This window comes from Manihot esculenta, chromosome 1 (genome assembly GCF_001659605.2).
Source record: "Manihot esculenta cultivar AM560-2 chromosome 1, M.esculenta_v8, whole genome shotgun sequence".
In the NCBI taxonomy this organism is placed as follows: Eukaryota; Viridiplantae; Streptophyta; class Magnoliopsida; order Malpighiales; family Euphorbiaceae; genus Manihot; species Manihot esculenta.
Window position 1 is genome coordinate 9,041,942 of NC_035161.2, and position 72,089 is coordinate 9,114,030.

The 72,089-nt window shown below is 42.3% G+C and overlaps 1 protein-coding gene and 1 pseudogene across 1 annotated transcript; one reads left to right on the forward strand and one right to left on the reverse strand.

The window, feature by feature from the left end:
• Positions 1-1,325: 1,325 nt before the first annotated feature.
• LOC110605989 lies at positions 1,326-35,269 on the forward strand (annotated as a pseudogene).
• A 2,313-nt stretch (positions 35,270-37,582) lies between these two features.
• On the reverse strand, positions 37,583-39,435 carry LOC110618589 (UNC93-like protein 1). The gene is made up of 2 exons (XM_021761759.2): positions 38,092-39,435; positions 37,583-37,983 (listed from the first exon to the last, which is right to left on the reverse strand). Exons 1-2 carry the CDS (start codon positions 39,249-39,251, stop codon positions 37,743-37,745), a joined length of 1,401 nt encoding a protein of 466 aa, XP_021617451.1. The 5' UTR covers positions 39,252-39,435; the 3' UTR covers positions 37,583-37,742.
• Positions 39,436-72,089: the final 32,654 nt, after the last annotated feature.

Here is a 72,089-nt window from a genome sequence, read left to right on the forward strand (position 1 = left end):
ATAATTTATTTTTTATTATTTGATTTTAATTTTAAAAATAAATATATTAATAAATTTATATATAAAAATTTTAATAAAATTTTTAAAATACAAAATGTCATTTTCTTTATTTTAATATTTTTTCTAAAGATTTATTTTAATATTTAAAGGATTTGTTTGTTAATTAAAATAATTTAAGGATTTATATGACTGTATTAGTCCTTATTTTCAAGAGCCTTTTACTTAAATAAAAATATTTTTAGTGTAAGATTCTAAAAAAATAAAATTAATATATTTACAATTAGATAAAAATATATAATTGTTTATTCATTATGAGATTGAAAGAAAATTTTTTTAATAACAAGATATGGGATGGGAGAATTGATCCCAATTATACTATATTGAACAACCCAGTCACAAAACAACGCACCTGCAGACAGTAGACCAACCCCACAACTTGAACAACCCAGCCCCAAACAAGCACCAGGCCTACCAGCAACAACTCCAAACCATCGACTCATTCCCGCTCAAACCACAATGCAAGTAACCAAAAGCCTAGAAGGCATTGGTCACATCCAAAGACCCAACATATACCGCATCCGCAATATTTGCAATAGTGGTACAATCCTTTAACAGAAAACAATAGTTGTAGAAGTACCAATCAAGCTGCAGATCAACTAGTGTGCAGTCATTAACAACGAAACCAAGAACCAACAATCCCAAGAAATAAAGCAAATGAGTCCCAAGTCCTACAAACACCCATCTATAACAAACCCATTTCGTGATACCAACTCCAGTACAACCTAAAACTTGCAGCATCCATATAACTTTGGCAACAGATGCCTAAACTCATACCACAACAACTACTCCCAGCAATCAGAGTGCAGCAACTGATACTTTTTACAGCCGAATAAAAGACGGCAGCTATCTTCCCCCAATCACAATGACTACTCCCGGTAAGCACAAAGCTTTCACCATCATCTAGCATCCAACCATCCAGAGGTAAAATAATTGCAGCACAATCATATTAATAAAAACAACACAACAGCCTCCACCCACAACAACTATCACGACCATTCAGAGAAACCTCTTGCATTATCACAAAATTGCATTGTTGAATGACCTTATATTCGTTGTATGTCCAAACCTTATCCACACTAACTTGCGAGAAAAACACTAGGCATCTGTTGGTTATGTGCTTCAACTCTATTGTTCTTCTTTGGGCAGTTTTAATGGCATTTACTATTTTTGCTTCTCATTTTTTTAGTCATTCGCTTACCTTATAGCGATTTTAGAATTTTGCCTATCTTTAGTTGAAGCATCATTCGCTGGTGGGAGGAGGCAGAATGGCCAAACATCTATCCTTCCCAGATTTCAGGTTATATAGGCCTAGAATTATAAATGAGGTCAAGTTTCTAGGTAGTGCCAAGTTATTGGATGAAAACAGAGCCATCCAATTTCCAAATGAATCTTAAGCTACTGATTTAAGACATCAAGCTGGCCAAGCCATCTACTATGTAATGACCCAGAAACTAAACCGCTACCGGCGCTAGGATTCAGGTCAAATTAAGGTCACTGAAACCCATAGTAAGTATATCCTGTTACATCTGATATAATTCCAAACAATGATTATAAAAATATATAAAAACATTTTCATTTCATGAACCAAAACTCGACATGTGCATGCAACATAACTAAAAACATCAAACCCATACTAGACCCTCATCAAATCTCCAGTATGCTCATCAATACATGCCTTAGTTTGGTCCAAACAAAACCTAAACTTTAAAATTTTTACATAATAAGATCATGAACAAAGGAATTATAAAAGAAAACTCGGACAAAACACAATTCTAATCCATAATATGTATTACATCAGAATTATACCATCAAATACTACTGATCTCTCGAACTAACTCTAGTCCTGCAAACCTAAGGTTAGGGGAAAGAGATAAGCTACAAGAGCCTAGTGAGCAGAAATAATAAAACATATGATCGTATGAATGCATCATAATACAAATAACTCACATCAAGATGGACTTGTCACTAGTAATCCTCCATAATTTTAATAGTGCTCGGCCCACAACGAGTGCTCCTCAGGACTTCCTCTTAAACATAACATAACATATCCATAGTACTAAGGGCATAGAATGGGCGACCTTGGTCTTTCCATATCCATCATAACATATCATAGCATGGTCAAGGACTAGTGAGTCATCCAACATCTATCCACAATAACAATTAATTGTGCAATGCATCATATTTATGAATTCTAATGAAAAAAAAACTAATAATATACACATGGCATTTGTGATGCATGAGCATGGTTAAAACGTTTGATTTCTTTAAAATAATAGTTTAGTTTAGTTCTACTCATCTCTGGCTAACGCAAGCTAGCTCTTAAGCAATTATCTCACTACTGGCCTCTAGGGTCTCCGAAGTCCGATTTTATATAAATAGACTTAAATGAGGGACCAAACATAACTTTTACAACTCTTAAAACTATCTCAAGGAATCCATATAAACATATAAGAAAACATGCAGGAAACAAGCTGAAAATAGTTTGACAAGGGACTTTTGGCCGCGGATTTGCTAGCTTAAAGTCCCCTTATAGATCTAGAAGTCAAACTTTTAGAGGCACTTTTAGCTGCCAAAGGTGGCTACCTTGAGTGAAAATTCGGCGGTCAAACTTGAGTTTTGGCTTCATGCCAAATCCAATTTTGCTTCTGCAATCCAGCCCCAAATGCAACCAAACCAATACGTAAGCCTATAAAACTACTCAAAAACATAACTAGAGTCATAAAAAGACATAGAAATAAGGAAAGGAACCACATGTATTCATTAAACATGGATTAAAGTACATATTCAAACTTTAAACCTAAAATACTTGATAGATCTTGCATGCAAAACCATTAAAACAAAACAACTTGCATTTTCTTTACAAAAATTACAGGACCGAAGAGAGGCAAGGATTTGTTTACCTCTTTAAGACCAAACTACAACTGCAACAAGGATTTTGAGAGAGGAGAAAGAGGTTTGAACACCTTTGACTTTAAGCTTTTAACCCAAAACTTTGATCTTTAAAACCGAGAGAAAGACTTGTGAATTGTCTGAAGAGAAAAATGAAAAGACCATACTACAACTGCAACAAGGATTTTGAGAAAGGAGAAAGAGGTTTGAACACCTTTGACTTTAAGCTTTTAACCCAATACTTTGATCTTTAAAACTGAGAGAAAGACTTGTGAATTGTTTGAAGAGAAAAATGAAGGAATAATTCAAAAACATTAAAGAATGTGCTTGGACTTATCTTTGCCCAAAAATGGAGAAAGATTTCTCTCCTTTTCGAGCTGGAGCCCTTTTATAGGTGGCTGATGAAGTCACCTTTAGCGGCTAAATCTTAAAACTTTTCTAAAATATTTTTTAAAGTACATTTTAAAATACTTAAAATTCATTTTATCCTTCTAAAATTTTCAGTTCTGAGATTCTGGATTCTAACGAAGATTCTGTCAGAAATTTAAAATTCTGACATTGAAATTTAGCTGGGTATTACATATTCTTTCTCAATCCGTCTTCTTGATCCATTCACTAGCACTCCTGCTTCCTTTGAGACTTCATTTTCTTTTCAGTTTAGCAACTTCACCACTTCTCATGTGAACTCCACCAACGATTCTTCCACTAGCAAAGGTAATTGCCTCGTCTTTATTATTGTCCCTAGTGAATTCACTGTGAGTAGGCCTAGTCCATGACTAGCCACACTCAATGATGCTTGCAAGGACAACTACAAAGTAGTTGCCATTGAATTTAACACCCTTAATAATCTAGAATTTGGAGATCCGAATGACAACCATGTTGGAATCAATCTTAGGACTATTATTTCTAGATTGACTTTTAATACCTTTGATGTTGGTATCTCCCTTAAGGATGGCTCTGTTCACCAAGCTTGTATTGCATATGATGGTCCTCGCCGTTGGATGGATATACACCTAGGATCCAAGCCAATCTTCTCTGGTCCTCTTGTGTTGGGGAAAGGGGATTAACGATTGCAGAAAACAGAGGATAAAATTAGTTATCTAAATTTGGGCGATACTAAAATTAGATAACATACCAGATAGCTAAAAAAAATATAGCTAACTGAACTAGCAAACTAGATTTTGGAACTGACAACTTTATTCAGATATTGCAATATATTTGATAGTTTGATATGCTATTCACTTCAGTATACTGCAATAATGAATAAGTGCATTTTAAATAGGCATTACAAAGAAACTAATAAAATATAAATGAGAAGATACTGCCACTACAGTGAACGTAGTTTGACTTAATAATAGACAAGGAAATGGAACCTAAAAAATTTGAACAGAAAATAACTAACAAAGACTAAATCAAAGTAATCTTAACCATATGCTAATTTTAAATCAATCTTCAATGCACCCCTTGATTCAAAATTGCACACTCCAAGTTAATTTCTGAAATAGACAGCTTGTCTCGAGAAAGTGACTTTGTGAAAATATCTGCCACTTGATAATTTGTACTACAATATTGTAATAAAATCACTCCTTGTGCCATAAGATCAAGAATAAAGTGAACTCGAATGTCTATATGCTTTGTTCTTTCATGAAAAGCTGGATTTTTAGATATTGCAATTGCTGCTTTATTGTCACAATAAATCTCAGTTGCTCCATCTTGTTCTTGCCATAAATCTGCAAGAATTATTCTTAGCCAAATTCCTTGGCATGTTAATGTAGTTATAGCTACATATTCTGCTTCTGATGAAGACAAGGCTGTTGTACTTTAATTTTTAGAACTCCAGGAAATAGCTACTGACCCAATCTTAAACATATAACCTGAGGTACTTCTTCTGCCTTCTAAACATCCAGCCCAATCACTATCACTGAAAACTAGACAGTCTAAAATATACAACTTTTGTATACCTCAATCCAAAATCAACAATACCAGCTACATAATGCATGACTCTTTTTGTAGCTCCAAAATGATGCTTTGAAGGATAGTGCATGAACCTGGAAATTACTCCAACTGAAAAGGCAATATCAGGTTTTATATGGGTTAAGTAAATTAGGCCACCAACCATACTTCTAAAATAGCTTGCATTAGCTAGTTCAGTTCCATCATTAACCTGGAACTTCTCATTTAAATTCATGGGGTAGTTGTAGTCTTACAATTCAGCATATTAAATCTTTTAAGCAAATCAATTGCATATTTCCTTTGAGATACAAAGATTCCATCTTCAACTTGCTTGACTTCTAATCCAAGGAAATAATGCAACAACCCCAAATCTGATATTTCAAATTTTTTCTTGATGCACAGCTTCAACTCATTAATTAGAGAAGAAAAAGAACCCATATATATCATATCATAAAAAAAAAGGCAAACAATAAGATCATTTGTACCTTGCCTCTTTAAGTAGAGAGTAGGTTCATTCTTACTTTGTTCAAAACCATTCTCCAGAAAATAGCTATCTATTTTTCTGTACGATGCCCGAGGAGCTTGCTTAAGCCCATACAATGCCTTTCTTCTCTTGTATACTTGCTCTTCTTTCCCACAAACAACAAAACCTTCAGGTTGGGACACATACACTTCCTCTTCCAGCTCTCCATTTAGGAATGCAGATTTAATATTAAATTGGTAGATTGGCCAATTTAATTGAGTAGCTAAGGCTAAAAGAGTTCTCATCATTTCAAATCGTGCAACATGAGAGAAGGTATCATAGTAATCCACACCTTGTTCTTGTGAATAGTCTTTTACTACAAGTCTTGCTTTCATTTTTGAATGCTACTATCTGCTTGAAACTTTATTTTAAAGACCCATTTGACTCCAATGGCTTTCTTATCTTTAGAAAGATCTACCAATTCCCAAGTTTCATTCTTTTGTATTGATGCAATTTCATCTTTCATAGCATTGCGCCACTCTTCTTTCTCCACGGCTTCTTCAAAAGTTGTTAGATTAGCTATAAATAATACTTGTAAAGTCTCATAAATTTCAGCCTATGATATGAATCTTCTTGGAGGAATTCATCTTCAGATGAGGATAAGCTTGCTATACAGGAAAAGTAGCTTGTTGTATCTGAATAGGTGGAGACTTGCTGTATTTCAACTGAACTTTTAATCTATATGCTGTCTGAATTTTCTTGCCAATGCCAACTTGCATTTTGATCAAAGACAACATTCCTGCTCACAATGACTTTGCCATTAATAGGATTATATAAACTATATGCTTTAGATTGAACACAATAACCAACAAAAATATATTTTGCTTATTAATCATCAATTTTTCTATAATTATGAGAATCAATCAAAGCATAGGCAATACAACAAAATATTTTCAAATGGCTTACTGATAGTCTTCTACCACTCCAAGTTTCAACTGGTGTTTTGTTCAAAATAGTCTTTGTTGGTGATAAATTAACCAAGTAAATGGTAGTTGCAACACTTTCTGTCCAAAAAACATATGGTAATCTCTTGGCCTTTAACAAACTTCTTGCCATTTCCACCACCGTGTGATTCTTTTGCTCTGCTACTCCATTTTGCTCTGATGTATATGGAGCTGTTAATTCTTTGTGAATGCCTTCATCTTCACAAAATTCTATTGGTTTGAAGTGTTTTTATACTTTTCCCACTTTATTTCTCAACAAATTCCTTGAATTTCTTGAAAACCACAAAAGTTTCTTACTCGAATTGTAGAAAATATACCCAGCTCATCCGGCTAAAATACTTCACACAAATCTAGAGACTCTATTTTAGATAACCCAAAAACTATCTGTTTTTGACTCAACAACTAGAGATCCTTTATATACAGATACCTATACCGTAAATGCCACAATATGTATTCACTTCTCTCTTTGACAATAAGAGCATTATTCTCAACACTAGAGACTTCAAAAGGAAACAACTTATTTTTAGACATGGAAACATTGACTATAATCTGATTTGATTTTTTTATTTCTAACTTCACATGACTCATCATCGAATAAAATAGAATATCCACAACCTATTAGTTGCCCAATCTCAACAAATTCTGTGTTAAACTTGGAATGAAATAGACATTGTGCAGGAGCTTTATATTACCATTTTTAATTGCTATTGTGCCTTTGCCTTCAATTTGCATTTGCTTGTCATCACCAACCCTTACTGTCAACTTGTATGACTCATCAAGCTCTTTGAACAATGACTTTATGCCGATCATGTGATTAGAGCATCCATTGTCTAAAAACCAAATATCACTTGAAGTTATTATGCTGTCTTCATAAGTCATGAACAACTTGGTCTCCTCTTTCTCTTCTACATAATTAGCTTGCTGAATTCATTTCCAGCAATATGCTTTTACATGTCCATATTTTTTGCAGTAGTAGCATTGAATACTGTTTCTGCTAGTTCCCTGATTCTCTATTCTTTGTTCATGCCGCTCATTTCTTTACCCATGACCTCCTTTGTCTCTGTATCCTCCTTTTCCACATCCTCTGTCAGCTGCTTCACTTTTTATATGAAAGGCTTTCTCTTTGTAACGACCCGAAAATCGGACCACTACCGGCGCTAGGATCCAGATCGGCTTAAGGCCGCCAGGACCCGTAGCAAGCCTGACATACAACCTGTAAACCTGTTTAATCCCATACATGATCAACATATATATAAAAATTTGAACTTTTCTCATTCAATTACCAAACTCAACCTGTGCATGCATAAATCATCTCTATAATCATCAACCCCACATTGGAAACCTCATCAATGCTCTAATGGGGTAACATTCATACCTTAAGTTTGGTTTACATAAAACATTCATAAATCATTACTTTGGAGAGATCATGTATTAAAAGGGATAACCATACAAACTAGGGTCAAGCACATTCTAATCCTCAATAACATCATTTCATTACATAACCATTCAATACAATACATTTCAATATCCGTCATGTCTACCACTAGCTATTACATAAACAAGACTTTACTCTAGCTGACCTCCTGGTCTATTCCGTACCTGCATACCAGGGGAATTAGGGAAAGGGGTGAGCTACTAGAGCCCAGTGAGCAGAATAGTAATACATTAAAATCAAACATTAAAATTTCATGCTTTCATGGAATGCAACACATCACAAACAAATCACATCAAGGATGGTGTTGTCACCTATAGTCCTCTACATTCCAAAGTGTCGGGACGTAGAATGGGTCAACCGGTCATTCTCTTAAACATAACATAACATAACATTCCAAGATGCCGGGATGTAGAATGGGTCAACCGGTCTTTCCCTTACATAGTGCCGGGACGTAGAATGGGTCAACCGGACTGCCATACCATACCATACCGTATCATGTCACATCGCATCATGTCGAGGACTAAGGATCATCCAACATCCATCCACATCCATCATAGAATTATGCAATGCAGCATATTCGTGAATTCTAATGCAAACAACCTAGGATATCACATGGCATTCATGATGCGTGAACATGCTCAAACTTTATAATATATTTGTTTTAAAACATAAAGGTTTATTCTACTCACCTCTGGCTAGCTCTGAAAATATCCTGGAGCAGCTGACTCACTACTGGGGTCCTCAGTTCCTCGGGTCCGAACCTACACAGGTGGACTCAAATGAGGGACCAAACATACTAGAACATGACTCTAAAAACATCCTCCAAAAAACCCCCTAAAACACCTCAAAACATCCATAGAAAACATGCAAAGGAAGGCTGAACAGGGCATTTTCGGCGGCAGGTTCGGCGGCCAAAAGTCCCTCCAGAGCCGAAAGTCAGGCAGGTTCGGCGGCACCTTCGGCGGCCGAAAGTGCCCTCCAGAGACGAAAGTCCTTTTTCGGGGGCAGGCTTCGGCAGCCGAAAGGCTTGCCTCACAGGCAGGTTCGGCGGCCGAAAGTCCTTCGGCTGCCGAACCTGGTTTCTGCCAAAAGGGCAGAAACTCGGCTCAAACATGCTCCCATGCCTCCCAAACTTCCAAACATGCATTTTTCCTATTCTACAACATGCATACTCAAGCATACAAGCTCCTAGGGGCTTTAAACCATCAAGAACCCCAACTACAACACATCAAACAACCCACATTGCTCATAAACATACATAAACCCATAAACATAACAAAAACCTAACATGCATTCCTACCCCATAGATCTTCATAAAACTTGTTTAAAACATACTATAAGCTCAAGATCGGCTCTTACCTCTTGAAGATCGAGAGAGAGACGACCTAAACTTGGAGAACCAAGGAAAAGAGCTCCTGAGTCTTCCAAGCCTCAAAACTTGCTTTAATGCTAAAAAATCTTCAAAACAAAGTGAAAACTCATGAAAATCATGAAAGATTTGTAGGAAGAAACTCAATATCGGCGAGGGACGGCGGAGAACTCACCTTGGCCGAAAATGGGGAGAAAAGCTCGCCCATTCGGACAAGGAGACCCTTTTATAGGTGGCTGGCCAGGCCACTTTCGGAGGCCTAACGTGCCTCCGCATGCATGCCATGTTCGGCGGCCGAACCTGGACTTCCCTCACTTATGCTTTCGGGGGCCTAAAGCACACCCGAAGCACATGCACGTTCGGCGGCCGAACCTGGGTCTTCCTCCAAGATTAATTTTCATGCAAAAACTCATTTCTTACTTGATTAAAACTATAAAATACATTAAAACGTTTTATAAAAATATGGTTTCACCCTTCTAGAGGTTTCCGACATCCGAGATTCCACCGGACGGTAGGAATTCCGATATCGGAGTCTAGCAGGGTATTACATTCTCCCCCCCTTAAGAACATTCGTCCCCGAATGTTCCTCAACTAGCACAAGCAAAGCATAATACACATAATACACATCATACACATATAACACATGAAACACACACAAAACTAACCTCAGAAGAGATAAGGGAACTGCTGGAGCATGGACTCCCGTGTCTCCCAAGTGCATTCTTCCATATTGTGGTGGTTCCAAAGGACTTTCACCATCGGGATTTCCTTGTTTATCAGCTTCCTGATCTGGGTGTCAAGAATCCGCACTGGATGTTCAATATAGGTGAGATCTTCTTGGATCTCCACATCAGGCTCACTAAGAACCTTGCCCGGATCTGACACGAACTTCCTCAACATGGAAACATGGAAAACCGGATGGATTCTTTCCATTGAAGCAGGTAAATCCAGCTTGTACGACACATTCCCAATCTTCTGCAAGATTTCAAAGGGTCCGATGTATCGTGGGGCTAGCTTACCTTTCTTTCCAAAACGAACCACTCCTTTCATTGGAGACACCTTGAGCAATACCAAATCTCCCTCCTGAAACTCTACCTGCCTTCTGCGGATGTCTGCATAACTCTTCTGCCTGCTTGTAGCAGTCTTGATCCTCTCTCTGATCATGGGCACCACCCTGCTGGTGATCTCAACTAACTCTGGCCCTGCTAAGGACCTCTCTCCAACTTCTTCCCAATAGACAGGTGACCTGCACTTCCTTCCATACAAAGCTTCGTAAGGAGCCATCCCTATGCTAGCATGATAGCTGTTATTGTAGGCAAACTCCACCAAAGGTAGATGCTGCCTCCAAGAACCGCCAAAATCTAGCACACACATTTTGAGCATATCTTTGATAGTCTGGATGGTCCTTTCTGACTGTCCGTCAGTCTGGGGGTGAAAGGCAGTACTGAAATCCAACCTGGTACCCATAGCATTTTGCAGACTCCGCCAAAATCTGAAGGTGAACTGGGGCCCTCTATTAGACACTATCGAAACAGGAACCCCATGCAGCCTTACCACTTCATCAACATACACCTGCGCTAATTTATCCACAGAGTAGTTGCTCCTGACAGGGATGAAGTGAGCAGATTTGGTGAGTCTGTCCACAATCACCCATATGGAGTCTAATCTGTTGGATGCTGCCGGTAACCCCACCACGAAGTCCATAGCTATATTTTTCCATTTCCACTCTGGAATAGGTAGTGGGTTAAGCATTCCAGTCGGCTTCTGATGTTCCAGCTTCACCCTTTGACATATTTCGTAGGCTGACACAAACTGTGCCACTTCCCTCTTCATAGCTGGCCACCAATAAACTTTCTTCAAATCTTGATACATCTTGGTGGCTCCTGGGTGAACACTGTACCTGGCATTATGAGCTTCCCTCATAATGTCTCCCTTTAGACTGATGCCATCTGGTACACATAATCTGCTCCCATAGCGGAGGATCCCCTTGCTGTCAAATCTAAATTCACTATCTTTGCCTGACTGAACAGTCCTGGCAATCTTCACTAACTCTGGGTCCTCGTGCTGTTTCTAAGCCACCTGCTCCAGAAACACAGGTGTCACTTTCAACTGGGCTATCAAAGCACCTGTACCAGACAACTCAAGCTGTAGACCTTCATCAATGAGCTTGTAAAACTCCTTCACCACCGGTCTCCTCTCTGCCGACATATAGGACAAACTGCAGAGTGATTTCCGGCTTAAGGCGTCTGCCACAACATTCGCCTTACCCGGATGGTACTGAATCTTGCAATCATAATCACTTAGCAGTTCTACCCATCTCCTTTGCCTCAAATTCAGCTCTCTCTGACTCAGGATGTACTGCAGGCTCTTATGATATGTAAAGATCTCACATTTTACCCCATAAAGGTAGTGCCTCCATATCTTGAGTGCAAAGATCACTGATGCCATTTCCAGGTCATGTGTAGGGTAATTCAACTCATGCTTCTTCAGCTGTCTAGAAGCATAAGCAATCACCCTTTCATTCTGCATTAGCACACAACCCAATCCCACTCGAGATGCATCACAGAACACTGTGAAATCTTCATTGCTAGCTAGCAGAGCTAACACTGGTGCTGACGTTAACCTCTTCTTAAGCTCTTCAAAACTCTCTTCGCATTGGTCGGTCCACGCAAACTTCTGATTCTTCCTGGTCAATCTAGTCAGAGGAGCCGCGATCTTAGAGAAGTCCTGAACAAACCTCCTGTAGTAGCCCGCCAAACCCAAGAAACTCTTGATTTCTATCACTGAAGTGGGTCTAAGCCAGTTAGCCACAGCTTCTATCTTCTTGGGGTCCACCTGTATTCCATTTTCTGACACTACATGCCCCAAGAATGAAATGCTCCTCAGCCAGAACTCACACTTAGAGAACTTGGCATACAAGCCGTGTTCCCTCAAGGTCTGCAAAACCGTCCTCAGATGATGGGCATGCTCCTCTGCATTCCTGGAATACACTAAGTGTAATACCCGGCTAGACGCCGGCATCAGAATTCCTACTTTCCGGCAGAATCTCCGTTGGACTCTAGAATTGGAGGATGTCGGAAGGTTCTAGAAGGGTAAGAGAAAGTTTGTCTAAAATCTTTTTAAGTGTTTTAAGGTTTTGAAAGGTCTTGAACGAGAAGGACGTGAGTTTTGAAGAGAAAAGGCCAAGGGAACAAAGTGCGGGTTCGGCCGCCGAAAGTGATGTTCGGCTGTCGAAAGTGCCTTAGGTTTGGCCCCCGAAACTCCAAGTTCGGCCGCCGAACGTTGCATGGTTTTGCATGCAGGTTTGGCCGCCGAAGCTGAGGCGGTCAGCCGCCTATAAAGAGCCCTCAGTCGGTGAAATGGATCAGATTTGCTTCCTTTTCACTCCCAGAGGTGAGTTCTTATTCCTCTTGGATGGTTTTTATGGTTTTTCATCAAATCTTTCAAAGTTAAGTGAGTTTTATCCTTGTTTTGAAGGTTTTGTACTTTGAGCAAAGTTTTGGAGAGTTGTTTATCAGTTGTATAGAGTATGTTTGGTACCTCATTTGAGTCCTCCATTATAGGATTGGACCCGAGGAACCGAGGTGTTTAGCAGTAGTAGCTGCTTCAGAGTTAGAGGTAGCCCAGAGTTAGCCAAGCATTGGCTACAGGTGAGTGGAACTACACTGGATGTTTTAAATTGTGAAATGACACGCTTCTAGCATGATCCATGCATCATAAAATGCCATGTTATGTATTAGGTTGTGTTGCATTAGAATCCGCGAATATGATGTATTGCATAAGATGTTATTCGTGTGGATGAATGTTGGATGATCCTTAGCCCTTGATATAAGCTGAGATACTAGATGAGATATGGCATGAGATAACCATACCAGGTCGCTCCTGGACAGACCAGGTCGCTCCTGGTACTGTGAGACAGTCAGGTAAGAGTCAGTCAGTTAAGAGAAGTCCAGGTGATCGATCTAGTCTCCCTGGCACAGTTGGACTAGAAGAAAAGACTAGGTGACCAACCTAGTCTCCCTGGCACAGTTGGACATATTATTATATGTATATAGTAGAGGGCTATTGGTGACAAGTTCATCCTTGAGATGATATGTTTGTGATGTGACGCATTTCATGAAAGCATGTAATTAATGAACTGTTTTATTGTTCCTCCTCACTGGGCTGTAGTAGCTCATCCCACTCCCTTAACCCCAGTTTTGCAGGTTCCGAGATAGCTATGGGAAGTCAGAGTCAGCAAGAGTAAAGAGGAAAGAGATGCATGAATGTATGTTTGTAAGAGAATAGTGGACATGATGTAATTAAAAGATTAGTTTGTAATGTAATGTATAGAAATGTATTGTCAGATAATGGATAGAATTGTGCTTTACCCTAGTGTCTTTGCCTTAGTGTGAGGTATGATTAATCCCTTTATACATGGATCCTGTTTTACGTTTTTTGATGAGAAATGTGTGAAAACCAAGGCGGACGTGTGATATGCTGACCCTATGTGAGTGGGTTCTATGTTTTCAGACATAGTGCATGCAGGTCGAGCTTGGTAACTCTAAGGAGAGTGTACAGGATTGTTGTTATGTTGAACCATGTATGGGATTTATCAGGTACACAGAGAGTATAGTCGGCTTGCTACGGGTCCCGGCGGCCTTAAACCGATCTGGATCCTAGTGCCAGTGATGGTTCGGACAGTTACAGAGGGATACCGGTTTCGGGTCGTTACAGATTGGTATCAGAGCATAGGGCCTCAAGAGTACGATGTGTTGAGCAAAGATGCTCAAGGAATAGAGATATCCCACATCGGAAAGAGGTGTTGTTTTGTATAGGAGGGTAAGCACAATAGGTAAAAATCATGTCCACTAGGATAGGATGTGGAGTCTTGTCTTGCATGATGATGTGAAATGCCATGATGAGATGCATGTGCATTAGTGATATGTTCTCTATATGTGTTGTGGATTCATGTGTTCTCACATGGATCATTTGATGTTTTGTGTGATGTTGTGCTTTTCAGAAACAGGATGAGAGGAACTCGTCGATCTGCTAGATTGACTAGAGCTCCACCAGAGAATGAGGGCATGGATGCCCATCTCCCTGTTCTGCAAAGGGCAACGTCAGGTAGATTAAGCAGAGAAGGTACATCAAGGGACCCTAGAAGGTCTTTTGATGAGAGTAGAAGGGGAGCAGCTCAGGGTGGTATGTCAGGGGATATGAGGGAAGTAGAGGAGGATGAGCAGAGAAGAGAGGGTAGCTTGGGCATGGGTATGTTAGGAGCGAATATGGGTGAGTCGCAAGGAGGCACTCAGGCCTCGAGATTTGTTCCACCTCAGTATCTGCCCTACCCGTGGGGGTCAGGGTATCCGATGGGTGGTACAGCGGGTTTTCCTAGTTATAACCCATATCCCACCTTTATGCCCTATCCTCCCTTTTACCCGCCATATCCACAGTATACCATGGTTCCACCCTTCTTTTGTTACCCAGGTTCAGTAAACCCGACCCCAGGGAATGTTGCACCTCCTCCACCACCAGTAGAACCAGTAGCCCCAGTTATCCAAACACCTAAGCCTAGTTCACCTGGAGGAAGTGAGGTAAAGATGACAGACTATGTGAGATTGGATGTTCCCAAGTTTGAACCAGGTGATGACCCTTTGGAGTATCTCAAAACGGTCAAGAGGATAACTGATGAGTTGGGAGCTAGTGAGAGTAGAGCCATTCAGATGGCAGGGTTCACATTGAAATGTAAGAAGGCAAGGGAATGGTTCCATTATGTGGACCCGAGGGTGGAAAGTTTATCCTGGGAGCAGTTTGCTCATGAGTTTGTAGGATGGGCTTTTCCAGATAACTCCAGAGAGCGTAATGAGGCTGCCGCAAAGAGTAAAAAGAAAGTCAGAAGCCTCAAAAGGTCAAAGAAAAGTGAGTACTGGCAGCAGATAAAGTCTGGTCTGGGAATAGGTGAGGGATTGAGCTCTGGTTTGACCGACTCCAGATGTTCGAGGTGCGGTAGGCCGCACAAGGGAGTCTGTCTAGTAGGGACAACAGCATGTTTCAGGTGCGAACAGGAGGGACACATAGCACGTGAGTATTCCACCGCGACAGTGATATCACAGTCCCAGTAGACAGCCTCAGACAGAGTGGCTCAGCCAGGAGCTCTAGTCATGGCGCTGGGTAGAGGTAGAGGGAGCGGGATCACTCCTTCTTCCACAGGTTCCCCAGGTGAAGGTCTATCAGTGCCAACACGGATCTTCACTTTGACGCAGCAGGAGGCTGACACATCGGACATGGCAGTGACAGGTACATTTCACTTCCATATGTTTTGATATGTCTGCTTTTAGAGATCCTGATGTTTCGCTTTCCTTAGGGCTTTAAGAGCCATAGAGAGTATGGGTTTGATAGCTTCTGGGATTAAAGTGTCCTCTTTGGGTCAGTGGACCCAAGTGTGATCCATCAGCGGCAGAGTCAGTCTACCAGTTGAGTTCAGTGTGAGTGCTGAGTAGGTGCCTTCCAGCTGACCTAGTGGTTCTAGAGTGACTGTTTGATGTCATTCTAGGGGTGGATGGACTAGCTACTCATAATCCTGCCTTAGATAGCAGAGGCAGAGTAGTCAGGCTTAGAGATCAGGATGGATCACAGGTAGTTTGTTGAGGTGACAGTGTAGAGATGCCTAGAAGTTTGATATCAGCCCTATAGGCTCTTAGGCTGTTCAGGAAAGGTGGTTAGAGGTGTCTTGCTCATGTCAGAGAGTATAACAGTTAGTTAGATCAGGAGGGGAACCAATTTTAGTGCCCGCAACCAGAGAAAAGTTTTAGATGTTGTTCCAGACAAGTTGTCAGGTTTATCACCTGCTAAGAGAATAGAGTGGGAAATAAGAGTGGTGTCTGGACCCAGAACCATTCCTAGTCTTCTCTGCAGGATGGCACCAGTAGGGTGAGAAAGATAGTAAAAGCCAGACGAGTAGTTGCTAGAGTTGGTAGACAAGGATTGTATTCGACTTAGTACCTCACCCTGGAATGTTCCGGAGTTGTGATGGGAAACGAAGGATGAATCCGTGAGACTTTGTTTCGGCTGTAAGTCGTTGGACAAAGTCACTACCAGCAAGGATCTATTACCTTGGATCGACGAACTATGTTAGACCAAGTAAGAGTAGCCAGTGGTCTTTTCAGTAACCAAGAAAGTAAGGACAGCGTTCAGGAAGAAATATGGGCACTAAGGGTTACGGGCTAGTAATGCCCTTATAGCATTCATGACTCTCATAAACAGAGGTTTTAGTGCGAGTCTGAGTCACTCCGGTATTGACAATACCGTGATGAGGTCCAGAAACACAGAGGAGAGTGCCCATTATCAGAAAATGGTGTTGCAGACCTTGAGAGAACATGGCTTATGTGCCAAGTTCTTCAAGTGTGATCTTTAGGTGTGAGTTCTCGTGGAGAAGTAGTGCAGTAAGGAGTAATTCAAAAATCAGAAAAAGAATTGAAGTAGACCCTAGGAAAGTAAAAAGTTATAGCAATTGGCCTAGACCCATTTCAGTGACAAGGATTAGTAGTTTTGGGTTTAGCAGATTGCTACAGAAAGGTCAGTCTAAGACATCTCTAGAAGGTGTCAATGTGACTAGTGTAACAAGGGTTGTGAAGCACTACAGTATGGTACAGTAGAGTACAGTACTAGTGGTAGCTTTGTCTACCAATACAGGCTTTCACAGTGTTTTGTGATACATCCCTTGTGAGACTAGAGTATGTGGTAATGCCAGTAGCAGGGTAATTACTTATGTTTCTGAACAGGAGTGGAAGAAGCATGAGTGAGTTATCCTACACATGGTCTAGAGACAGTAGTTGATTTGAGATGTGGAGATCATAACCGTAGGGGGTAAGAGATGAGATCTTCATCGATCAAAGGCGTTTGCAGTGATGAGTCTGAAACAGAGGTAGGTAAAACTGCTTAGCGACTCTGAGTGTACAAACCAGTATCTATGGGGTGAGGCAGATAAGATGTTAGCTGCCTTCAGTCAGAAGTCGCTTACCAGTTTATCCTATAGGAACAGGTATTACTTCAGATTGATGATCGGTTGGATCAGCTGGCAGGAGCCAGTTGTCTTCCAAGCTAGATCTGAAATCTGAGTGCTAGCTGTTGAGAGCTAGAGTTAGTCCAGTGTAGCAGGAAGGGATCAGAAGAGAAGAAGCCAGTATAGTAAAGAAGAAGAAAGGCGGGCAAGAATCAGAGTGCGTAGCGAAAGTTTGTGAAGGTTAGACGAAAGTGATAGTGTTATTTGTGGTGTCTCCAGTACATGGTGATCCATTGAAGGTTGAGAGACAAGAGGTTTAATCCGTGGAGTCCTGTAGAGGATTCGAGAGGTAGGATTTACCTGCGTCTAAGAGGAGAACCATTCGGTTTCCTTGTTTCTTTTGTTCTGGAGTGGTGTTGGATCCGATAGAGGTTCTGTATGAACTAGAGGTGGAGATCTTAGAGAATCTCACCTATATAGCAGAGTTAGAATGGATCATACACACTTAGCTCGCAGAATAGAAGAACAGGAAGATCTGTTAAGGAAAGCCCCTTAGAATCACCCAGGAGTGTCGTATGGATAGGAGACCCGGGAGTTTGTACTCCAGCAATATCTGTGTTTCTCTTTGGAGAGCAGATTTCCGCCTCGTTTGTTTGTTTGTTTGTTTGTTTGTTAACATTCGGGGACGAATGTTTTTGTAAGGGGGGTAGAATGTAATACCCGGCTAGACGCCGGCATCGAAATTCCTACTTTCCGGCAGAATCTCCGTTGGACTCTAGAATTGGAGGATGTCGGAAGGTTCTAGAAGGGTAAGAGAAAGTTTGTCTAAAATCTTTTTAAGTGTTTTAAGGTTTTGAAAGGTCTTGAACGAGAAGGACGTGAGTTTTGAAGAGAAAAGGCCAAGGGAACAAAGAGTGGGTTCGGCCGCCGAAAGTGATGTTCGGCCGCCGAAAGTGCCTTAGGTTTGGCCCCCGAAACTCCAAGTTCGGCCGCCGAACGTTGCATGGTTTTGCATGCAGGTTTGGCAGCCGAAGCTAAGGCGGTCAGCCGCCTATAAAGAGCCCTCAGTCGGTGAAATGGATCAGATTTGCTTCCTTTTCACTCCCAGAGGTGAGTTCTTGTTCCCCTTGGATGGTTTTTATGGTTTTTCATCAAATCTTTCAAAGTTAAGTGAGTTTTATCCTTGTTTTGAAGGTTTTGTACTTTGAGCAAAGTTTTGGAGAGTTGTTTATCAGTTGTATAGAGTATGTTTGGTACCTCATTTGAGTCCTCCATTGTAGGATTGGACCCGAGGAACCGAGGTGTTTAGCAGTAGTAGCTGCTTTAGAGTTAGAGGTAGCCCAGAGTTAGCCAAGCATTGGCTACAGGTGAGTGGAACTACACTGGATGTTTTAAATTGCGAAATGACACGCTTCTAGCATGATCCATGCATCATAAAATGCCATATTATGTATTAGGTTGTGTTGCATTAGAATCCGCGAATATGATGTATTGCATAAGATGTTATTCGTGTGGATGAATGTTGGATGATCCTTAGCCCTTGATATAAGCTGAGATACTAGATGAGATATGGCATGAGATAGCCATACCAGGTCGCTCTTGGACAGATCAGGTCGCTCCTGGTACTGTGAGACAGTCAGGTAAGAGTCAGTCAGTTAAGAGAAGTCCAGGTGACCGACCTAGTCTCCCTGGCATAGTTGGACTAGAAGAAAAGACCAGGTGACCGACCTAGTCTCCCTGGCACAGTTGGACATATTATTATATGTATATAGTAGAGGGCTATTGGTGACAAGTTCATCCTTGAGATGATATGTTTGTGATGTGACGCATTTCATGAAAGCATGTAATTAATGAACTGTTTTATTGTTCCTCCTCACTAGGCTGAAGTAGCTCATCCCACTCCCTTAACCCCAGTTTTGCAGGTTCCGAGATAGCTATGGGAAGTCAGAGTCAGCAAGAGTAAAGAGGAAAGAGATGCATGAATGTATGTTTGTAAGAGAATAGTGGACATGATGTAATTAAAAGATTAGTTTGTAATGTAATGTATAGAAATGTATTGTCAGATAATGGATAGAATTGTGCTTTACCCTAGTGTCTTTGCCTTAGTGTGAGGTATGATTAATCCCTTTGTACATGGATCCTGTTTTACGTTTCTTGATGAGAAATGTGTGAAAACCAAGGCGGACGTGTGATATGCTGACCCTATGTGAGTGGGTTCTATGTTTTCAGACATAGTGCATGCAGGTCGAGCTTGGTAACTCTAAGGAGAGTGTACAGGATTGTTGTTATGTTGAACCATGTATGGGATTTATCAGGTACACAAAGAGTATAGTCGGCTTGCTACGGGTCCCGGCGGCCTTAAGCCGATCTGGATCCTAGTGCCAGTGATGGTTCGGACCGTTACAGAGGGGTACCGGTTTCCGGGTCGTTACACTAAGATATCATCTATGAAGACAATAACAAAGTGATCCAGGTATTGGCTAAACACTCTGTTCATGAGATCCATGAATGCTGCAGGGGCATTGGTTAACCCGAACGGCATAACAAGGAACTCAAAATGCCCATATCTGGTCCTGAAAGCTGTCTTTGGCACCTCTTCCTCTCTTATCCTCAGCTGATGGTACCCAGATCTCAGATCTATTTTGGAGAAACAACCCGCTCCTGCTAGCTGGTCGAATAGATCATCGATCCTTGGCAATGGGTACTTATTCTTGGTAGTGACTTTGTTCAAGTGCCTGTAGTCGATACAAAGTCTAAGGGATCCATCCTTCTTTCTCACAAACAAAACTGGAGCACCCCAAGGTGAGGTACTCGGTCGGATGAAGCCCTTGTCTACCAGTTCTTGCAACTGCTCTTTCAATTCTTTCAACTCAGCTGGAGCCATCCTGTAGGGAGGAATAGAGATCGGTCTGGTTCCAGGCATCAATTCTATCTCGAACTCTATCTCCCTAGCAGGTGGTAAACCTGGCAGCTCGTCTGGGAAGACATCTAAGAACTCTCTGACCACTGGCACCGAGGCAGGCTCTCCAACCTGACTGCTAAGCTCTCTCACATGAGCCAAATACCCCTGACATCCCTTCCTAAGTAACCTACGAGCCTGAAGAGCTGATATCAGACCTCTAGGTGTACCCCTCCTGTCTCCCCTGAAGACAACCTTTGACCCATCCTGACCACTGAACCTGACTACCTTGTCCCTGCAGTCCAAGTTAGTACCATCGGTAGATAACCAGTCCATCCCTAGAATGACGTCAAAATCTGTCAAGTCTAGAACCACAAGGTCGGCGGAAAGGCATCTCCCCTCAACAAAAACTGGACTGCACAGGCAGACTGACTCTACCACTGATGGATCACACTTGGGTCCACTGACCCAGAGAGGACACTTTAACCCAGAGATCATCAGACCCAACCTCTCGACGGCTCTCAGAGCAATAAAAGAATGAGATGCACCAAGGTCCATCAAGGCATACACATCTGAACAACCAATGACGAGATTACCTGCCACCACGGTGTTAGATGCATCTGCCTCCTGCTGAGTCATCGTGAAGATCCACGCTGGAGCTGATGGACCTTCACCTCTGAAACCCGCTGAAGAAGAGGCTGCTCCTCTCCCTCTGCCTCTGCCACTGGCCTGCGTCGTGGCTGGAGCTGCTGGCTGCGCTACACTACCTGAAGCCGTCTGCTGGGACTGTGCCATAGATACTGTTCTAGGACACTCTCGAGCCATGTGTCCCTCTTGCCCACATCTGAAGCAGGCTGCCGTCCCAGCCCGGCAGACTCCCTTGTGTGGCTTACCACACCGTGCACAAACTACATTATCTGCGCCAGAGCTTGAGCCACTTCCTATTCCCAGACCTGATTTGATCTTGTTCCAGAACTTGTTCTTCTTCGGCTTCCTAGTGGTGTTACCCCACCTTTTGCTACCTGAAGCTGCTGCACTCAAGGATGAGGGATCTAGCCTTCCCCCACTTGGGGTCTTGGAACCAGAAGACTGTGCCACTGACTGTTTAACTGTCCCCTGAATGATGGCATTGGCCTCCATTTTTCGGGCCATATCCACTATGGCATGGAAGCTCTCCCTATCTGCTGACTGAATCAAGGAGGAATACCTGGAATGGAGCTTCATGATATACCTCCTTGACTTCTTCTGGTCTGAGTCAAGATTTTGCCCTGCAAACGGCAACAGCTCCAAGAATCTGTCTGTGAACTCATCAACACTCATATCATCAGTCTGCCTCAACTGTTCAAACTCTATCATTTTCAATTCCCTTGAGCTATCAGGGAAAGCCCATCCTGCAAACTCATTAGCAAATTCTTCCCAAGACATACTATCCACCCTTGGGTTCACATAATTTTTAAACCACTCACGGGCCTTTTTGCATTTGAGTGTGAACCCAGCCATCTGAATGGCTCTGCTGTCATCAGCTCCTATCTCATCAGTAATCACCTTGACCCTCTCATTAGTTTTGGACCTCTTTATGCATGTTTTATGGTATGTGCTAGTTGGGAGTAGGTGATATGCATGTTGGGTCACTTTTGGGTGAGTTTTGCATGAAACAGAGCAGGTTTCTGCCTAACAGGCAAAGCCAGGTTCGGCCGCCGAAGGAAGGTTCGGCCGCCGAACCCCTTGTGGAGGCAGTTTCGGCTGCCAAAGCTTGCCCCCGAACATTTGGACTTTCGTCTCTGGAGGCAAGGTTCGGCCGCCGAAGGTTGAGTTTCGTCTCTGGACGAGACTTTCGGCTGCCGAAGGTTGAGTTTCATCTCTGGACGAGACTTTCGGCTGCCGAAGGTGCCGCCGAACATGCATGAGTTTCGTCTCTGGAGAGGGGTTTCGGCCGCTGAACCTGCCGCCGAAAGTGCCCTGTCCAGCTTTCTTTTGCATGTTTTATGTGATTGTTTTAGGGTCTTTGAGAGGACTTTTGGGGAGTTTCTTAGAGATGTTCTTAAGTTAGTTTAGTCCCTCATTTGAGTCCACCTGTGTAGGAACGGACCAGAGGAACCCCAGAGAGCAGCAGTGAGCACTGTGTCAGAAACCTGCAGAGTTAGTTCAGAGTTTACCAGAGGTGAGTGGAACTTCTCTTTTCAGAACTCCATTGGTTTTAGCATGCTTCATGCATCATGGGTCTAGTAGGATGATTGCATTAGTTTCACGAATATGATGCATTGCATTTATCCTTGTACTTGGCATTGCTCCTTGTACATTGCTTCTATGACTGTATGGACATAGTAAGGATTCAATAGCCCTCGATGGAAAGACCTGGAACAGCCCTACGGGGACCAAGCACAAAGACCTGGAACAGCCCTACGGGGACCAGGCACATGGTACGTCTGTACCCCATATGAGATGAGGGAGTGTTGATCCGTCCATGCTGAGATGATGTGAGTACTTGTGATGTGATACATTTCATGAGAGCATGTTTTATCACCTGTTCTTTATTATTGTTCTACTCACTGGGCTATAGTAGCTCATCCCCCTCCCCTAAATCCAGTTGTGCAGGTTCAGAGTTCAGAGGGAAGTCCGCAGGATACAGGAAGAGTATAAAGTTTGTAATAGCTAGTGTGGACATGTAAATGTAAAGAGATAGAGTACATGTACAGTGTATAGAATGGTGCTTGATTAGAAGAGTTGTAATCCCTTTTTGTGTTTTCACATGATCAATTTATGTTTACATATATTTGTTGTATGTTTATGAGACAACCAGGCTTCACATGATGAGTTTCATCCGCCTAGAGTAATGAGGAGCTCTAGTAGGGTTTGGTAGAGAAAGAAAAGTTTTATGTTTTTACAGAAACTATATGATCATATATGGGATGTCACAGGTACACAGACAGGATAGCAGACTTACTACGGGTCCCGGCGACCTTAAGTCGATCTGGATCCTAGTGCCGATAGCAGTTCAGTTTTCGGGCTGTTACAGATTGGTATCAGAGCTTTAGGTTCACATGGTCGGACCTATATAGACAGAGTTGGGCCTATAGAGGGTTTAGCAGGTCAAGCACTATAGGCAAACATGTCCATTAGGATAGGATGTTAGTCCTGTCTATATGATGATGTGCAATGCCATGCGTTTTACATGTGCATGTTTTCTATGTGTTGCTTATGTGCTTTGTTATGTGTTGTTTTTCAGAGAGTTAAGATGCGAGGAACTCGTCGATCCGCGAGATTGACTGGAGTCCCACCTGTCAGTGAGGGTACAGCTGCTCATCCTCCTGCTTTGCCAAGGGCAAGCTCACAGCGGTCTAGCAGGGAAGGAACGTCACGAGACCCTAGAAGGTCTTCTGACGAGAGCAGAAGAGGAGTAGAGAGAAGGGGAAGGTCAGTAGAAGAAAGAGGTGCGTTGGAGGGTGACCAGAGTAGAGATGCAAGTATGGGTATAGGAAGGTCAGAAGAAGGTATGGGGGAGTCTCAGGGAGGCGCACAGGCCTCGGGGTTTGGCTATCCACCCTATTCTCAAGGCCCAGGGTATCCGATGGGAGGTACGTCGGATTACTCTAGCTTTGCCCCATATCCACCCTACATGCCCTATATGCCCTATCCTTCCTTCTATCCACCATATCACATGTATCCACCCCCACCTTTTCATCCAAGTTCAACATCGCCTGAAGCCCGAGAAATAGTACCACCACCACCACCTGAACCAGTAGCCCCTGTTGTTGAAGCACAACCCAGTTCTTCAGGGGGAACTAAGGTGAAGATGCCGGAGTACTTAAAGTTGGATGCTCCTAAATTCAACACGGGAGATGATCCCTTTGAGTATCTCAGTGTAGTTAGAATGATAACAAGTGAGTTGGGAGCAGATGATAGCAGAGCCATTGAGATGGCAGGGTTCACGTTGAAATGTAAGAAAGCCAAAGAATGGTTCAAGAACTATGTGGACCCCAGAAAAGACAGTATCACATGGGAAGAGTTCGCTAATGAGTTTGCTGGGTGGGCTTTCCCTGACAGTTCCAGGGAGCTAAAGGTTGTGGAGTTTGAACAGTTGCGACAGACGGAGGAGATGAGCGTTGATGAGTATACAGATCAGTTTCTGGCATTGGTACCATACGTGGGTCAGGCGTATGATACGGATCAGAAGAAAGCAAAGAGATATGCCACGAGGCTTCATCCCAGGTATTTCTCCTTGATTCTCCATGCGGAGAAGGAGAGTTTTCACTCCATTGTAGATGCTGCGAGAAAGATGGAGGCTAGTGCCATAAGTCAGGGAATAGTCAAGCAAACAAAGGCACAGTCTTCTGGTGCTAAACCAGGTTCCTCCTCACAGAGTACGGCAAGTGTAAGCAAGAAAAGATGGGATAAACTCAGAGGAAAGAGAGGCAAGTTTTGGAGCAGAATTAAATCGGGTCTGGGAATGAGTAGCGGCTCCAGCTCTGGCGCAGATCTTCCAATGTGCACTAGGTGTGGAAGACAGCACAGAGGAGCTTGTATGTTGGGATCTTCAGCCTGTTATAGATGTGGGCAAGAGGGACATTATGCACGGGAATGTCCTCAGGCAACTTTGGTTGCACCATCCCAGCAGATGACCTCAGGCAGTGTAGTTCAATCAACAGCTTCAGCCCAACCACCAAGCAGTGGCAGAGGAAGAGGAAGAGGGGCAGCCTCTTCATCAGGGATGGGTTCCCGAGGTGCAGGTCCGTCAGCTCCAGCACGGCTTTTTACCATGACTCAGTAGGAGGCAGACACTTCGAACACAGTGGTGTCAGGTAATCTCATCCTTGGGTGTTCAGAGGTGTATGCTTTGATGGACCCCGGTGCTTCTCACTCTTTCATTTCTTCTAGAGCCGCAGAGAGGTTGGGTCTGTTGGTGTCTGAGTTAGAGTGCCCTCTTTGGGTCAGTGGACCCAAATGTGATCCATCTTTGGCAGAGTCAGTCTGTCGGTTCAGTCCGGTGTGCATAGAGAGTAGATACCTTCCAGCTGACCTTGTGGTTCTAGAGTTGACAGATTTTGATGTCATTCTAGGGATGGACTGGTTATCTACGTATAATGCGACCTTAAACTGCAGGGACAAGGTTGTCCATTGTAGAGACCAGGATGGGTCAGAGTGTGTTTTCAGAGGCGATAGGAGGGGGACACCTAAGGGGTTGATATCAGCCCTTCAGGCTCGAAGGTTGTTGAGAAAGGGTTGTCAGGGGTTTCTAGCTCATGTGAGAGAGCTAGACAAGCAGGTTAGAGAACCATCCTCAGTACCAGTGGTTAGCGAGTTCCCAGATGTGTTTCCGGAAGAGCTTCCAGGACTACCACCTGATAGGGAAATAGAGTTCGAGATCGAATTGATGCCTGGTACCAGACCGATCTCTATACCTCCCTACAGGATGGCACCAGCAGAGCTGAGAGAGTTGAAAGAACAGTTACAGGACTTGGTAGAGAAGGGTTTCATCCGCCCGAGTACCTCACCCTGGGGTGCTCCAGTACTGTTTGTCAGGAAGAAGGATGGACCTCTTCGGCTTTGTGTTGACTACAGGCAGTTGAACAAAGTCACTACCAAAAATAAATATCCTTTACCCAGGATCGATGATCTATTCGACCAGCTGGCAGGAGCATGTTGTTTTTTGAAAATAGATCTGAGATCCGGATACCACCAGTTGAAGATCAGGGAAGAAGATGTATCCAAGACTGCGTTCAGGACCAGATATGGGCATTATGAGTTTCTAGTAATGCCGTTCGGGTTGACTAACGCCCCTGCAGCATTCATGGATCTCATGAACAGGGTTTTCAGGGAGTACTTGGATCGTTTTGTGATCGTCTTTATCGATGATATCTTGGTGTACTCCAAAAATGCAGAAGAACATGCCCAGCATCTGCGGATAGTGCTACAAACCTTGAGAGAGCATGGTTTGTATGCCAAGTTCTCCAAGTGCGAGTTCTGGCTCAGGAGCATTTCCTTTTTGGGTCATGTCGTATCAGAAAAAGGAATAGTAGTTGATCCCAAAAAGGTAGAGGCAGTAGCCAACTGGCTTACACCCACTACAGTAACTGAGATCAAGAGTTTTCTGGGTTTGGCAGGCTACTATCGTAGGTTCGTGCAGGACTTTTCGAAGATAGCTGCTCCTATGACCAGACTGACCAGGAAGAATCAGAAGTTCGTATGGTCAGAGGATTGTGATGAGAGTTTTGAAGAGTTGAAGAGACGATTGACTTTAGCACCGGTGTTAGCTCTGCCGATCAGTGAAGAAGATTTCACAGTTTTCTGTGATGCATCCCGAGTGGGATTAGGTTGTGTGTTAATGCAGAAGGACAGAGTGATAGCTTATGCTTCTAGACAGCTGAAGAGACACGAGCTGAATTACCCGACACACGATCTTGAGATGGCAGCTGTTATCTTTGCACTGAAGATGTGGAGGCATTACCTCTATGGGGTAAAGTGTGAGATCTATACCGATCATAAGAGCCTACAACACATCTTGAGTCAGAGAGAGTTAAACTTGAGGCAGAGACGGTGGGTCGAATTGCTCAGTGATTACGATTGCAAGATCCAGTATCATTCGGGTAAGGCTAATGTTGTAGCTGATGCCTTAAGCCGGAAGTCACTTGGCAGTTTATCCCACATAGCAGTAGAGAGAAGACCGGTGGTGAAGGACTTTTACAGACTCCTGGATGAAGGGCTACAGTTGCAGTTATCTGGTACAGGTGTTTTGCTTGCACAGATGAGAGTTACCCCAGTGTTTCTAGAGCAAGTGGCTCTGAAACAGCACGAAGACCTTGAGTTAGTGAAGATTGCCAGGACGGTTCAGTCTGGCACCAGTGCAGAGTTTAGATTTGACAGTGAGGGGATTCTTTGTCACGGTAAGAGATTATGTGTACCAGATGATAGGAGTTTGAAGGAAGACATTATGAGGGAAGCTCATAATGCGAGGTATAGTGTTCACCCTGGAGCCACCAAGATGTATCAAGATCTGAGAAGAGTGTATTGGTGGCCAGCGATGAAGAGGGAAGTGGCACAGTTTGTGTCAGCCTGCGAGACATGTCAAAGGGTAAAGCTAGAACACCAGAAGCCGGCTAGAATGCTGAACCCACTGCCGATTCCAGAGTGGAAATGGGAGAACATAGCTATGGATTTTTTCGTGGGGTTACCGGCGATGTCCAACAGACTAGACTCCATATGGGTGATTGTGGACAGACTGACGAAATCTGCTCACTTCATTCCAGTCAGGAGCACCTATTCTGTGGACAAGTTGGCGCAGGTCTATGTGGAAGAGATAGTCAAGCTGCATGGAGTTCCAGTGTCAATCGTATCAGATAGAGGACCGCAGTTCACCTCCAGGTTTTGGCGGAGTCTGCAAGCTGCTATGGGTACCAGATTGGATTTCAGTACTGCTTTCCATCCGCAAACAGACGGTCAGTCAGAGAGGACCATCCAGACCATTGAAGATATGTTTGCGCATGTGTGTGTTAGACTTTGGCAGTTCTTGGAGGCAGCATCTACCTCTGGTGGAGTTTGCCTACAACAACAGCCATCATGCTAGCATAGGGATGGCCCCTTATGAAGCTCTGTATGGACGGAAGTGCAGAACACCTGTTTGCTGGGCAGAGGTTGGAGAGGCGGCTCTTGCAGGGCCAGAATTAGTTGAGATTACCAGCAAGTTGGTGCCTATCATCAGAGAGAGGATCAGAACAGCTGTTAGCAGACAGAAAAGCTATGCAGACATCTGTAGGAAGCAGATAGAATTCCAGGAGGGGGATATGGTATTGCTAAAGGTGTTGCCAATGAAGGGAGTGGTTCGCTTTGGAAAGAAGGGTAAATTAGCTCCACGGTACATAGGTCCCTTTGAGATTTTGCAAAAGATCGGACCTGTATCGTATAAGCTGGATTTACCTACATCGATGGAACCGGTATTCCATGTTTCTATGTTGAGGAAATTTGTGTCAGATCTAGAGAAGGTTCTCAGTGAACCTGATGTAGAGATCCTTGGAGATCTCACGTATGTCGAGCAGCCAGTGAGGATCATTGACACCCAGATTCGAAAGCTGAGAAACAAGGAGATACCAATGGTGAAAGTCCTGTGGAACCACCACAACCTAGAAGAGTGCACCTGGGAGACACGGGAGTCGATGCTCCAGCAATATCCATATCTGTTTTGAGGTTAGTTAGCTAGTCCTTTTTCTATGTGTATTTGTGTTTAGTTGTTTAGTTGTTTGAGGAACATTCGGGGACGAATGTTCTTAAGGAGGGAAGAATGTAATACCCGGCTGGAGTCCGGCATCGGAATTCCTGTAGTTCGGTGGAATTTCGGGTGTCGGAACCCTCGAGAAGGGTAAGACATATGTTTTCATGTGTTTTTACGAGTTTTCAATGTTTTAACGTGTTAAAGGAAATGAGTTTTGCAAGAAAAGCAACAAGGGAGAAATGCAAAGGTTCGGCCGCCGAAGGTCACTTTCGGCCGCCGAACATTGCATGGTTTCGGATTCACGTTCGACTGCCGAAGGTGGTCTGGCCAGCCACCTATAAAAGGGCCAAGGGTCGGTGGAAGGAGGATATTTCTTCTCCACTTGCAGCCAGAGGTGAGTTCAAACCTCTCTCACGTTGACTTTCATGTTTTTCATGTTTTTCACCAAATCTTTCAAGAGTTTTAAGAGTTTTGGTGTGTTTTGAAGGTTTTGAGCAAAAATAGCAAGTTTGGAAGTTTGGAGCTTTGGAAGAGGTTTTCTTCATATCTCCACGTTAGGAGCACTCAACCTCAAGGTCTTAAGGAGGTAAGGGTGGATCCTGAACTTCTTTAATGAGTTTTGAAGGTTTTATGGAAGTTTGATGGGTAGTATGCATGATTAGGTTTAGGTGAGGTTTTTGGGAGATATTGATGTTCAAGCATGTTCAGTGTTGTTTGATGTGTTTGTTTGAGGTTATAAGTTAGTTTTGGACCTCTTTATGCATGTTTTATGGTATGTGCTAGTTGGGAGTAGTTGATATGCATGTTGGGTCACTTTTGGGTGAGTTTTGCATGAAACAGAGCAGGTTTCTGCCTAACGGGCAAAGCCAGGTTCGGCCGCCGAAGGAAGGTTCGGTCGCCGAACCCCTTGTGGAGGCAGTTTCGGCTGCCAAAGCTTGCCCCCGAACATTTGGACTTTCGTCTCTGGAGGCAAGGTTCGGCCGCCGAAGGTTGAGTTTCGTCTCTGGACGAGACTTTCGGCTGCCGAAGGTGCCGCCGAACATGCATGAGTTTCGTCTCTGGAGAGGGGTTTCGGCCGCCGAACCTGCCGCCGAAAGTGCCCTGTCCAGCTTTCTTTTGCATGTTTTATGTGATTGTTTTAGGGTCTTTGAGAGGACTTTTGGGGAGTTTCTTAGAGATGTTCTTAAGTTAGTTTAGTCCCTCATTTGAGTCCACCTGTGTACGAACGGACCAGAGGAACCCCAGAGAGCAGCAGTGAGCACTGTGTCAGAAACCTGCTGAGTTAGTTCAGAGTTTACCAGAGGTGAGTGGAACTTCTCTTTTCAGAACTCCATTGGTTTTAGCATGCTTCATGCATCATGGGTCTAGTAGGATGATTGCATTAGTTTCACGAATATGATGCATTGCATTTATCCTTGTACTTGGCATTGCTCCTTGTACATTGCTTCTATGACTGTATGGACATAGTAAGGATTCAATAGCCCTCGAAGGAAAGACCTGGAACAACCCTACGGGGACCAGGCACAAAGACCTGGAACAGCCCTACGGGGACCAGGCACATGGTACGTCTGTACCCCAGATGAGATGAGGGAGTGTTGATCCGTCCATGCTGAGATGATGTGAGTACTTGTGATGTGATACATTTTATGAGAGCATGTTTTATCACCTGTTCTTTATTACTGTTCTACTCACTGGGCTATAGTAGCTCATCCCCCTCCCCTAAATCCAGTTGTGCAGGTTCAGAGTTCAGAGGGAAGTCCGCAGGATACAGGAAGAATATAAAGTTTGTAATAGCTAGTGTGGACATGTAAATGTAAAGAGATAGAGTACATGTACAGTGTATAGAATGGTGCTTGATTAGAAGAGTTGTAATCCCTTTTTGTGTTTTCACATGATCAGTTTATGTTTACATATATTTGTTGTATGTTTATGAGACAACCAGGCTTCACATGATGAGTTTCATCCTCCTAGAGCAATGAGGAGCTCTAGTAGGGTTTGGTAGAGAAAGAAAAGTTTTATGTTTTTACAGAAACTATATGATCATATATGGGATGTCACAGGTACACAGACAGGATAGCAGGCTTACTACGGGTCCCGACGACCTTAAGTCGATCTGGATCCTAGTGCCGGTAGCAGTTCGGTTTCCGGGCTGTTACACGAAGCGCATGCACGTTCGGCGGCCGAACTTGAGGTTCGGCGGCCGAACTTGAGGTTTGACGGCCGAACCTGGGTCTTCCTCCAAGATTAATTTTCATGCAAAAACTCATTTCTTACTTGATTAAAACCATAAAATACATTAAAACGTTTTATGAAAATATGGTTTCACCCTTCTAGAGGTTTCCGACATCCGAGATTCCACCGGACGGTAGGAATTCCGATACCGGAGTCTAGCAGGGTATTACACTCTTCATTCTTTTCATCTGATCTGCATAATCTCGCTTCATGAGATTGCAAGGATCCCATCAATTCATTAAATGAGTATGTAACGACCCGAAAATCGGACCGCTACCGGCGCTAGGATCCAGATAGGCTTAAGGCCGCCGGGACCCGTAGCAAGCCTGACATATAACCTGTAAACCTGTATAATCCCATACATGATCAACAACATGCATAAAAATTTAAAACTTTTCCTTCAAATATCCATCTCAACCTGAACATACATGTACATAGTCATAATCATAATCGTGATCCCTCTGTGGGATCTCATCAATGCCCCAACGGGCGATACAACATGAGATGAGTTGGCTTTCATGAACATTATAAAACATTTTTGATCATGTAATAAAAGGGATACCTCATACACAATGTCAAGCACAATATCTAATCCTCAATATCATTACATGACTGAAACTGTACTTTTACATAACATTAATACATTTATCATGTCCACACTATCTATTACATAAATCGGACTTCATTACTCTTGTAAACCTCCTGGTCTACCCTGTACCTGCAATCCTGGGGAAATGGGAGAGGGGTGAGCTACTAGAGCCCAGTGAGCAGAATAGTAAAAACATTTAAATCATATGGATCATGGAATGCATCACATCACAGCTAATCACATCAAGGATGAACTTGTCACCAATAGCCCTCTACATGGTCCAACTGTGCCAGAACGTAGAATGGGTCCTGGTCTTTCCCTTACATAACATATCATAACACAACAGTGTCCAACTGTGCCAGAACGTAGAATGGGTCCTGGTCTTTCCCTTACATAGTGCCAGCGAACGTAGAATGGGTCCCACTGGTCTTATATTCCGTACCGTACATATCACATCGTCATAACATAGATCGAGGGCTATGGATCATCCAACATTCATCCACATCAACATAAAAATATGCAATGCAACATATTCGTGAATTCTAATGCAAGCAACCTAATTCATCACATGGCATTCATGATGCGTGAAACATGCTGAAAAGTTCATTCTTTGCTTTAAAACATAATAGGTTATTCCACTCACCTCTGGATAGCTCTGACCAGACACTGGGGCAACAGACTCACTGCTGGGGTCATCGGTTCCTCGGGTTTGAACCTACACAGGTGGACTCAAATGAGGGACCAAACATACATGAACATAACTCTAAACTACTCCCCAAAAACCCCCTTAAACATCATGCAACAATCATAGAAAAACATGCAAGAAATGGCTGAACAGGGCACTTTCGGCGGCAGGTTCGGCGGCCGAAACTCCCAGACAGAGGCAAAACTCATGCATGTTCGGCGGCACCTTCGGCGGCCGAAAGTCCCAGACAGAGACGAAAGTCTCCTTTCGGGGGCAACTTCGACAGCCGAAAGGCCTGCCTCCCCAGCCATGTTCGGCGGCCGAAAGTTCCTTCGACTGCCGAACCTGGTTTCTGCCAAAGGGCAGAAACTTGGCTCCCTTATGCATTTGTGCCTCCAATCTCATCCAAACATGCATAAACCTATTCTACAACACTCATACACAAGCATACAAGTTCCTAGGGGCATCAACTAGCTAAAACCCCATCTATAACACATTCAACATACATTTGCAAACCACATTGTTCAAAATCACTTCAAAAACCCATAAACATAACTATGACCTAAACATGCATTCTACCCCCATGAACTTCATAAAACTTACTTAAAACATAACATAAGCTAGAGATCGACTCTTACCTCTTGAAGATCGAGAGTAGAGGCGACCAAACTTGGAGTTGGAAGAGATTCGAGTTCTTGAACCTCAAAGCTCCAAAACTTTGCTCAAAAGCTCAAATCTTCAAAACGAAGTTAAAACAAGTGAAAAACTTGAAAGATCTAGAGGAAAAACATCAAAGATCGGTGAGGGGCGGCGAAAAGCTCACCTTGGCCGAAAATGGGGAAAAGCTCGCCCGTTTTCGGCTAAGGGACCCTTTTATAGTGGCTGGCCAGGCCACGTTCGGGGGCCGAATGTGCCTCCGCATGCATGCCATGTTCGGCGGCCGAACCTGGACTTCCCTCACTTATGCTTTCGGGGGCCTAAAGGCGCTCCCGAAGGCATGCATGTTCGGCGGCCGAACTTGAGTTTCGGCGGCCGAACCTGAGTTTTCCTCCAAGGTTGTTTTAATGCAAAAACTCATTTTCATTTTACTTAAAACCATGAAATACCTTAAAACATTTTATGAAAACATGTTTCTACCCTACTAGAGGCTTCCGACATCCGAGATTCCACCGGACGGTAGGAATTCCGATACCGGAGTCTAGCCGGGTATTACAGTGGCTAAGTCTTTAGACTCTTCAATTGCTACCACAACATGATCAAACTTTGGAGTTAAACTCCTTAAATCCTTTGCAACAACAGTTTGATCCGAGATTACTTCTCTATAAGACCTCATTTGATTAACAATTACAGTTACTCTTGAGAGAAAATCATGCATTGTCTCTCCACTCTTCATTTGCAAGGTTTCAAAATCATGACAAAGGGATTGAAGTTTAATTGCGATTACCTTAGAAGTGCCTTGGTACGCCGTCTGTAAGGTCACCCAAGCATTTCTAGCAGTAGTTGCTATTGCAATTTTTGAAAAAACTGACTCGTGCATAGCTTGCTGAATGAAGAATAATGCTTTAGAATTCTTCTTCTTATTTTCCTTCAACCTGGTCTCTTCATCTGGGTCAGGATAACCTTTCTCAACCAAGTCCCACAAATCTTGAGACTTAAATAGAGTTCTCATCTTTGATACTCTAAAATTCAAAGTTTTCAACTTTGAAAATAGGAATTGCCGATTGAGAAATACTCCCAGCGTTGCCGTTTGATGCCATGAGTTAACGTCTAATGTTCTGAACAAATCAGGCTCTAATAATACTTTTATTGAGGAAAGGGGATTAACGATTATAGAAAAAAGATGATAAAATTAGTTATCTAAATTTGGGCGATACTGATATTAGATAATATACCAAATAGATTAAAAAAAATATAACTAACTGAAACTAGTAAACTGGATTTTGGAATTGACGACTTTATTCAGAGATTGCAATATATCTGACAGTCTAATTTGCTATTCACTTCAGTACACTGTAATAATGACTCAGTGCCATTTATATAGGCATTATAAAGAAACTAATAAAACAGAAATGAGAAAATTCTGCCACTACAGTGAATGTGGCTTGACTAAATAACGGACAAGGAAATGGAACCTAAAAAATCTAAACAGAAAATAACTGACAAAAACTAAATCAAACTAACGTTAACCATGTGCTAATTTTAAATCAACCTTCAACATCTTGATCTCTCTCCATTTCTTAATGAATACATGTTTGTAGGATTCTCAGCTTCCACAAGGAATTTGACCCAAATCCACAATATATTCTCATGGAATTTCACCTCCATCAATAAAGTCTCGCTTCTTATGCCATCTGTTGAAACATGCGGGAGTAAGATTATGCGGGAGTAAGATTACTCGCCAACCTGTTGGTGTTCAAGGTTCACAGTCACACAGCTCAAACATGGAACCTCTAAGTAGTTTCTTGATTTTCATTGTTGTGATGGTTCTAGCTCTGGTCGCATTTTCCAGTCTTTTCTATGGCAGGTGCAAAAAAGATTGGGCAAAGGCCATGGTTTTTCCAAACAAAAAGCAAAGGCTGAGGCCTCCTAATAAACCTCATCGCTTCACCTTTCCCGAAGTTTCCACAGCCACTTGGTCCTTTCATGAGTTGGAAATACTGGGTAGCATCTCTAGAGGTATTTATTACAGAGGGAAACTTTCAAATGGTTTCCAAGTAGTCGTTAAACATTTTTCAGCTCAATTTTTGAATTCGCAGCCAGGATTAGATAGGCGAAGATTCCTAAAAGAAATCAGTGCTATTAGCCGAGTTCATCACCCTAATATGGTGCCCATTATAGGATGGTGTCAGGACAATCGAGAAATCATGGTCTTGTACAAATTATATCCAAATGGAAGCTTGGACAAGTGGTTGTTCGGAGTTGGTGTGCTTCCCTGGACTCGGTGGTGTAAGGTGGTTAATGACATCGCCGATGCTCTAAGTTTCCTCCACTTTAAGCACCTGGCTCATAAGAACATGAAAGCTAGAAATATCTTTCTTGATGTTAGCTTCAAGGCGACTTTAGGCGACTTTGATTTTGTGCTTTCCTATAAGGAGTAAAGGCGCTTTGAAGCAGTAGCTAGTCAAAAGGCCGATGTGTTTGAGTTTGACATTTTTGTGTTGAAATTGTCTTGGGAAAAGGTAGGTTGGATAGTGAAACAAGCCAAGAAGAGAGGGACTTGGTAGAGTTTTCATGGAAAATGCACGAGACAAATGACAATTGAGAGTGGTCGATAGGAGGATAGGCTCGATGGTGAACTTGGAACAAGCCATAAGAGTACTGGAGATTGGATTGCTTTGTACACTAAATGAGAGCAAAGGTAGACTTTCCATGGAGGAAGTGGTGGGTTTTTTGAGCTTGGAAATGGCAACTCCTAAGTTGCCACTGAGTAGACCAGTTACTCTATTTACTTACAGTAGCACTAATGGTTTATGTACTAGATATTCATGCTCTCCTTTCAAGTGAAGATGCCATTGGCAACAATATTTTGTAAAAGAAACAAAGAAGAAGATGATGATGATGATGAAAGAAATAGAAACATACTATGTGCTGTGTAGTTATTTTTTAGAATAAAATAAAAATATTCATAAAATGTATAAATTGCATTTCACAACTCTTCAATAAAATTTAGAGTTTTTTTTTTATAACAGCAAGTTTATTCTATTTATATTGAGTCGGCCCATTAAAGGACAAATTTCATTTATAAGATAGGATCCTCAATTTTAGGAGAAGAGTGTCGAACCACTTTTCCAAACACTCATTGGTAGAGTATATTAGTTTTTAGCCCTTATTTGGTTGGAGTAATTCAATTAGAGAACTTCAAGTTCTCAGAAGTGTTAAAATATGTTTGTTTGGTTGATATTTTTTAACTTCCCAGAAAGTTAAAGACATTTTTTTCCTTGTAGAAGAAACTAATTTATTTCTCCTAACCTAATTAAATTACTTTATAGAAAGTTCACAAATTTTGTTAATTGTATTCTAAATTTTATTAGTTGTGCTAGCCGGATGCGCTGGGACTAGCTCTTCCCCAACTTTATACTTGTCACACAACACTTGAACCCGTAGTGCATTTGGCTTTGCGATCAGTTCCCAACAAACTTCATAATAAAGGATTTATTTAAGTCTCGAAAACCTCTCAAACCTAAGCCCCTTCCTCTTTAAGTTGTGAAATAATCTTCCATGCTACGAAACGAATTTTTCGCCCTTCATTGGATCATCTCATAAGAATTGCTGACACAATTTTTTAATAGAATAAAAAAAATCGATAATTTAATTGTTTGCATCATATAGCTTGGAATGGCTAATAAAACTGACTACATGAGTGTTAATCTTCATACTACAGACAAGTAAGAATCTTCCACCCAGCGAGGCTCTTTTGAATCCTTTCAATAAGGTAGTGATAGTAACTCTTTCATGAATCAAAAAACTCCAAGATATAAGCCTAATTCATTGGGCATAGTAAAATCAAGTTGCTGACTCAAGACCATCCTGCTTCAGTTAGAAACATTGTTGAAAAAATAAACTTAGTCCATCATGGCACTAACCTTCCAATTCGAACAAGCACAAAAATCCTCCATAATCCCATTGGGCATGGTAAAATCAAGTTGCTGACTCAAGACCATCCTGCTTCAGTTAGAAAAATTGTTGAAAAAATAAACTTAGTCCATCATGACACTAACCTTCCAATTCGAACAAGCACAAAAATCTTCCATAACCCCTTTTAGCACTTCTACTTGAGAAAAGTAGAAATGAAATCCTCGACAAACAAGACCAAGTCATTTGCCAAAAATAAGTAAGATAACAATGGTCATGTTTTAGTCAACTTAAGTGATAACTACAAACCTATAGCAATAGTAGCCACAAACCTGTAGCAATAGTTGTGTAAATGCCATGAATACAGCGCTCCATATACAAAACAAACAAATAGGGTGATAGGATTTTCTTATCACAAACATTCTCTCCGGATAAAATTCTTCGGTCATTTCCTCATTCTACAAAACTTGTATGGAATAAGAAGCTACATAATGCATGATAACATTGACCAGAGGTATTGGCAAACCTCCTTCAAATCAACTTTAATCCCATTTAACCCTTTCTGCTCCTCATTTTCCTCATTGAGTGAACAACTTCCTATGTAATCACAATATTCTCTATAATATGTTTACCTAGATAAATCTATAATATGTTTACCTAGATAAACCTAGTCTGTGTTGGCCCCACCAAATTTGGAATAACGTCCTTCAGCAGACCACGCTGACCAAAGACATGTGTGATTGCCATAGAAGGGCAAACAATTCCTTCTTGCATGATCCTGTCAAACTCCTTAAACACATCATGCCCAACTACATTCTGGTATTTTTGAAAAAAATCCTGCACAACCTCTTACAGGGTACCAGGTTTATTAGCTTATTTTAGTATATTTGGGTTTTTTTTTTTTTTTGCTTCAGTTAAGTTTTATTTATATATTGCATTATCATTAGTTTAAATAGTTAATTTATTACCTCTTAGACCGGTTCACTTTTGGTGAGAGTTTTCTTTTTCAAAGGTAAAAGGACAATTCAATAATCGAAAAATTTATATCAACTTGAGACTCTAAATTACTTGTTCATCAATACCATTTTCCTTGTCGGTAAGTTGGGAATAAGAGTCAAACCCGAAGAGCCGGCAACTCCATATACGCCTTTGCTAACTCATCCAAAGGGTGGCAGGCCATCAACACCAACTCACACAATAAATATATATATATATTATATATATTATTCAGTTTGATCAGGAAAGTTAAAGCTACAAGTATACCATGTATGGGAAAGAACAAAAAGCACATGTATTCTACAGCAATAGGAAGAGAATCAAACAGTAGCGAGAATATGACACTTGACAAGACATAAAATTTCGATTGCCCTTTCGCTCTTAGTACATCAAGAGTAGCAGAAGGGGATTAAACTGGCTTGTCTGTGTCTTTTGCTGAATCAGGGTCAGCCAAATCACTGGCGCTTCTCTCTTTACTCTTGTGATCATCCTGAACTGCAAGCATTACGAGAACAAACAGCAATGGATAACTCAATGTAGTGAGAGACCAATTCACAATCAACTGCGAAAGCATTGGAACTTTGTGCGTATCAATTTGCCAGGCAACAGCAGCCCCTGCACTTTGCACTCCCTTGTAGAAACCAACGTATCTGCAATTTAACACCATAGATATTGTCATGATCAAAGAAATTAACTTAATCTATAACATACTTGATAAGCAACATGCAAGGTATCCATTAATCCATGTGTATGGAAACCTGCTAAGAATCTCAGAGTCGTCAGCCAGAGCTCCAATGACCCAGTAGACCAAGCTTTGGAACATGGAATCTAGCAATCCATAACTGAAATACAGAACGAAAGGCCCTGCAAAATCAGAACGAGAGTCCTTAAAATCCAACTTGGGAGGCAGATCGTGGTAGGAGTAATTGACCTGGTTGGCCAGTCCACCTCCCCAGATTGCAGTCCCAAGCACTCCTACAATCGCAATCCCAACAAATCCCCTCGTCCTTCTGCTCTGGAAACTGAAGTCCAAAATGTATCCAATTCCAACAGAGCCCAGCATCTGGGCACCCCAGTAGAAGACATTGTTCAAGCCCCTCGTTCTCAAATTGAAGTGTGCTGCGTTCACATTATTGAACTGGTAGCTGTAAAAGAAATTGCTGGCCCAAGAAGCAGGGATCATTAGAAGCATCTTCCAGTTGAGGAACAACTTCATAATCTCAACGGCTTCCGTAGAGACCTTAGAGTACTTGATATGGGTGCAAACGGTGCCATCATCGCGGACAACCTTGCTAGGGGGCAAAATAGCAAAGGAAAGCAGTGTTCCAACGGTCATAAAGCACATAAAGCCGATATAGGTGCCGTCGTTGACCGAAGCGGCCTCACTGCGATGGTAATTGAGAATGAATGGAATTAGCCCACCGATGACTCCTCCCATATTAAAAATGCTCCAGAAGAGGGAAATATAAGTCCCCTTCCGATGTGGAGGAGGATAAGAGGTCATGATAGCCCCCTCGCCGGCCCAGAGTAGGCCCGCACCGATGCCAAGTATGGCACCGGCGACGATGGCAAAAGCCTGATGCTTGTAGTGGTTGTAGTAGAGGAAAGAGCCAGCGTATAAGACATAAGTGCTGCAACCGGCAACGAGGGTGAGACGGGGACCAAGTATGTTGTAGATGCCACCACCCAGGATGCCGAAGACGGCAAAGGCGGTGTAGAGTGCGGTGTTGGCGTTGTTTGCAGCAGTGGGGTCGACCTGGCCGCCTCCACCCATTCCGGAGAGGGCATTGAACATTCCTGGGCAGCAGAAGCACACAAAACCTATAAGGGTGACCTGGACAAAGGGTGAGTTGTACCTGAAAATGGATTTGGTTGGCAAATTATTATTGCTGGATTCTTCATCTCCTTGAAAACCCATTAGAGAAAGGAGAATTTCTCTGATGGAGGGTTTTGAGAAAGGAAACTTTGATGATTTTGGGGATCTCTGGAATGCGATAAAGCCAAGTAGAGCACGGCGTTTGGACTGGGAAGTGCTAATGTGAGGATTTAAGGTGATTCGTTAGATGGGAATGATGTTAGAATCTGCAGGCCTACCTTCCCTTCGGTGTTTGTATATTCCCGTTGATAAATTACAGTTTAGTTTTAAGATAATTAATAGTTGTGTCTATCTGTATTTTTTTAAATTAAATATTTACATTTTTATATAATTAATTTATTTAAATTGAATATTTTTTATTTATAATTCTTGTTAATCAATTTATAAAAAAATAAATATTTTAAATATTTAAAATATCTTCATAAATACTTAAATTATTTTCAATATAAATAAAAAATTTTATATTACATAAATTATATTTTAATTTTTAAATTAATTTTTATATTTTTAAAATTAAAATTTTAAATTTCTTTATATGAAATTATAATTTTTTTAATATATTATAGATATTAATTTAAAGATAATTGATGGTCAAATTTCTATTGAAAATATAATTTTTTTAAATAATATTTTTTATAAAAATTTATAATACTTAGTATTATTTAAAAATAATTAAAATTATAAATATTGAAGTATTTAATAAATAAAAATTAAAGAATAAAAAGTATGGAAAATTAATTAAATAAAATAGTATAAATAAAAATTAATGAAATTTAAATATTTTTTAAATAAAAAATAAAATATATAAATTACAATAGATGATAATAAAAAATTTAAATTTATAATTTAAAATATATAGAGATGAATTTATTAATTATATTAAAATTTAAAATTTTAAATATAATTTATTTATTTTTATATTTAAAAATTAATAATAAAAATATTTTTATATTTTTAATAACATAAATAAATAGAATAATTTTTAATTTAAATAAATTAATTATAAAATAATTTAAATATTTAATTTTAATAATATAAAAATTAATTAATTAATTATTTTAAAATTTTAAAATTTAAAAATTAAAATATAATTTTTCCTACATAAATGATGCTGATTCGCATCACATCTTCATCAGATTTACTATTTTAACACCATGTAAAAACAAAAACGATGATTCTTTGCTCAAAAGAAAAAATTTCGTATGACGCCAAATTGCATATGACAGGATCGTTGATATTTTTTTTTTCTCGTGATAAAGAGGAAATTTATGTTTTTGACTATTCGATCTCACTTAGACTTGAAATTTGAGAACTTAACACTTCTAAAAAAAATTTTAAGAAATTTATCATTTTCATAAAAAAAGAAATTTTTATTATTTTAAATGTAGTTACTTGTATTATTTGGGTGGAAAAATAAAATATATTGACTTTTCTTTTTGGGAAAACCTACCAAAATGATAAGATAATTTGATTTTTATAAAATTAATGATTTTTACATTAGATTTTTAATAATTAAAATAATTAATTTTTCGATGAACAATTATAACAAGATTTCCACCTAATTTATTTTAATTCATTAAAATTTAATTCTTTTAAAGTTTTTAAGTCAATTTAAATTAAACTAAATTAAATAGGCAGATGGTGACTCTTATGTCCATATTGCTTGCTTGTTTGACAAATGGTCTGAAATTGATATTTTGCTTTCCCAGCAGTAGTCTAGACAGAATCGCCAAGGTCCAAGGGGAATCTGCCGGTGTATATTTATTTTCTGTATATAGATGTAGAAATATTGTTTCCGTCACTCCTCAGTCTATTAATTTTAAAGTATAATAATATAATATTTATAATATTAACTTGCCAGATAAAGTAAAGGTATTTTCTGATTAAATTAAGATTTTTGTTTGATATTGTAAAAGAATTATATTCATGTGATAATTAGTCTGGCCACATTAATCGATTCAAACTGAAAAAATTGATTGAATTGAATTAATTTTAAAATTTGGCTTGATTTTTTATTTAATTTGATTCGATTCGATTTTAAATTTTAAAAATTTCAATTATTTCAGTTCGGTTCGATTTTGATCGAAAAAAAATCAAAAAAATCGAATCGAATTTAGTGATAATAATATATTATTTTTAATAATATAAAAAAATTAAATTATATTAAAATTAAAATATTTTAATTAAATTTTAAAAAATTAAAAATAAAATATAAAAAATAAAAAATTTATTAAAAATCGAAATCGATCAAACTGAATAGAATCAAACCGAATTAGATCGGTTCGATTCGATTTGATTTCTGATCAAAATTAATTTGATTTGATTTTCATAAATACTAAAATTTTAATTTTCAATTTATTCGGTTCGATTTGATTTTGAACTGAACCGACCAAATGCTCAGCTCTAATAATTAGTATCTAAGTTGTATAAAAAAAATAGATAAGGTGGATGATTTCTGGTGGTATCATGCACAAATGAACTTTGCGAGTTTCCTTGGTTAATAATTCATGCAATTTGTCTGCGTTGAATTAAGGGGCAACCCAAAAGTTGTCTAACATAGATATTGACAGATAAAATATCTTGGTATCGCAGATCAGCATCGATAACTATAGCGGGAACGCCGCCTGCAAGAAGCAACAGCCGGCCTGCCGGCCACCTCAATTTTATAAAAACCAATGTTTGATCTTGCTTATGATTATTAAAATTAGCAATAAATTTTAAAACATTGTTGTTATTATTATTTTTTTAAATATAAAAAGTTTGAACTTAAAAGAGTTAAAAAAATTTAAAACGGTGAATAATAATTAAATATTATTATCAACTACCTTTAATTAAGGTAGGTTGAAATTATTTTTACTACCAAAACGTTTTGAGGTTGTTACGTGAGTCGATGGTAACTTATAAAAATAAAGAAAAAAATGTTAATGCAAGGATTTGCCATAATTTAATGTGCTAATTCAAAACCCATGAGATGTAGACCTGGTTAACTTTATATTATAAATTATTCATTATTTATTCAATTAAATTATTTTTTTTATTTAATTAATTTTTTTTATTTATTATTGCATTTTGACATAAATTAATTTTATTTAGCGAGAGTAAACGTTCTTATTTAGCCAAAAATTTTATTCCAAATTTATTTGAAACAGAGGCATCTAGACTTTAATTATTACAAAAGAGAATTTTGGAGAAGTTTTAGATCAGGCTCCTAGCTTGTTACTTGGTCGGCCCTTGCCCCCGGCCCAAGGAAACTAACATTTCAATTAATTAGCTAACTCGTGCTGATTTTTCTTTTTCTTTTAAAAAATAAGTTTCACAATATCAAATATTTTTATTAAACAGTAAATATTTATTTAACTGAATATTATTTTTTGAAAAATATAAATATATTTTGTAATTGAATTGATTCTGCACATCATTAAGTAGTTTCTAGATTGATTTATAATCAAATTAGTTAATATAAATGATACTACATAATAATCGTATAAAATAAACTATAAATTGTTACTATAAAACAAAGTCATTTGATAAAAATTTGATAAACGAGAGATGTGGTTTAACAGATAAAATAAAGATTTAAACACTTCAAATACTCGGTTTATTATTAAAATTTGCCCTCTCTTAGATCGGACGAGTCTGATGTAAAGTTACCATTATCAGATACAATCCAGCGTATCTTCATTATGCCTGTAATTGCGAGATCATCAACCTATTAGCCGGCAATATCCCTTATCAAGCTGTCAGCCACATTGCTACCGGATTATCAGAAAATGTTATATCTATCTCATTTTTTTGTAGTATAAAAAGAGAACAATCACAAAGATAAAAGTATGATATTCTCAAACACAAATATTCTCAAGTTTTATATTCACCTCATTCTCCAGATTATTAACTTGAGCATCAAAGTGGCTGTTGTGAACACCCACCGCTTTACTTTCTCCATCTTGCAGGATTAGTCAATCATAGCACAGCTCCATTCCGGCCACACCATTAATTTAGTCTCTGCAATATCATTTGGTTCTGTTGCCGGGAGGCCATTGAATTATCTTTATTCATTTGGATTAAAACAAGTCTCTTATCCCTTCTAAAGAAATCTCTCTTTTATTTCTTCAAATGCAACAATTTACGAGCTGCTGCTAAGATTGCTACAAATGAGGATGCTATCATTTCTTCAACTACTGGCAGTGAACAAAACACACCCACTATGGTCCATGAAGCATACCCTAATAATCTGAGTATTGAGCAAATACTCCAGTACGTCTGAAAGTTGTAGGTTATTTTTTAGCAATATAAAGCTTGGGAAGAGGCGTCACTCATGACTCCTATGTAACGACCCGAAATTGGACCGCTACCGGCGCTAGGATTCAGATCGACTTAAGGTCGTCGGGACCCGTAGCAAGCCTAGCATACAACCTATCATACCTGATAAATCCCATACATGATCATACATTTTCATAAAAATTTTAAACTTTTCATCTACCAAGCTTAACCTGTGCATGCATTGAAACTGAATACATAAAAACCCCACACTAGAGCCCTCATCAAATGCTCTAGTTGGGTCAACGTTACATACATCAAGCTTGGTTTACATCACATTAATAAAAACATTACATAACTGTAATACCCGGCTAGACTCCGATATCGAAATTCCTACTGTCCGGTGGAATCTCGGATGTCGGAAACCTCTAGAAGGGTAAAAACATGTTTTTATAAAATGTTTTCATGTATTTTATGATTTTAAATAAGAAAGAAATTGAGTTTTGAATGAAAAGACCATAGAGGGAAATCCAGGTTCGGCCGCCGAACCTCATGTTCGGCCGCCGAACATGCATGAGTTTTGGAGTCACCTTCGGCTTTTGAAGGTGGCCTGGCCAGCCACCTATAAAAGGCCCCATGGCCAAAAATGGGTGAGTTTTCTTCCCTATTTTCGGCCAACGGTGAGTCCATGCCCTCCCATGATTGGTTTTGATGATTTTCCTCAAATCTTTCAAGTTTTAACAAATGTTAACTTGGTTTTGAAGATTTTTGAAGCTAAGATCAAGTTTTGGAGCTTGGACACCCAAGGAGCTAGATTTCTCCCATCTCCAAGTTAGGATCGTCTCTCCTCTCGATCTTCAAGAGGTAAGCTTAGATCCTACCTTTCTTGTATGTTTTAAACAAGTTTTGAGGGGTTATGGGGTAGAAATGCATGTTTAGATTAATGTTGAGTTTATGGATAATGTATGTTGTATGAGTTGCTATATGTGTTGTTGTTGGGGTTTAAGAGAGTGTGAGACCCCTATATGCTTGTTTGCTTGTGTATGCATGTTGTAGAATAGCTAAATGCATGTTTGAAAGGTTTGGGAGGCAAAATGTGCATGAGGAGGCTGAGTTCTGCCCCTTTGGAAGAACTCAGGTTCGGTAGTCGAAGGACTTTCGGCCGCCGAACCTGCCTGTGGAGGCAAGCTTTTGGCTGCCGAACCCTACCCCCGAAAGTTGGACTTTCGGCTTTGGAAGGGAGTTTCGGCCGCCGAAGGTGCCGCCGAATATGCACGAGTTTCGACTCTGGAACCACTTTCGGCCGCCAAAGGTGCTGCCGAAAGTGGCTGAGTTTCGGCTCTGGAGGGACTTTCGGCCGCCGAACTTGCCGCCGAAAGTGCCCTGTTCAGCCTTCCTTTGCATGATTTCAGTGATTTTTTTAAGTGTTTTAGGGGGTTTTTGGGGAGGTGTTTAGAGTCATGTTCATGTATGTTTGGTCCCTCATTTGAGTCCACCTGCGTAAGTTCGGACCCGAGGAATCGAGGACCCCAGCAGTGAGATAGCTGCTTCAGAGTCTTTTCAGAGCTAGCTTGAGGCGAGTAGAATGAATCTTTATGTTTCAAAACAAATAAATCAATTTTGAGCATGTTCATGCATCACGAATGCCATGAGATATATTAGGTTGTTTGCATTAGAATTCACGAATATATTGCATTGCACAATATGATGTTGTTGTGGATGAACATTAGATGATCCATTAGCCCTCGTATGAAATGATATGGTATGATATGATGATGTTAAAGACCCATTCTACGTCCCTGGCACCTTTGAATGTTATGATATGTTATGTAAGAGAAAGACCAGGACCCATTCCACGTTCTGGCACTATTGAAAATGTAGAGGGCTATTGGTGACAAGTTCATCTTTAATATGAATTGTTTGTGATGTGATGCATTTCATGAAAGCATGAATTTTAATATAATGTTTTATTATTCTGCTCACTGGGCTCTAGTAGCTCACCCCAACCCCCAGGTTTGCAGGTACGGGCTAGATCAGGAAGTCAGCAAGAGTAAAGAAGTCATGTTTTATGTAATAGTTAGAAGTGGACATGAAAAAATAATGTATTGTAATATTGTGATGTAAGATATTGTTCAGTTATGTGTATGAGGATTAGAATTGTGCTTGACCCTAGTATGTATAGTTAATCCCTTTTTGGTACATGATCTTTTTAATGATGTTTATGTAAACCAAGCTTAATGTATGATATGTTACCCCATTGGAGCATTTGATGAGGGCTCCATTGTGGGGTTTTATGGTTATAAGTTTGTGCATGCACAGGTTAAGCTTGGTGAATGAAAGAAAAAAGTTTAAATTTTTATGTATATGTATGATCATGTACGGGATTTAACAGGTATACAGGAGGTATGTTAGGCTTGCTACGAGTCCCGGCGGCCTTAAGCCGATCCGGATCGTAGCGTCGGTAGCAGTCCGGTTTCCGGGTCGTTATAGATTGGTATCAGAGCCCTAGGTTCATATGGTCAGACCTATAGTGTGTCAGGCTTATAGAGGTTATAGAAGGGCAAGCACAATAGGAAAATCATGTCCACTAGGATAGGATGTAGAGTCCTGTCTTGAATAATGATGTGAAATGCCATGATTTTACGCATGTGCATTAGTGTTATGCTATGTATGTGATGCGGGTTTATATGTTTCCACATGAACCATTTGATGCTAATGTTTTATGTGATGTGCGCTGTTTTTCAGAGAACAGGATGAGAGGAACTCGTCGATATGCACGATTGACTGGAGTACCACCTTAGGATGAGGGCACAGATGCTCGTCCTCCTGCATTGCCTAGGGCAATGTCCTGTAGGTCTAGTAGGGAGAAAGCTTCAAGGGACCCTAGAAGGTCTTTTGATATGAGCAAAAGGGGAACAGTTCAGGGAGGAGTGTCAGAAGATGTGGGGGATGATATGGATGTGAATCAGAGGAGGGATGGCAGTCTTGGTGTGAGCATGTCGGAAGAGGGCATGGGAGAGTCTCAAGGAGGCACTCAGGCCTCGGGGTTTGTTCAACCACCCCAATACTCACCCTTTTCACAGAATCCCGGGTATTCAATGGGATGTACATTGGATTACCCCAGTTTTAACCCTTATCCTTCTTACATGCCATACCCACCTTTCTACCCACCATACTCACAGTACCCTATGTACCCACCCCCATCCTTTTATCCAGGTACAACAAACCCTAATCCAGGGAATGTTGCACCTCCTCCACCACCAGCAGAACCTGTGGCTCCTGAACTCCAAGCACCTAAACCTAGCTCATCTGGAGGGAGCAAGGTCAAGATGACCGACTACTTGAAGTTGGATGCTCCTAAGTATGAAACAGGTGATGATCTGTTTGAGTACCTTAGGACGGTCAAGATGATAACAGATGAGTTAGGGGCAGATGACAGTTGAGCCATTCAGATGGTTGGGTTCACACTGAAGTGCAAGAAGGCCCGATAGTGGTTTAAAAACTATGTGAACCCGAGGTTCGATAGTCTATCATGGGAGGAGTTTGCTAATGAGTTTGCAGGATGGGCTTTCCCTGATAGCTCAAGGGAGTTGAAGATGATCGAGTTTGAACAGTTGAGGCAGTCAGAGGAGATGAGTGTAGATGAGTTCACAGATAAGTTCTTGGAGCTGTTGCCGTTTGCAGGGCAAAATCTGGACACAGATCAGAAGAAGGCTAGGAGGTATATCATGAAGCTTCATTCCAGGTATTCCTCCTTGATCCAATCAGCAGAGAGGGAGAATTTCCATGCCATAGTGGATATGGCCCGGTGAATGGAGGCTAGTGCAATAATCGAAGGAAAAGTTAAGCAGTCTGTGGCACAGCCTTCTGGTTCCAAGACCCTAGGTGGGGGAAAGTTAGACCCTCCTTCTTTGAGTGCAGCAGTTTCAGGCAGTAAAAAGTGGGGTAATACCACTAAGAAGTCAAAGAAGAACAAGTTCTGGAACAAGATAAAGTCAAGTCTGGGATTAGGAGGTGGCTCGAGCTCAGGTGCAGACAGTGCAGTATGTATGAAGTGTGGGAAGCCGCACAAGGGAGTATGTCGGTTTGGGACGACACCTGCTTCAGATGTGGGCAGGAGGGACACATGGTTCGGGAGTGTCCTAGAGCAGCTTATATGGCACAGTCCCAGCAGACAGCTTCTGGTAGTGTGGCTCAGCCAGTAGGTCCAGCCGCGACTCAGGCCAGTGGCAGAAGGAAAGGGAGAAGGGCAGCCTCTTCTTCAGCCGGTTTCAGGGGTGAAGGTCCATCAGCTCCAGCGCGGATCTTCACTATGACACAGCAGGAGGCAAATGCATCAAACACCATGGTGTCAGGTAATCTCATCATTGGTTGTTCAGATGTTTATGCCTTAATGGACCCTGGTGCATCTCATTCTTTTGTTGCTCCGAGAGCTGTTGAGAGGTTGGGTTTGATGGTCTCTGGGTTAGAGTGTCCCCTATGGGTTAGTGGACCCAAGTGTGACCCGTCAGTGGCAGAGTCAGTCTGCCGATTTTGTCCAGTGTTTGTGGAGAGTAGATGCCTTCCAGCCGACCTTGTAGTTCTAGATTTGACGGATTTTGATGTCATTCTAGGGATGGATTGGCTATCTACCCATGGTGCTAACTTGGACTGCAGAGACAAGGTAGTCAGGTTCAGAGGTCAGGATGGGTTAGAGGTTGTCTTCAGAGGAGACAAGAGGGGTACACCTAGAGGTTTGATATCAGCCCTACAGGCTCGTAGGTTGTTCAGGAGGGGTTGTCAGGGTTTTCTAGCTCATATGAGAGAGCTGGATAGTCATGTTAGAGAGCCCGCCTCAGTGCCCATGGTCAGAGAGTTTTTAGATGTTTTCCCAGAAGAGCTGCCAGGTTTACCACCTGCTAGGGAGATAGAGTTTGAAATAGAATTGATGCCTGGAACCAGACCAATCTCTATCCCTCCCTACAGGATGGCACCAGCTGAGTTGAAAGAATTGAAAGAGCAGTTGCAAGAGTTGGTAGATAAGGGCTTCATCCGACCGAGTACCTCGCCTTGGGGTGCTCCAGTTCTGTTTATGAAAAAGAAGGATGGATCCCTTAGACTTTGTATCGACTACAGGCAGTTGAACAAAGTCACTACCAAGAACAAGTATCTGTTACCTAGGATCGACGATCTATTCGACCAGCTAGCAGGAGCAGGTTGTTTCTCCAAGATGGATTTGAGATCCGGGTACCATCAGCTGAGAATAAGAGAAGAGGATGTGTCGAAGACGGCGTTCAGAACCAGATATGGGCACTATGAGTTCCTTGTGATGCCGTTCGAGTTAACCAATGCCCCTGTAGCATTCATGGACCTCATGAACAGAGTTTTCAGTCAGTATCTGGATCACTTTGTTATTGTCTTCATAGATGATATCCTAGTGTATTCCAGAAATGCAGAAGAGCATGCCCATCATCTGAAGTTGGTTTTGCAGACCTTGAGGGAACACGACTTGTATGCCAAGTTCTCCAAGTGTGAGTTCTGGTTGAGGAGCATTTCATTCTTGGGGCATGTTGTGTCAGAAAATGGAATAGAAGTGGACCCCAAGAAGGTGGAAGCTGTAGCTAACTGGCCTAGACCCACTACAGTGACAGAGGTCAAGAGCTTTTTGGGTTTGGCAGGTTACTACAGGAGGTTCGTTCAGGACTTCTCTAAGATTGCAGCTCCTATGACCAGATTGACTAGAAAGAATCAGAAGTTTATGTGGACTAACCAGTGTGAAGAGAGTTTTGAAGAGCTAAAGAAGAGGTTGACGTCGGCACCGGTGTTAGCTCTGCCAACTAGTAATGAAGACTTCACAGTGTATTGTGATGCGTCCCGTGTGGGACTAGGTTGTGTGTTGATGCAGAATGAAGGGGTGATTGCTTATGCTTCTAGGCAGCTAAAGAAGTATGAGTTGAATTATCCTACACATGACCTAGAGATGGCAGCTTTGATCTTTGCACTCAAGATGTGGAGGCATTACCTGTATGGGGTAAGATGTGAGATCTTCACAGATTATAAAAGCTTGCAGTATATCTTGAGTCAGAGAGAGTTGAACCTGAGGCAGAGAAGATGGGTAGAACTGCTTATGACTATGATTGCAAGATTCAGTACCATCCGGGTAAGGCGAATGTTGTGGCAGATGCCCTAAGCCGGAAATCACTTGGCAGTTTGTCCCATATTACAGCAGAGAGAAGACCAGTGGTGAGGGAGTTCTTCGAGCTCATTAACGAAGGGCTGCAGTTAGAGTTGTCTAGTACAGGTGCTTTGATAGCCCAGATGAGAGTGACACCTGTGTTTCTAGAGCAGGTGGCCCAGAAACAGCACGAGGACCCAGAGTTAGTGAAGATTGCCAGGACTGTTCAGTCGGGTAAGAATAAGGAGTTCAGGTTTGACAGCAAGGGGATCCTTTGCTATGGGAATAGATTGTGTGTACCAGATGACGTGAATCTGAAAGGTGACATTATGAGAGAGGCTCATAATGTTAGATACAGTGTTTACCCTGGAGCCACCAAAATATATCAGGATCTGAAAAGAGTGTATTGGTGGCCAGCTATGAAGAGAGAAGTGGCACAGTTCGTGTCAGCCTACAAAGTATGTCAGAGGGTGAAGCTGGAACATCAGAAGCCGGCTGGAATGCTTAACCCACTACCGATTCCAGAGTGGAAATGGGAGAATATTGCTATGGACTTCGTGGTGGGGTTACCGGCAACGTCCAACAGATTGGACTCCATATGGGTGATTGTGGACAGACTGACCAAATCTGCTCACTTCATCCCTGTCAAGAGTGGCTATTCTGTGGACAAGTTGGCGCAGGTGTATGTCGATGAGGTTGTCAAGTTGCATGGGGCTCCTGTTTCAATAGTGTCGGATAGAGGACCCCAATTCACCTTCAGGTTTTGGCAGAATCTGCAGAGTGCTATGGGTACCAGGCTAGACTTCAGCACTGCTTTCCATCCTCAGACGGACGGACAATCAGAGAGGACCATCCAGACAATTGAAGATATGCTCAGAATGTGTGTGCTAGATTTTGGCCGTTCTTGGAGGCAGCATCTACCTTTGGTGGAGTTTGCCTACAATAACAGCTATCATGCTAGCATAGGGATGGCTCCATATGAAGCTTTGTATGGAAGGAAGTGCAGGTCACCTGTCTGTTGGGAGGAAGTTGGAGAAAGGGCCTTGGCAGGGCCTGATCTAGTAGAGATCACCAGCAGAGTAGTACCCATTATCAGAGAAAGAATCAGAACTGTTGTGAGCAGGCAAAAGAGTTATGCAGATATCCGCAGAAGGCAAGTAGAGTTTCAGGAGGGGGATTTGGTATTGCTCAAGGTGTCTCCTATGAAAAGGGTGGTTCGTTTTGGGAAGAAAGGTAAGTTAGCTCCACGGTACATCGGACCCTTCGAAATCTTGCAAAAGATCGGGAATGTATCGTACAAGTTGGACTTACCTGCTTTAATGGAGAGAATCTATCCGGTTTTCCATGTTTCCATGTTACGAAGTTCGTGTCAGATCCGGGCAAGGTTCTTAGTGAGCCTAATGTGGAGATCCTAGAAGATCTCACCTATGTTGAGCAGCCGGTGCGGATCTTAGACACGCAAATCAGAAAGCTAAGGAACAAGGAAATTGTAATACCCGGCTAGATTCCGGCATCAGAATCCCTGCCTTCCGGCAGAATCTCCGTTGAAATCTGGAATTCTGAAGATGCCAGAGGCTTCTAGAGGGGTAAAATGTATTTTCTAAAATGTTGTTACTAATTTCATGGTTTTAAATGGAAAAGAATTGAGTTTTGAAAAGAAAAGCCCAAGGAGGCGTTTGCCAGGTTCGGCCGCCGAACATGGAAAGGTTTTGGGAGCGCTTTTGGCCTCCGAAAGCTTTGTTTAAACGAACCAAGGTTCGGCCGCCGAACCTCAAGTTCGGCCGCCGAACCTGCATGAGTTTAGGGGGCACGTTAGGCTGCCGAAGGTCTTTGACCAGGCCACCTATAAAGAGCCCTCAGATCGGAAATGGGCGAGTTTTCTCCCCATTCTCGAGCTCAGGTGAGTTTATGCCCTCCTTAGATCGTTTTCATGATTTCTCTACCCATCCCTCAAGTTTTTCATGATTTTTATCCTTGTTTTGAAGTTTTGAAGCTTAAAAACGAGTTTTGGGAGCTTGGAGGCTTTTAGAGCTTGGATCCTCCACACCTCCGAGTTAGGGATCGCACCACCCCTTGATCTTCAAGAGGTAAGTGTAGATCCTTGCTTTTCTTGTGTTTTAATGGAGTTTTAAGTAAGTTTAAAGATGTTTTGATGGTTGAGTATGGGTAGATATGCATGTTTAGGTTTATGTGGGTTTTATGCCCAATGTATGTTATGTGATGTTTGTGTTGAGGAGTTTATGTTAGTTTATGCTCTTTTATGCATGTGGGAGAGTGTATGCATGATTGGGAAAGAGCAAGTGAGGTTTTGAGTAGTTTTGATGGTTTTGGCTTATGTGGGTCATAAGCTATTTATGTATGCTTTAGGATGTTCTTTGTTGGAGTTTAAGCTTGTTTAAGCTCCTTTGTGCATGGTTAAGAGTTTATGCATGCTTTAGTAAGGTTGGGTGCTTGTTTTGGGGTGTTTGGAAGGTTTGGGAGGCTTGTATGCATGAGAGGCTGTGTTCTGGATGAACTCAGGTTCGGCCGCCGAAGGTAGTTTCGGCCGCCGAACCTACCTATGGATGCATGGATTGGCCGCCTAACCTTGCCCCCGAAAGTTGAGTTTTGGCTTGAAAGCAGACTTTCGGCCGCCGAAGGAAGGTTCGGCCGCCAAAAGTGCCTGACTTTCATCTCTGGAGAGGGACTTTCGGCCGCCGAAGGTGCCGCCGAAAGTGCCCGAGTTTCGTCTCTGGAGAGAGGGTTTGGCCGCCGAAGGTGCCTCCGAAAGTGCCCTGTCCAGCCCTTTCATGGTTTTTTTCTATGCATGTTTAAGTGATGTTTTAGGGGGTTTTTGGGTAGTTGTTTATGAGTTGTTTAGAGTGTGTTTGGCACCTCATTCGAGTCCACCTGTGTAGGATCGGACCCGAGGGACCGAGGAGGCCATCAGTGTTAGCTGTTGCAGAGTCAGTCCAGCGTCTGCCAGAGGTGAGTAGGACTAAACTTAATCTTTTATTTTACGAAATCAAATGCCTAAAGCATGTTCATGCATCATGATTATATGTAATAGGTTGATCGCATTAGTTACACGAATATGACGCATTGCATTATTTACTGTTGATGTGGGTGGACCAAGGCGACCCCAATAGCCCTAGCTATGTTATGTTAATGAAGTCCTGAGGAGCCCGAAGGGCCGGGCATAATGAAGTCCTGAGGAGCCCGAAGGGCCGGACATAATGAAGTCCTGAGGAGCTCGAAGGGCCGGGCATAATGAAGTCCTGAGGAGCCCGAAGGGCCGGGCACCATGTTATGTTACAGTCAGAGGGAGTTTTGGTGGTCATGTCCAATCCGTTATGTGAAATGTTTGTGCTGTGACGCATTTCATGAAAGCATGTAATTAATGAACTGTTTTCTTTGTTTCTACTCACTAGGCTTTTTAGCTCACCCCTCTCCCCTAACTCCAGTGTTGCAGGTATGAGGAAGACCGGGAAGTCTCAAGAGTTAAGGAGAGTTGTGTGGACATGTAATGTAAATTGAGATAATGTATTGTAAGATAATGTAATGTAAAGTAGAGAATTGTTTATGGATTAGAACTATGCTTGGCCCTAAGACTTGGTTAGTCCCTGTTTAGTACATGATGTATGTTATGGTTTAATGTTGAGTTGTGTTTGAACTACACTTGTGGCATGTATTGTTTACCATGCTATAGTGTTTGATGAGGACCCTAGTGGAGGTCTTATGTTTGTGGTTTGATGCATGCACATGTTAGGTTCTAGTTCTTTGGATGTAATCCCAGCTTGATGTATGTTATGTTGACCCAGCTAGAGTTTTGATGAGGGCTCTAGTAGGGGGTTCTTTATGTTTTCTGTTATGTCGCATACAGGTCAGGCTCGGGATATACATTAGATCTTTAAGTTTTTATGTTAAAGTTTTGATCATGTATGGGATTTGACCAGGTGACAGGATGTATGTTAGGCTTGCTACGGGTCCCGGCGGCCTTAAGCCGATCTGGATCCTAGCGCCGGTAGTGGTTCGGACCGTTATAGAGGGGTATTGGTTTCCGGGTCGTTACAGAAATCCCGTGTACCAGCCCGGAAACCGGTACCCTCTTTGTAACGGCCCAAACTGCTCGGCACTAGGATCCAGATCGACTTAAGGCCGCCTAGACCCGTAGTAAGCCTATCCTGAACTCTGTGTATCTGTTAAAATCCCATACATGATCCGACTGGACTATAACTGTTACAACTTGTCTGTAACACAACCAGACTTAACCTGTAAAACACTCTCTGGAGGTCCAATCATATGAACCAAAAGCTCAGACATACTAGTCTGAACTACCCCTCAGGGGCTAACCAGCGACGCTCTACCAAGTAACCTCCATGCACTATGCGCACTGCAGCATAGAACCCACTCTGTAAGGGTCAGCATATCATAAGTTAACTTGGTTACCATAGAGTCACAGGAATCAAACCTGGTCTTCTCTAGTGGTCTACTCTGTGGATCACAGGAATCAAACCTGGTCTTTCCTCTGTATCTACTATATGTCACTGGGTTTTCGAAACACAACATATAGTAAGTCTGGTCTGACTCATTTCTCATCAAGAAACTTTAAAAACAGGATACATGTATATACCAAGGATTAAACATACACTATAGGCAAAAGCACATTCTATCTCATATACAACTCAACTGACTATCTATTACATCTCTTTACATACATCATTTGACATACATCATGTGACATACATCATGTGACATACATCATGTCCACACTATGCTATTACATATGCAATCCTTTAGCAACTCTGATGCTTCTACCCTTCCCAGCTACTCTGAACCTGCAAAACTGGGATTAAGGGAAAGGGATGAGCTTCTAAAGCCCAGTGAGTAGAAACACTGAAAACAGTTCATTCATACGCACTATATATGAAAATGCATCACAACACAAGCATCTCAATATATCTTGGATTAGACATGACCCCAAAACTCCCTCGACGGGCTATTGAAGTCGCCTTGGTCCAATCCCCACTAAGGTAGACATGACCCCAAAAATACCCTCTGTCAACACTGGCCCCCCAAAGGAGCTACACAGGGCATTCCAACAAGTAATTGCCCAACTGACCTGACACAATGACAGGAGCCGAAGCTTAGGCTATTGAGGTCGCCTGGGTCCACCTAATCTCTGATCACATAATATGCAATGCAACAACTTCGTGATTCTAATGCAAATCACCCTAATATAAATCATAGCATCCATGATTCATGAACTATGCTCATACAGTCTGTATCTTTTACTAAAATTAAGTTTAGTTCTACTCACCTCTGCTCCTCTGGCAGATACTGAACTGACTCTGCAACCTCTAACTCTGCTGACCTCCTCGATCTTTCGGGTCCAATCCTACACAAATGGACTCGAATGAGGTGTCAACTATACTCTGAACAACTCTTAAACAATCCCCCCTGAACCTCTGAAAACAATCACATAAAGCATGCAAAAGAAGGCTGGACAGGACACTTTCGGCGGCAGGTTCGGCGGCCGAATGTCCTCTCCAGAGACGAAACTCACATACTTTCGGCGGCCGAATCTCCTCTTTCGGCGGCCGAACCCTTTCGGGGGCATGGTTCGGGGGCCAAACCACACTCCAGAGACGAAAGTCTCCTTCCTTCGGCGGCACCTTCGGCGGCCGAACCGCCCCTCCAGAGACGAAAGTCCAATCCTTCGGGGGCAGGATTAGGCAGCCGAAACCACCTCCTCAACACGTTCGGCGGCCGAATCCTCTTTCGGCGGCCGAAGCTGGGTTCTCCAGTTAGGCAGAACCTTGCTCACCTCATACTCAACTTCCCCCAAACCTCACTCAACATGCATAAACACTTCTACTAACACATAGGGGCTTAGAACAAGCTCAAAACCCCAAAAACAACTCAAACAACATACAAAGGCACAAAGGGTCCCTAGACCCTCACATGCACAACTCATGCAAAAACTCATGCATAACTCCCTTCTCCCTCCATAAAACTTGCTTAATACATCAGAAAACATAAGGATCAACACATACCTCTTGAAGAACAAAGGCTGGTGTGATCCCAAACTTGAAGATATGGAGATCCGAGCTCCAAAAGTCTCCAAGCTCCACCTCCTTGCTCCAAGCTCACAACTCTTGAATTCAAGGAGAAAACTCATGAAAACCTTAAAAGATTTGAAGAGAAACCATGAAATCAACCCAAGGAAAGCATGAACTCACCTTAGCCCAAAAGAGAGAGAAACCTCCTCTTTTTCCAGAGCAAGGAGCCCTTTATAGGTGGTCAACCGCCCCTCCTTCGGCAGCCTAACCTGCATGCGAAACCATGCAACGTTCGGCGGCCTAACTTGGAGTTCGGAAGCCAAACCTAAGGCACTTTCGGCGGCCGAACATTACCTTCGGCGGCCGAACCTGCATTTTGCCTCCTTAGTCTTTTCTCTTCAAAACTCATAGCCTTTCTAACATAAAACCTTTAAACCACTTAAAACCATCTTAAAACCTTTGTTTTACCCTTAGGGAAGGCTCCGACAACCTCGAATTCCACCGGACGGTAAGAATTCCGATGTCTGAACGAGCCGGGTATTACAATCTACCCCCCTTACAAAAACATTCGTCCCCGAATGTTCTTGCTCTAAAACATGCATACAGAAAAGAGACTCGGTATTACTGGAGTGAAAACTCTCGGTCTTCCTAGCACAGTAAACACAACTGAGCTAAGCAGGTGAGATCTCCGGAGATCTCCCCCTCTCTAGGAGACACCTCCAGTACTACCACAACGTCTCTTACACAGCAACAGCTTTCGCTGCACACTCTGATCCTTGCCCTTCTCTCTTCATCTGTACTAAACTAGCTGCTCCTCTTCTGACTTCTCACGACTAACTCATACTAACTTGAACTCACTACAGGTAGTACCCGGATCTCAGATCTATCTAGGAAACACGACCAGCTCCTGCTAGCTGATCCAATAGATCATCAATCCTGAATGGGAATACCTGTCCCTGGTAGTGACCTTGTCCAACTGCTTACAGTCGCTACAAGCCTCAAGGATTCATCCTTCGTTTCCCGCAACTATTCTGGATCATTCCAGAGTGAGGTACTAGGTCGGATAAAACCCTTATCTACCAAGTCTCACAACTGCTCTCTACTACTCGCTCAACTCTGCAGGTGCCATCATGTAGGGAAAGAAAGAAATGGTTCTGGGTCCAGACACCATTCCTATCCCAACTCTATCTCCCTGACAGATGATAAACCTGACAGCTCGTCTGGGCAGACGTCTAAGAACTCTCTCAACCACAGACACAGAGGCTGGTTCCCTAACCCAACTACTAAACTCTCTCACAGGAGCTAGAACCCTCTAACGACCTCTCCTGAGCAAACTCTGAGCCTGTAGGGCTGACATCAAACCTCTAGGCAAGCTACTCTGTCCCTCCTAGGGACTACCTCTACTGTGAGCCTAACTACCTTGGCTCTACTGACTCGGTAGCACTACGAGTAGCTAGCCACTCCATCACTAGAATGACATCGACCAGTCCAATCTAGAACCAAAAGGTCAGCTGGAAGGCATCCACTCGCTACATGCCCCGCCTCTGATGGATCATACTCGGGTCGGCTAACCCAAAGAGGTAACTCGCACTCTAAGCCTAGAAGTCATCAAACCCATCCTATCTGGCTCTCACAGCAACAGGAGTAGAAAAACAATAGGGTTCACAAAAACATGCCCATCAAAACACTCTAGAGTGAGCATACCTGGCACCACTGTGTTTGATGCGACTGCCTCCTGTTGAGCCTGGGTGAAGATCCTAGCCGAAGCTGACGGACCTTCTCTATGGAAACCTGAGGGATAAGAGGCTGACCCCCTTCCTCTGCCTCGACTACTGGTCTAATCCCAGACCGGACTCTAACCTCTCCTGAACTTACTCTTCTTTTTCTTCTCTTCCTTTCCTGCTCTTACTTTACTCTTACTCTTACTCTTCTCTTCTCTTAGGGGTTGCACTTAGAGATGAGAGATCACTCTCACTATACCTGGGGTTATAAAACCCGAGACCATAGCATCTCCTAGCACCTCTCTCAGTACCCTCTCTGGCACACTAACCTCTAGCTACTATCTCTTCTCTGAACATCTCTCTCTCTAACCTCGCTCATCAACTGACATCCTCTAGGGTCCAGTCCTCCTCTGACTGCATCAAAGACCTCCTAGGTCCTTTGATGTACCCTCTCGGCTGATGCTACACTATTGCACTCTTGGCAGAACAAGGGGAAAGTATCTATACCTTTCCTCTCAAGAGAAACTCCTGTCAATCTCATGGATCAACGAGTACCTCTCATTCTGCCTGCGGAAAAAGAGCACACACACAGAAACCATAGCAGCATCTGGCCCATGCAGTTACACACGAGTCCACCTCAACCATGGCACCACATAAACATAACATCATATGGGCATATCATCATGATATGATCCATGTGATAACACATGAACCCCATACACATGCAAAGCATCTCATCTCATGGATGAACTGGTCACCAATAGCCCTCTACATATCCATCTCATCGTTATGTCTAACTATGCCAGGGGCACTACAGTCTCGCCTGAACTGCTCTTACTCTGTGCCAGTGGCGACTAAGCCACACCTGGTCTGTTCTATCTCATACATCTCATCTCATGCATACTGAGGGCTAGAGGAACTTCCCAACAGGCATCCATAACATCAGATATCTCATATCCTCAATGCACATGTATCTCACATGGCATTACACATCATCATATAGACAGGACTCAACATCCTATCCTAGTGGACATGATCTTATCTTATTGTGCTTGCCCTCTAAGACAACCTCTTTCCGATGTGAGATCTCTCTAATCCCTGAGCATCTTAGCTCAGCACACCGTACTCTAGAGGCCCTATGCTCTGATACCATCTGTAACAGCCCGGAAACCGGTACCCTCTTTGTAACGGCCCAAACTGCTCGGCACTAGGATCCAGATCGACTTAAGGCCGCCTAGACCCGTAGTAAGCCTATCCTGAACTCTGTGTATCTGTTAAAATCCCATACATGATCCGACTGGACTATAACTGTTACAACTTGTCTGTAACACAACCAGACTTAACCTGTAAAACACTCTCTGGAGGTCCAATCATATGAACCAAAAGCTCAGACATACTAGTCTGAACTACCCCTCAGGGGCTAACCAGCGACGCTCTACCAAGTAACCTCCATGCACTATGCGCACTGCAGCATAGAACCCACTCTGTAAGGGTCAGCATATCATAAGTTAACTTGGTTACCATAGAGTCACAGGAATCAAACCTGGTCTTCTCTAGTGGTCTACTCTGTGGATCACAGGAATCAAACCTGGTCTTTCCTCTGTATCTACTATATGTCACTGGGTTTTCGAAACACAACATATAGTAAGTCTGGTCTGACTCATTTCTCATCAAGAAACTTTAAAAACAGGATACATGTATATACCAAGGATTAAACATACACTATAGGCAAAAGCACATTCTATCTCATATACAACTCAATTGACTATCTATTACATCTCTTTACATACATCATTTGACATACATCATGTGACATACATCATGTGACATACATCATGTCCACACTATGCTATTACATATGCAATCCTTTAGCAACTCTGATGCTTCTACCCTTCCCAGCTACTCTGAACCTGCAAAACTGGGATTAAGGGAAAGGGATGAGCTTCTAAAGCCCAGTGAGTAGAAACACTGAAAACAGTTCATTCATACGCACTATATATGAAAATGCATCACAACACAAGCATCTCAATATATCTTGGATTAGACATGACCCCAAAACTCCCTCGACGGGCTATTGAAGTCGCCTTGGTCCAATCCCCACTAAGGTAGACATGACCCCAAAAATACCCTCTGTCAACACTGGCCCCCCAAAGGAGCTACACAGGGCATTCCAACAAGTAATTGCCCAACTGACCTGACACAATGACAGGAGCCGAAGCTTAGGCTATTGAGGTCGCCTGGGTCCACCTAATCTCTGATCACATAATATGCAATGCAACAACTTCGTGATTCTAATGCAAATCACCCTAATATAAATCATAGCATCCATGATGCATGAACTATGCTCATACAGTCTGTATCTTTTACTAAAATTAAGTTTAGTTCTACTCACCTCTGCTCCTCTGGCAGATACTGAACTGACTCTGCAACCTCTAACTCTGCTGACCTCCTCGATCTTTCGGGTCCAATCCTACACAAATGGACTCGAATGAGGTGTCAACTATACTCTGAACAACTCTTAAACAATCCCCCCTGAACCTCTGAAAACAATCACATAAAGCATGCAAAAGAAGGCTGGACAGGACACTTTCGGCGGCAGGTTCGGCGGCCGAATGTCCTCTCCAGAGACGAAACTCACATACTTTCGGCGGCCGAATCTCCTCTTTCGGCGGCCGAACCCTTTCGGGGGCATGGTTCGGGGGCCAAACCACACTCCAGAGACGAAAGTCTCCTTCCTTCGGCGGCACCTTCGGCGGCCGAACCGCCCCTCCAGAGACGAAAGTCCAATCCTTCGGGGGCAGGATTAGGCAGCCGAAACCACCTCCTCAACACGTTCGGCGGCCGAATCCTCTTTCGGCGGCCGAAGCTGGGTTCTCCAGTTAGGCAGAACCTTGCTCACCTCATACTCAACTTCCCCCAAACCTCACTCAACATGCATAAACACTTCTACTAACACATAGGGGCTTAGAACAAGCTCAAAACCCCAAAAACAACTCAAACAACATACAAAGGCACAAAGGGTCCCTAGACCCTCACATGCACAACTCATGCAAAAACTCATGCATAACTCCCTTCTCCCTCCATAAAACTTGCTTAATACATCAGAAAACATAAGGATCAACACATACCTCTTGAAGAACAAAGGCTGGTGTGATCCCAAACTTGAAGATATGGAGATCCGAGCTCCAAAAGTCTCCAAGCTCCACCTCCTTGCTCCAAGCTCACAACTCTTGAATTCAAGGAGAAAACTCATGAAAACCTTAAAAGATTTGAAGAGAAACCATGAAATCAACCCAAGGAAAGCATGAACTCACCTTAGCCCAAAAGAGAGAGAAACCTCCTCTTTTTCCAGAGCAAGGAGCCCTTTATAGGTGGTCAACCGCCCCTCCTTCGGCAGCCTAACCTGCATGCGAAACCATGCAACGTTCGGCGGCCTAACTTGGAGTTCGGAAGCCAAACCTAAGGCACTTTCGGCGGCCGAACATTACCTTCGGCGGCCGAACCTGCATTTTGCCTCCTTAGTCTTTTCTCTTCAAAACTCATAGCCTTTCTAACATAAAACCTTTAAACCACTTAAAACCATCTTAAAACCTTTGTTTTACCCTTAGGGAAGGCTCCGACAACCTCGAATTCCACCGGACGGTAAGAATTCCGATGTCTGAACGAGCCGGGTATTACATCCCGATGGTGAAAGTCCTTTGGAATATCCACAACATAGAAGAATGTACCTGGGAGACACGGGAGTCTATGCTCCAGCAATATCCTTATCTCTTCTAAGGTGAGTGTTTTGTGTTTGGTATGTATGTTTATGTTTTATGCTATGTTATGCTTGTTTGGTGAACATTCGGGGACGAATGTTCTTAAGGGGGGGAGAATGTAATACCCGGCTAGACTCCGGTATCGGAATTCCTACTGTCCGGTGGAATCTCGGATGTCAGAAACCTCTAGAAGGGTAAAAACATGTTTTTATAAAATGTCTTCATGTATTTTATGGTTTTAAGTAAGAAAGAAATTGAGTTTTGAATGAAAAAGACCATAGAGGGAAATCCAGGTTCGGCTGCCGAACCTCATGTTCAGCCGCCGAACATGCATGAGTTTTGGAGTCACCTTCGGCTTCCAAAGGTGGCATGGCCAGCCACCTATAAAAGGCCCCATGGCCGAAAATGGGCGGGTTTTCTCCCCTATTTTCGGCCAACGGTGAGTCCATGCCCTCCCATGATTGGTTTTGATGATTTTCCTCAAATCTTTCAAGTTTTAACAAGTGTTAACTTGGTTTTGAAGATTTTTGAAGCTAAGATCAAGTTTTGGAGCTTGGAGACCCAAGGAGCTAGATTTCTCCCATCTCCAAGTTAGGATCGTCTCTCCTCTCGATCTTCAAGAGGTAAGCTTAGATCCTACATTTCTTGTATGTTTTAAACAAGTTTTGAGGGGTTATGGGGTAAAAATGCATGTTTAGGTTAATGTTGAGTTTATGGATAATATGTGTTGTATGAGTTGCTATATGTGTTGTTGTTGGGGTTTAAGAGAGTGTGAGACCCCTATATGCTTGTTTGCTTGTGTATGCATGTTGTAGAATAGCTAAATGCATGTTTGAAAGGTTTCGGAGGCAAAATGTGCAAGAGGAGGCTGAGTTCTGCCCTTTTGGAAGAACTCAGGTTCAGCAGCCGAAGGACTTTCGGCCGCCGAACCTGCCTGTGGAGGCAAGCTTTTGGCTGCCGAACCCTGCCCCCGAAAGTTGGACTTTCAGCCGCCGAACTTGCCGCCGAAAGTGCCCTGTTCAGCCTTCCTTTGCATGATTTCAGTTATTGTTTTAAGGTGTTTTAGGGGGTTTTTGGGGAGGTGTTTAGAGTCATGTTCATGTATGTTTGGTCCCTCATTTAAGTCCACCTGCATAGGTTCGGACCCGAGGAACCGAGGACCCCAGCAGTGAGATAGCTGCTTCAGAGTCTTTTCAGAGCTAGCTTGAGGTGAGTAGAATGAATCTTTATGTTTCAAAACAAATAAATCAATTTTGAGCATGTTCATGCATCACGAATGCCATGGGATATATTAGGTTGTTTGCATTAGAATTCACGAATATGTTGCATTGCACAATATGATGTTGTTGTGGATGAACATTGGATGATCCATTAGCCCTCGTATGAAATGATATGGTATGATATGTTGATGTTACGGTACGAAAGTCCAGGAAGACCCATTCTACTTCCCTGGCACTATGTAAGAGAAAGTCCAGGAAGATCCATTCTACGTCCCTGACACCTTGGAATGTTATGATATGTTATGTAAGAGAAAGACCAGGACCCATTCCACGTTCTGGCACTATTGGAAATATAGAGGGCTATTGGTGACAAGTTCATCTTTAATGTGAATTGTTTGTGATGTGATGCATTTTATGAAAGCATGAATTTTAATATAATGTTTTATTATTCTGCTCACTAGGCTCTAGTAGCTCACCCCATTCCCTTAACCCCCAAGTTTGCAGGTACGGGCTAGATCAGGAAGTCAGCAAGAGTAAAGAAGTCATGTTTTATGTAATAGTTAGAAGTGAACATGAAAAAATAATGTATTGTAATATTGTGATGTAAGATATTGTTCAGTTATGTGTATGAGGATTAGAATTGTGCTTGACCCTATTATGTATAGTTAATCCCTTTTTGGTACATGATCTTTTTAATGATGTTTATGTAAACCAAGCTTAATGTATAATATGTTACCCCATTGGAGCATTTGATGAGGGCTCCAGTGTGGGGTTTTATGGTTATAAGTTTGTGCATGCACAGGTTAAGCTTGGTGAATGAAAGAAGAAAGTTTAAATTTTTATATATATGTATGATCATGTACGGGATTTAACAGGTATACAGGAGGTATTTTAGGCTTGCTACGGGTCCCAGTGGCCTTAAGCCGATCCAGATCCTAGCGCCGGTAGCGGTCCGGTTTTCGGGTCGTTACAATAAGGATCATGTATCAAAATGGATTCACTATAAACTCTAGGGTCAAGCACAATAGTAATCCTCAATATAATTCTATACAATATCTTACATTGCATTACATTACATAAACTTTCATGTCCACAACTAACTATTACATACACTATGTCTTTAATCTTGCTAACCTCCTGGTCTATCCCGAACCTGCAAGCCTGGGGGTTAAGGGAAAGGGGTGAGCTACTAGAGCCCAATGAGTAGAATAGTAAAACAATATATTAAAATTTATGCTTTCATGAAATGCATCACATCACAAACAAATCACATCAAAGATGGACTTGTCACCAATAGCCCTATACACATTCCAATGGTGCCAGGGGGCGTAGAATGGGTCCCACTGGTCTTTCTCTTAAACATAACATAACATAGCATATCCAATATGCCAGGGGGCGTAGAATGGGCCCGCTGGTCTTTCTCTTACATAGTGCCAGGGGCGTAGAATGGGCCTCACTGGACTTCGTACCGTATCATCGTCATCATATCATATCGAGGGCTTATGGGTCATCCAACATCCATCCACATCAACATCATAATATGCAATGCAATATATTCGTGAATTCTAATGCAAACAACTTAGTATATATCATGGCAATCGTGATGCATGAACATACTCAAAATTTATTTGCTTTGAAACATAAAGATCTATTCTACTCACCTCAGGCTGACTCTGAACAGACTCTGAAGCAGCTATCTCACTGCTGGGGTCCTCGGTTCCTCGGGTCTGAACCTACACAGGTGGACTCAAATGAGGGACCAAACATATACTATCATGACTCTAAACATCTCCCCAAAAACCCCCTAAAACACCCTAAAACATTCATAGAAAACATGAAAAGGAAGGCTGAACAGGGCACCTTCGGCGGCACCTTCAGCGGCCGAAAGTCCCTCCAGAGCCGAAACTCAGGCACCTTCGACGGCCGAAAGTCCCTTCTAGAGCCGAAAGTCCAACTTTCGGGGGCGAGTTTAGGCGGCCAAAACATGCCACCACAGGCAGGTTCAGCGGCCGAACATGGCTTCGGCTGCCGAACCTGAGTTCTTCCAGAATGGGAGAACTCAAGCCTCTCACACACACATGCCTCCCAAACTCTTCAAACTCATACACAACATTCCTAAGCATGCATAAACATGTATTCAAGCATATAGGGGTCTCAAACTAGCCTAAACATCAACATAGCAACACATTTACCATAAAAGGTACATAAATCCTAACACTTAAGATCTACTCTAAACATGCATGATATACCCTTATAACCCCTCAAAACTTACTTAAAACATAAGAGAGGGTGAGGATCTACTCTTACCTCTTGAAGATCGAGAGGAGGGGCGATCCAAACTTGGAGATGTAGGGAAACGAACTCCTGAGGTCTCCAAGCTTCTAAAACCTTGATCTTAGCTTTAAAATCTTCAAAACATGGTAAAAACTCATAAAAACTCTGAGAGATTTGAAGGAAAACATCAAAACTAACCATGGTAGGGCATGGACTCACCTTTGCCCGAAAATGGAGAAGAAAACTCGCCCATTTTCGGACATGGGGCCTTTTATAGGTGGCTGGCCATACCACCTTCGGAGGCCAAAGGTGCTTCCACAACTCCACCATGTTCGACGGCCGAACTTGACATTCGGCGGCAGCAAAAGGGAGCCACTTTCGGCGGCCGAACATGAGATTCGGCGGCCGAACCTGGGATTTCCCTTCAAAACTTTCTTAATCAAACCATAAAAACATGTAAAAATATTTTAGAAAACCTTTATTTTACCCCTCTAGAAGGCTCCGACATCCAAGAAATTCTGGATTCCAACGGCGATTCCGCCGGAAGGTAGGAATTCCGATGCCGGGGTCTAGCCCGGTATTACATCCTAGGGAAAGAAAGTCATCGTAGAGACTTCAAGGACTCAGAAAAAGGCAATCCAGACTTAGTCCAAAGGGAAGGATAAGTCCAAGGAAGAGGAGACATCAGATGATGTTCCCAAGGACACTAGCTGAAAATTGGTATGGTTTTATAAAGATTCCAGGAAGGATAGGAAGAGAACAAAAGGACGGGTCAGAAGTAAGGCCAAAAGCCGGAGAAGCAGGGGTATGAGGGAGATTACAGAAGTTACCGATCTCCCGAGGAAGGAGTAATCGAGATAAGTACAAGAAATATACGCCATTGAACGACTCACGAACACATATTCTAATATGAATTAGGAAAAATGACAAGAAGATCAGGTGGCCTCTCAAACTCAACTCTAAGAAAGCCGAAAAAAGAGATAGGACTAGGTATTGCCATTTTCATGGAGACCACAAACATGTAATGGAGGAGTATTGGCAATTGAAAGATAAGATCGATAGGTTAGTAGGGAACGACACACTTCGAAAGTTCATCAGAAAAAGTAAAAAAAACAGGAGGCTCGAGGTAACAATTCCTGAAACCACCCCTAATAGTGAATTTATGGAGGTTATTCATGTGATTGCAGAAGGACCGAGTGTTAATAGGAGGACAATAAGGAGAATATCACAGATGTCTAGCTCTTGAGTCAAACTCTGAGTTTTGAAATCGGTCAAGTCAGACGACCGACTCTTTTATTTTATTCTTAGAAAAATATTTGCGATTTTTGAAAATGTTATAAAACTAGGGTGTATTCTTCAAGTTTCTTTTTTGGTAAAAAAATCAGAGTCGTTGGATGGATGAAAGCATGGAGATAATAACAAAGGCCATAAGGCAATCGCCAGGCCATTCGGGCATGGGTCTCGTATATAATTCAGGCATTGGTTCGTGGAAATAAACATTCAGAAAAGGCCATAAGGCCATTCGAATATGGATCCCACATAAAAAGGCCACAAGGCCATCCAGGTGTTAGTCTCGTTTCATAAAAAAAATCTAAGGCATCTAGTGTCAAGCCGCAAGACGGATATAAGGCAAGCCGACCTACTGGGTGTTACTCCTGCTTCACAAAGAAACCTAAGGCATCTAAGGCCTTAGATGCCTTAGATTTCTTCAAGGCATGGAGATAATAACAAAGGCCATAAGGCAATCGCCAGGCCATCCGAGCATGGTTCCCGTATATAATTCGGGCATTGTTCACGAAAATAAATATTCACAAAAGGCCACAAGGCCATTCGGGTATGGATCCCACATAACAAGGCCACAAGGCCATCCGGATGTTAGCCCTGTTTCATAAAAAAAATCTAAGACATCTAATGCCAGGCCGCAAGGCAGGTATAAAGTAGGCCAACCTATCAGGTATTACTCTTGCTTCACAAAGAAATCTAAGGCATCTAAGGCCAGGCCATAGGGGGAGTATAAGCCATGCCAAAAAAAATAGGCGCTGGTCCTATAATCAAGATAATGAAGCCAGGCCACAAAACGGGTTCTGCTAGGCCAAAATATCGAGCATTGGTCTAATAATCAAGGCATTCATGCTAGACTGACAGATGAAAGGTGGTTACCCACCAAGCTCAATGACCGAGTATTAATCCCATTCAAATGTCTAAAGCATGGGATACCCGTACATAAGGCGGGTATCAGCCAGACTCAGCCATAGGGTGATAGTCCCATATCAAGATTTCTTCAAAGCTATTTCATGTCAAAAGGCAAGTAACCGCAGGTTGTGAACCTGGGTGTCGGTCCTGCGTTTACGAAAAAGGATAGGCTATCTTATGACCAGTAGAGGTATTATGATTGGGTGTTGACCCTTTAACTATTTTTATCAGTTATTTAAGTTTGGTTCGACAAGCTAATGGAAGAGGGTTGCGGGTGAGTACCGATCATACAAAATATAAAAAATGAAGATAATGACAAAAAATACTTTTCATTAAAATTCTCGAAAGGTTACAAAGAGGGAGGGATGACTTCATGAGTCTTTACTACACCAGCATTCTCTACATCTATTATATTTTCCACAGGGACCTGATCAATGTCATCAATCCTTCCCTCCACATGCTTGTCCTCTTCTTGCTCCTCCTCTGGAAGAATGTTGTCTATCCAAGCAAAGTCCTTAGAAGAGAACCACTTAATTAGCTCCTTCTTCACATAATCTTGCCCCTTGACAAACATCTCTCCTTCTTGGGCCACCATTTCTTGAAACTCAGCTTCTAGTTCAGCAATTCTATTGGAGGCAGGCCGGTTCTCCTCGACTTGCGATTGCAGCTCCTGGACTTGGCGCTGAAGAATGGCCACTTGATCCTCAACACTTTTAGCCCGATTCTCAAGAGCAACACGAGAAGTGTTGGCCTCACCCAGGACTGCTTAGAGTTTATCCACCGACTCCAGAGTCTCTTTCATGGTGCCCTCCATCTCATCAACCCGAGTTTTTAGCCTCAAACATTCCTCTGCTAGAAGCCTCATGTCTGTTTCTTGAGCACCAAACTCCTGCCTTAGGACTTTGTTACGCTCCTTAGCCATGAAGACACAAAGGGCATTCTCCAGTGTAGAATGCATGGCATTATCAAAAGATCGTCCGTCTGAAGTTCATTCAGACGGTGATGGTCCTCGGGCCTTAAGGTGTTCATAGTTAACAAGATGGCCAAGGAGGGATAATCAAGAAGACAAGGCATCCGGGTTAGTGCCAAGGCCATGCATTGGATGTTAGGGGGCCATGAGGAGTCAACCCCCACATTCACAAGAACGGGCTCAATAAGAGCATGAGCGATAACAGAAGGCTCGAAAATAGGGGCAGACTCAGATGTGCCCATGGCAAAAGACTCAGGCTGCAGGTGGGCCGACTCTTCTACTATAGGTGGGGGAGGAGGAGGAAGCATGATCACTTCTTCTATTTTTTGGGCACGCTTGGAAGGGGGATCGATTGTCCCAGCGATAGCATTGCCCTTACGAGTAGTTTGTGTCGCCTTAGTAAATCTGCTTTTAGACCAAGCCATATCTGCAAAAAGAGAAAAGTAAGTAAGTAAGACAGTTTGAAATCTAAAAAAGGCATAAAGAGAAGTACCATGATCTCTAGTCAGGAAGGTGCCTTCCCTAAAGCTGGGGAGGCTGGGCAGGTGAGAACCCTGAGCTTGGCTCACCTAAAGATGACTCCGCCAGAACAAAATGACATTTCTCACCGCTTGAGTATGTCAATTTTTTTCAGAGATTTAGCCATTGTCAAAAGGGAGGCTAAAGCCCCATCCTTCTCCCTCCTTGGTGGGACCCCATCTTTCCTCAGCTCCACCTAAAAGTGCCAACTCGTTTAAAGGCAACCAAAACCCCCAGATGTCCAATGATGAAGGACCAAAAACTTGTTTTTCCACCGTTTCAGTAAAAAAGGTATCTAGTTGAATATGGTTTGACATTTTCACCTACTAAAAAATCAGAATTCTTCATTTTTTCGGGTACCCAACTAGTACAACTGGGAGAAAAGGGTTATGCTCAGTTCAATGTTGTTATTAAGGCAGACGAACCAGAAAGCCACCAAGATCGTCCAACTATTGGGGTGCAACTGGGCAATCAAAAGCTTATGGAACCGAAAAACATCAATAAAAAATGGGTTTATGGGGAACCAAAGACCCGCCTTCAGCTGCTCCTCGAAGACCATAATAGTGTCCTTCGCAGGAATCAGATCATTTATACGAACGCATGGAGAAGGGGCAAAGATGCGAAAAAACTCTCGAGGAATTTTGTATGTATCATAAAAATGCTCTACATCTTGCTCCAATAGGACGGACAAGATGTCGCTAATAGAGCTACCTTCGCTTTCTGGAGCCTCCCTCAATAGAACGATAAGGGTTAGAGCTCGGATGGGTCCGTTAAAGGAGGAACTTGAAGAGAAACCTCCACTGGGGGTAAAAGAAGAGAAAGAAGGAAACAAAAATTACCGTAGAAAGTATAAATGGAAAAGAAGGTGCAGTCGATTCTTTTTGAAAGCAAGAGATCGCAGTTGAAAACTATAGAAATATAATATTTTGTTATTGTTGTTCTCAATAGAGATTACAACCTATTTATAGGTGAGAGACCGTATCTAAACAGGAAGGAAAATAAAGTCTATAATTATACAATCCTAAGATTAAGTAACTGATCCATCTATCAATATTTACTTACTATATTAACATATTTACTTCCTATAACTTATAACACTCCCCCTCAAGTTGGAGCATAAATATTAATAATGTCCAACTTGTTACATATATAATCAATTTCAGCCATAAAAACAACCAACCCAAAACAATCAAAATAAACAAAGGATCAGAAGAACAGAATCCGTGAACAGTAGCCGTGAACAGTTCCCGTGAACAATACCCGATGTGTAATACCCGGCTAGATTCCGACATCGGGATTCCTGCCTTCCGGCGGAATCTAGGGTGTTGGATCTCTCTAGAAGGGTAGAATGTGTTTTCTAAAAATATTTTCAAATGATTTTAAGGGTTTTAATTGAAAGAAAATTGAATTTTTAAGAGAAAAGACCAAGGAGGCGTTTGCCAGGTTCGGCCGCCGAAAGTGAAGTTCGGCCGCCGAACATGGAAAGGCTTCGGGAGCGCCTTTGGCCTCCGAAAGTCTTGTTTGAACGAGCCAAGGTTCGGCCGCCGAAAGTCAAGTTCGGCCGCCGAACATGCATGAGTTTAGGGGGCACGTTAGGCCGCCGAAGGTCTTCGACCAGGCCACCTATAAAGGGCCCTCAGATCGGAAATGGGAGAGTTTTCTCCCCATTCTCGAGCTCAGGTGAGTTTTAGCCCTCCCTTGGTCATTTTCATGTTCTTTCTTCATCTCCTTCATGTTTTCATGAGCTCCATGGTTGTCTTGAAGAGCTTTGAAGCTTATGAGGAGTTTTGGGAGCTAGGAGCTTTTGGAGCTTGGATTCTCCACACCTCCGAGTTAGGGATTTACACCACCCTCGATCTTCAAGAGGTAAGTGTAGATCCTTGCTTCCCTAGTGTTTTTATGAAGTTTTATGAAGGTTTTGATGGTTGAGTATGGGTAGATATGCATGTTAGGATTTATGTGGGTTTTATGCCCAATGTATGTTATGTGATGTTTGTATTGAGGAGTTTATGTTAGTTTATGCTCCTTTATGCTTGTAGGAGTGTGTATACATGTTTGGGAGAGAGTATGTGAGGTTGAGGTTGGTTTTGGGGGGTTGGGAGGCTGGTATGCTCGTGAGGCTGAGTTCTGATGAACTCAGGTTCGGCCGCCGAAGGTAGTTTCGGCCGCCGAACCTGCCTGAGGATGCAGGGTTTGGCCGCCTAACCTTGCCCCCGAAAGTTGAGTTTTGGCTTGAAAGCAGACTTTCGGCCGCCGAAGGAAGGATTCGGCCGCCGAAAGTGCCTGACTTTCGTCTCTGGAGTGGGACTTTTGGCCGCCGAAGGTGCCCGAGTTTCGTCTCTGGAGGGAGGGTTCGGCCGCCGAAGGTGCCGCCGAAAGTGCCCTGTCCAGCCGTTTCTTGGGTGTTTCCTATGCATGTTTTAGTGATGTTTTAGAGGGTTTTTGGGGAGATGTTTATGAGTTGTTTAGAGTATGTTTGGCACCTCATTCGAGTCCACCTGTGTAGGATTGGACCCGAGGGATCGAGGAGGCCATCAGTGTTAGCAGTTGCAGAGTCGGTTCAGCGTCTGCCAGAGGTGAGTAGAACTAAACTTAATCTTTTATTTTTAAGAAAATCAAATGTCTAAAGCATACTCATGCATCATGTTTACATATGTAATAGGATGATTGCACTAGTTTCACGAATGTGACGCATTGCATAAATTGCTGTTTATATGATGAGATGGGTGGACCAAGGCGACCTCAATAGCCCACAAGTGTGTCATTGAGTCTTTTTCAGTCGGGCGAGTACATGTAGGAAAGCCCCATGAGAGCTCCTTCGGGGCCGAGTGTTGACAGAGGGAATGTTGGGGTCATGTCTAACCCTGAGGGGAAGGACGTTTCGCAAACCCTCTAAAATCACCCGCAAGAGGAAGAGAATGCTAGCGTGAACTCAAGCGGGAGTGAAAGGATTGTTGTGTAATAGTTGTGATATGGCGCATTTCATGAAAGCATGTAATTAATGAATTGTTTTCCTTGTTTCTACTCACTGGGCTTTTTAGCTCACCCCTCTCCCCTAACCCCAGTTTTGCAGGTCAGAGGTAGGCCAGGAAGATGTCAAGGGTAAAAGGTTTTGCTTATGTAATAGTATTAGCTTAGTACTTTTAGTGTGGACATGTATTATGATTGATATAATGATTTGTAAGAGAATGTAATGTAAAGTTAATTGGAGTTATGTTTATGGATTAGAACTGTGCTTGTCCCTAAGACTTGGTTAGTCCCTGTTTAATACATGATGTATGTTATGCTAGATGTTGAGTTGTGTTAGAACTAATCTTGTGGCATGTGTTGTTAATGGATGAGGACCCTAGAGGAGGTCTTATGTTTGTGGTTTGATGCATGCACAGGTTAGGTTCTAGTTCCTTGGATGTAATCCCAGCTTGATGTATGTTATGTAGACCCAGCTAGAGTTTTGATGAGGGCTCTAGTAGGGGGGTCCTTTTATGTTTTCAGTTATGTCGCATACAGGTCAAGCTCGGTATTTACACCATATGTTTCAGTTTTTATGCATAAGTTTTGATCATGTATGGGATTTGACCAGGTGATAGGAGGTATGTTTGGCTTGCTACGGGTCCCGGCGGCCTTAAGCTGATCTGGATCCTAGCGCCGGTGGCGGTTCGGGCCGTTACAGAGGGGTATCAGTTTCTGGGTCGTTACAGATTTGGTATCAGAGCTTTGGGCCTCATTAGTACGGTGTGTTGCACATCGGAAAGAGGTTGGCTTAGAGGTCATAG

What these genes read in the sequence shown, in the direction of transcription:
- LOC110618589 (XM_021761759.2), bottom strand. Translation starts at nt 39,251, where the DNA reads ATGGGTTTTCAAGGAGATGAAGAATCCAGCAATAATAATTTGCCAACC. An exon ending in GACTCTGAGATTCTTAGCAG is followed by an intron (nt 37,984 to 38,091) that starts GTTTCCATACAC and finishes GTTAAATTGCAG; the next exon opens with ATACGTTGGTTTCTACAAGG.